General features: G+C 38.9%; 2 protein-coding genes across 2 annotated transcripts; one reads left to right on the top strand and one right to left on the bottom strand.

Annotated features, from left to right (window-relative positions):
- Positions 1-21,490: 21,490 nt before the first annotated feature.
- Positions 21,491-21,823, bottom strand: LOC129073245 (60S ribosomal protein L35a-like). The gene has a single exon (XM_054576926.1). It carries the CDS (start codon positions 21,821-21,823, stop codon positions 21,491-21,493), a length of 333 nt encoding a protein of 110 aa, XP_054432901.1.
- Positions 21,824-32,205: 10,382 nt separating this feature from the next.
- SERPINA7 (serpin family A member 7) lies at positions 32,206-38,121 on the top strand. Its single transcript, XM_054576909.1, has 5 exons — positions 32,206-32,258; positions 34,172-34,807; positions 35,872-36,145; positions 36,858-37,005; positions 37,540-38,121. Exons 2-5 carry the CDS (start codon positions 34,189-34,191, stop codon positions 37,741-37,743), a joined length of 1,245 nt encoding a protein of 414 aa, XP_054432884.1. The 5' UTR covers positions 32,206-32,258; positions 34,172-34,188; the 3' UTR covers positions 37,744-38,121.
- The last annotated feature ends 33,968 nt before the right edge of the window (positions 38,122-72,089 follow it).

Genomic DNA, 72,089 nt, shown 5'->3' with positions numbered 1-72,089 from the left:
TCCCTTCCATTATACAAGCAGTGCACAGTAATAGAGCTAAAACCAGATAGCACTCTAGATCCCTGGGAAATGGTGCAATATTGGGTTGATATCCAATGTAGCTGTAGCCAGATCAGGCATGTTAAATGAAGGTCAATGTTTATGAGCCCATGCATAACCTTCATCCCAGCTAGCATGGACAGTATTTCATGAACACATTAAATGAAGATGCGCATTTGGGGGGGAAATGACCACTGATATTCACAGAATGCATCTTCTTATCCACCTAATTGTTAAACTTTTACTCTGATGATGTTACTGTTTGGTGAACATTCACATGGTCACTTTGTTCCTATTTTCATAAGTCCACACACATACTTCTTTCTTACATCTTCTTTATTACCTATTTTACAATCATGTTGCTCCCAATGCACATTCAGATAAGTCACTAAACCATATATATGAATTAGTGTAGATTTATAACTTTGTCTCCACATCTCATTCCATGCAAAATGAGGATGATTCTCTGGTATTTCTGTTAATTTTGCATAGTTATAAGCTCCAACAAATATATTTTCTGTTGTTTATCCACAGCAGTTACTGTTGTTTAGAGCTATGATCTCTGACTGATACAGATATTGACACGAAGAATTAGGTTTCATGTAATAAATTTTAAGGAAATTATGAAACTTTGAAGTTGATTATCTGGTCTATTATGGGTAAAGACAGTGGAAAACCCAATTTATAATCTAGAAGAGGAATATGAAATGAAATAACAAGGACTATAAAATTAAAGGAAATGACAAAACAATTAATGAAGTGGTCTTCGGAAATATAGAGCCTTTTGAAGGTATGGTTTTGGAAGGCCTCACTGCTGCCATAGAGAGAAGTCTGAAAGTTATATGAAATTCAGAGTTTATGCCATGAGTTGAAAGCTTCTGACCACATAAGATTGGTCAAGGAAAAGAGTGACATGATCAAAATCCTAAATTGCTGGCTCAAGTGCTCAAGGCATATACTAAAGAGAGTCAATATTAGAATTTTTTATCTAATGCAGCTAGAAAGCTAAATTACCAAACCTTTAATCAGGACTTGATCCTGGGGATTACCAAATTTCAGAATTAATTGATTTTCCAGCATTAACTGGTCACTTTTGTTAAAGTTAGTCACTGAAATACAAAAGTGAGAATTTAAGAATGGGAAAATTGAGAAAATTAAAGGAACGTCAAGCCCAAAATACCCACTTGAACTTCCCTTGCTGAGAAACACTCCTCTCTTTGTCAAATGATGCAGTTTCTCTCTTGCTTAAATAGCCAGTGATTTTGATATTTGTAAAACCTAAATTGCAATAAAAAGCCAGTTTTTATAATATCATCACCCCACACTATTTATTGTCTCCAAACATATAACTAGAATAAAATCACATCATTAATCCCCAGATTGGAGTGGAGGATCAAATATCAAGTCAAAAGTAGGAGAAAAATGTTTATACATGAAAATAAATGTGAAACTGTGTAACTTTAAACAGTGGAATTTCTAAAATAAAATTGGGAGAAATTTGTGTGGGAATGTATAATGATGTTTTTTCATCCTGAGAGGGAGATATATAACTGTAGATCTGATTGAATATATTGATATGATTACACTTCCTAGAGATTCTGAAGTCATTGTGTTGGCTCCAGCAGCTTTACACAAGACTGAAATTAGTGTTTTATTATTTTTTATTGTTTGTGCTATTAAAAATGTCTCTTATTTCCCCTACCTTTTCTCCCTCCACTAAGCATTCACCTCCCCACCCCCTACCCCGCAGCCTTCACCACATTGCTGTCTGTGATCCTGGGCTATTCATATATGCATATATGTTCTTTGGCTAACCTTTTCCATTGTCCCCCATCCCCTCCCCTCTGACAGCTGTCAGGCTGTTCCATGTTTCCCTGCCTCTGGTTTTACTTTGTATGTCAGTTTATTTTGTTCATTAGATTCTACATGAGTGAAATCATATGGTATTTTTCTTCTCTGACTGGCTTATTTTGCTTAGTATAATATTCTCCAAGTCCATCCATGCAGCTGCAAAGGGTTAGAGTTCTTTTGTTTTTACAGCCTTGTAGATTCTGTTCTATAAATGCAGCATAGCTTTTTTATCCTCCCATATATTGATGGGCACTTGTGCTGTTACCAGAACTTTGTTATTATAAATAATGCTGCTATAAACATAGGGGTGCATATATTCTTTCACATTAATGTTTCAAGATTCTTAGGACATAGTCCCACAAGTGGGATCACTGGATCAAAAGGCAATTTCCTTTTTAATTTTTTGTGGAACATACTCTTTTCCACAATGGCTGTACCAGTCTACATTCCTATCAGCAGTGTTATATGGTACCCTTATCTCCACATCCTTGCCAGCACTTGTTGTTTGCTAATTTATTGATGATAGCCATCCAGATACCTGTGAGGTTATATCTCATTGTGGCTTTAATTTGAATCTCTCTGATGATTAGTGACATTGAGCATTTTTTCATGTCTATTGGCCGTCTGTATGTCCTCTTTGGAGAAATGTCTACACAGGACCTTTGCCAATATTTTGAACAGGGTTGTTTGTCTTCCTGGTGTTAAATTGTATAAGTTCTTTATATATTTTGGAAATTAACCCCTTATCAGATGTATCCTTAGCAGATATGTTCTCCCGTATGTTGGGCTCCACTTTCATTTTGTTGATAGTTTCTTTTGCTATGCAGAAAATTTTTAGTTTGATTCAGTCCCATTTGTTTATATTTTCCTCTATTTCCCATGCCCTAGGAGATGTATTGGCAAAGAAATAACAATAATAAATATCTGACATTTTACTGTCTATGTTTTCTTTCTTTTTCTTTTTTTTATTACTTTTTTATTGTTCAGATACATTTGTCTCCATTTTCCTGCCACCACTTTCCCCTGCCCCACCTACCCCCAACTCCCACCCTCTATCCTTCCCCACTTTGGCTTTGGCCATGGGCTCTTTATACATGCTCCTTGACTTGGCCCTTTCCTTTCTCTTCCCTGTTAGTAGCCTCCCTCTTCCTCTCCCATTACTGTTGGTTTGTTTTTTCTTTCAATGTCACTGCTTAAATGTTTCTTGCTTGTTTGTTTTGTTGATTAGGTTTCACTTATAGATGAGGTCATATGATATTTGTCCTTCAACCCCTGGCTTACTTCACTTAGCACAATACTCTGCAGTTCCATCCATGCTGTCATGAAGGGTAGTAGCTCTTGCTTTCTGATGCATAGTATTTTAATAGTTTGCAACTTACATTTAAGTCTTTTATACATTTTGAGTTTACCCATGTGTAAGGTATAAGTTGGTGGTCTAGTTTCTTTTCTTTTCTTTCTTTCTTTCTTTCTTTTTTTTTTTTTTTTTTTTTTTTGCGTGTACCTGTTCAATTTTCCAAACACCATTTATTGAAGAGACTGTCTTTACAGATGTGGGTTGACTTTTGGGCTCTCTGTTCTAGTCCATTGATTTATATACTTGTTCTCATGCCTCCCAGGCTGTTTTGATTATAATTGCCTTGTATTAAAGTTTGATATCAGGTATTGTGATACCTATAACTTTGTACTTTCTTCTCAAGATTTCTGAGGCTATTCTGGGTTGGTTTGTTTTTTTTTTTTGGTTCCATATAAATTTTTGCAATATTTGTTCTAGATCTATGAAATATGTCATTGGTGTTTTAATAAGAATTGTGTTGAATCTATGGATTGTTTGGATAGTATGGAAATTCAATGATGTTAATTCTTCCAATTCATGAATATGGTATATGCTTCCACTTACTTGTATCTTCCGCAATGTCTTTCACTAATGTCTTGTAATTTTCTGAATTCAGGTCTTTTACTTTCTTGATTAAATTTATTCCTAGGTTCCTTGATGACCTCTCCCCTTCTTTCTGATGTTATCACCTCCTCCATCCTCCTACCCCTCTGATTACTGTCAGTTTGTTCTTTATTTCAATGTATCTGGTTATATTATGCTCACTGTTTGCTTTGTTGATTAGGTTCCACTTATAGGTGGAACAACAATAAATAAATAAAACATTTTATTCTTATTTTATGTTAAATAAACAAAACAAAATTGGAAAAATAAATTTATTTGTAAGTAACTTATTTTATTTTGTTGCAGTTATAAATTAGATTCCTTTCTTATATTTTCTTTTTGATAGTTCATTATTGCTGTATAAAAATGTCACCAATTCCTGAATATTAATTTTGCATCCTGTTACTTTGACAAATTCATCTATTAGATCTAGTAGTATTTTTAGTGGAGTACTTTGGGTTTTCTATGTACCCTGTCATGTCATCTGATAATAATGACAGTTTTACTTCCCCCTTGCCAGTTTAGAGGTCTTTTATTTCATCTTGTCTGATTGCTATGGCTAGGACTTCTAGTACCATGTCAAATAATAGTTATGAAAGCAACATCCCTGTCTTGTTTCTGATATTAAGGGAAACACTTTAGTTTTTGCTCAATAAGTATGACGTCGTCTATAGGTTTTTGATGTATGGACTTGATTATGTTGAAGTATGATCCTTCTGTTCCAACTTTGCTAATATATTTTATCATAAATGGGTTCTATATTTTATCAAATGCTTTTTCTGCATTTATTGATATAATCATGTGATTTTATGTTTCATTTTGTTTGTATGATATACCACAATTATTTATTTGCAAATATTATATCAACCTTGCATCTCTGTAATAAATCACACTCAGTCATGGTGTATGACATTTTTAATGTATTGCTGGGTCTAATATTTTTTGAAGTATGTTAGCATCTCTGTCTATCAGGAGTATTGTCTTATAATTTTATTTCTTTGTAGTGTATTTATCTGGTTTTGGAATTGGGATAATGCTGGCCTTATAAAAAGAACTGAGAAGTTATCTTTCCTCTTGAAATTTTTTGGAATAGTTTGAGAATAGGTGTTAGTTCTTTGAATGTTTGGTAAAATTTGCCTGTGATCCAGTCCTAGACATTTGTTTGCTGGTGATTTTTTTATTACTGCTTCAATTTCATTATTTGTTTCCAGTCTATTCTGGTTTTGTGAATCTATCTGATTGTGTTTTGGAAGCTTGTATGTCTTTAGGAACTTGTCGATTTCACCCAGCTGTCAATATTTTTGACATGTAGTTGTTCAAAGTATTTTCTTACAATCCTTTGTATTTCTCTTGTTTCAGTTGTTACTTCTCCTTTTTCATTTTGATTTTATTTTTGATCCATTTCTCTTTTTTTCTTGATGAGTATGGTTAAATGTACATCAGTCTTGTTTATCTTTTCAAAGAACCAGCTGATAGTTTCGTTTACCGTTTTCATTATTATTTTTTAGTCCTTATGTCATTTATTTCTGCTCTGATTTTTATTATTTCCTTCCTTATACTCATTTTGGGATTTAATTATTGTTGTTTCTTTAGTTCTTTTAGATGCAGGGTGTGGTCTTTTTGAGATTTTCTTGCTTTTTGAGGTAGGCCTATAAGGCTATGAATTTCTATGTCAGTACTGCTGTTACTGTGTCCCATAGATTTTGGGTTGTTGTGTGTTCATTTTAATTTGTTTCTAGGTAATATTTTATTTATTCCTTGATCTTATTGGTAACATATTCATTGTATAATAACATGCTATTTGACTCCATGTGTTTAAATGTTATTGAATTTCATTATTGTAGTTGATTTCACTTTGAAGCCATTGAGATCTGAGAAGATGATTGATTAAACTTCCTTGAATTTCCCCCCACCCTCCCCTCTTTCCCTCTCTTCTCTGTTGGTTTATTTTCTTTTCAGTGTTGCTGGTATTATTTTCCTTGCATCTTTATATTGTTGGTTAGGTTCTGCTTTTAGGTGAGATCATATGGTATTTGTCTTCAGCCCCCTGGCTTATTTCGCTTAGCATAATGCTCTCTAGTTCCATCCATGCTGGCACAAAATTTAGTAGTTCTTTCTCTCTTTCTGCTGCGTAGTATTCCATTGTGTAAATGTACCATCATGTTTTGATCCAATCATTTACTGATGGGCATTTAGGTTGCTTCCATCACTTAGCTAGTGTAAATTGTGCTGCTATGAACATTGGGGTGCATAGGTTCTTTTAAATTGGTGTTTTGGGATTCTTAGAGTATAGTCCCAGCAGGGGAATCACTGGATCAAAAGGCAGTTGCATTTTCAGCTTTTTGAGGAAATTCCACACTGCTTTCCACAATGGCTGCACCAGTCTACATTCCCCCCAACACTGTACTAGTGTTTCCTTTTCTCCACAGCCTCACCATCACCTGATATTTGTTGACTGTTTATGATGGCCATTCTGACTGGTGTGAGGTGGTATCTGATGGTGGTTTTGATCTGCATTTCTCTGATGGCTAGTGATGCCGAGCATCCTTTCAAATGTCTTTGGGCCTTCTGTATACCTTCTTTGGAAAAACGTCTGCCCAGGTCCTTTGCTCATTTTTTGATTGGGTCATTTGTCTTCTTGGAATGGAGTTGAGTGAGCTCTTTATATATCTTGGAGATCAAACGTCTGTCTGATGTATCCTTAGCAAACATGTTTTCCCATATGGTTGGCTCCCTTTTCATTTTGCTGATGTTTTCTTTCGCCATGCAGAAGCTTATTATTTTTATGAGGCCCAACTTGTTTATTCTTTCCTTTATGTCCCTTGCTTTAGGAATCATACTGGTGAAAAAAAATGCTACGTGGAATATCTGAAAGTTTCCTGCCAATGTTCTCCTCTAGGACTTCTATGATGTTGTGACTTATAATTAAGTCTTTCGTCCATCTTGAGTTTATTTTTGTGTATGGTGTAAGGTGGTGATCCCATTTCAATTTTTGGCATGTAGCCATCCAGCTCTCCCACAACCATTTGTTGAAGAGGCTATTATTGCTCCATTTTATGCTTCTGCCCCCTTTGTCAAATATTAGTTGCCCATAGAGACTTGGGCTTATTTCTAGGCTTTCTATTCTGTTCCAGTGGTTTATGGGTCTATTCTTGTGCCAGTACCAGACTGTTTTCCATATACTGGCTTTGTAGTAGAGTTTGATGCCCAGTATTTTGATCCATCCCACTTTGTTTTTTTTTTTCTCAAAACTGCTATGGCTATTCGGGGTCATTTATGGTTCCATATAAATTTTTGAAATGTCTGTTCTATTTCTGTGAAATACATGATTGGTGTCTTAATAGGGATTGGATTGAATCTAAAAGATGCTTTGGGTAGTATGGACATTTTGATGATATTAATTCTTCCAATCCATGAGCATGGTATATGCTTCCATTTATTTGTATCTTCCTTAATTTCTTTCTTCATGTTGTATAGTTTTCTGTATACTGGTCTTTTACCACCTTGGTTAAATTTATTCCTAGGTACTTTATTTTTCTTGTTGCTATATCGAAAGATTTCTTTTTCTGATTTCTTCTTCTATTTAATTGCAGGTGAACAAAAATGCCTTTGATTTCTGAAAGTTGACTTTGTATCCCGCTGTTTTGCCAAATTCACTTATTAGATTGAGTAGGGTTTTGGTACAGTCTACAGGGTTCTCTATGTACACTATCATGTCACCCACGAACAATGATAGCTTTATTTCCACCTTTCCTATTTTGATGCCTTTTATTTCTTTTTCTTGTCTGACCACTGTGGCTAGGACTTCCAATACGATGTTGAAAAGAAGCAGTGAAAGCAGACATCCTTTTTGTGTTCCCGATCTTAGTGGAAAAGCTTTTAGTTTTTGCCCATTGAGTATGACATTGGCTGTAGGTTTTTCATATATGGCCTTTATTACTTTGATGAATGCCTCATTTTTCGGATTTTGCTGAGTGTTTTGATCATAAATGGGTACTGTACCTTATCAAATGCTTTTTCTGCAGCTATGGAGATGATCATAAGGTTTTTCCCTTTTCTGTAATTTATGTGATATATTATGTTTATTGACGCATATATTGAACCATTCCTGCATCACTGGGATGAATCCCGCTTGATGGTGGTGGATAATCTTTTTAATGTATTGTTGGATGTGGTTGCAACTATTTTGTTGAGGATTTTAACATCTATGTTCATCAGTGAAATTTGCCTGTAGTTTTCTTTCTTTGTAGGGTCTTTATATGGTTTTGGGATCAGGGTGATGCTGGCCTCATAGAAAGACTCTGGGAGTCTTCCTTCCTCTTGGATTTTTTGGAAGAGTCTGAGAAGGACAGGGGTTACCTCTTCCTTAAATATTTTGTAAAATTCTCCTGTGAAACCATCCATCCCAGGGCTTTTGTGTGCCGGGAGTTTCTTGATTAGTCCTTCAATTTCCCCAGCTGTTATCGGTCTGTTCAAGCTTTCTGTTTCTTCCTCCTTCAGTGTTGGAAGATTATACTTATCCAGAAATTTGTCCATTTCTTCAAGGTTTTCAAATTTCTTGGCATAGAATTGTTCATAGTAGTTTCTTAGAATGCTTTGTATCTCTGTGGTATCCGTTGTTATTTCTCCTCTTTCATTTCTGATATTATTTATTTGGAGACTATCCCTCTTTTTCTTGATGAGACTGCATAAAGGCTTGTCGATTTTATTTATCTTTTCAAAGAACCAGCTTCTGGATTAGTTGATCCTTTAAATTGTTCTATTCCTTTGTATGTCATTCAGTTCTGCTCTAATAATGACTATTTCCTTCCTTCTACTTGCTCTGGGATTTATTTGTTGTTGTTTCTCCAGTTCTTGAAGTTGTATTGTTAGGTCTTTTATTTGAAATATTTCTATCTTTTTTCGGTAAGCCTGTATTGCTATGAACTTCCCTCTCAGGACTGCCTTTGCTGTGTCCCATAGTATTTAGACTGTTGTCTGTTCATTTTCATTTGTTTCCATAAATTTGTTGATTTCTTCTCATCTCATTATTGACCCATTCATTGTTTAATAGTCTACAGTTCAGTCTCCATGAGTTTTCAAGTTTTTGAAGTTTCTCTTTGAGGTTGATTTGAGTTTCAAGGCCTTGTGGTCTGAGAAAAAGTTTGGTATTATTTCAATTTTCCTGAATTTAGTGAGGTTTGCTTTGTGTCCTATCCTGTGTCCTGTCTTTGTAGAACTGCCATGAGCATTTGAAAAGAATGTGTATTTTTCTTCTTTGGGATGTAAGGTTCTATATATGTTAGTTAAGTTTCTTTGATTCAGTGTGTCATTCAGTGCCACAATATGTTTATTAATGTTTTGTTTGGAAGGTAGGTCCATTTTTGACAGTGGGGTGTTGTATTTTCCTACTCTCAGTATATCTTTTTTGAAGTCATCCAACAGTTTCCTTATATACTTGGGGGCTCCTATATTGGGAGCATATAAGTTTACAATGTTTATATCTTCTTGATAGATTCTTCCTTTAAGTATTATAAAGTGCCCCTCTGGGTCTCTTTTTATACCTTTTGTTTTGAAATCGATTTATTCTGATATAATTTTTGCTACCAATGCTTTCTTCTCATGCTCATTTTCTTGGGATATTTTTTTTCTATCCTTTTTCTTTCAATCTGTGTAGGTCTTTTGTTCTGAGGTAGGTCTCTTGTAGGCAGCATATGTGAGGGTCATATTTTCTTATCCATTCAGCTATCCTTTGTCTTTTGATTGGGGCATTTAGTCCATTTACATTGATAGTTGTTATTGATAAAAACATTCACTTTTTTCCCTTTGTACCTGTGTTTTTACCTTTCTCTCTCACTTTCTTCATCTTCTTCAACCTGTCCCTTTAACACATCTTGTAGTGCTGGTTTTGTTTAGCTGTATTCTTTTAGCCTTCTTTTTTTTTTGGGAAATTCCTTATTTCCTCTTCTATTTTAATTGAGAGCTTTGCTGGGTCGAGCAGCCTTGGTCGTAGGCCCTTGATTTTCATTACTTGGAATATTTCTTGCCATTCCTTTCTGGCTTGTAGTGTTTCTGTTAGAAGTCTGTTGCTAGCCGTATTGGGGCTCCCTTGTGTGTTACTACCTTTTACTACCTGTTTATTCCTTGCTTTCTTGAGGATTTTCTGTTTGTCTTTGATAGTTGCCATTTTAAAGATGATGTGTCTTGGAGTGGCCCTCCTTGGGTCCCTCTTGAGTGGTGCCCTCTGTGTTTCCTGGATCCGAGAGACCTTTCCTTTCCTCATAATGGGGAAGTTTTCCATCATGACTTTTTCAACTGGGTTCTCCTTCCCTTCCTTATCCTCTTCTCTTTCTGGTATCCCCTTTATGCAGATATTACTGCATTTCAGGTTGTCCTGCATTTCCCTAAATGTCTCTTCTTTTTTTTAGTCTTTTTTTCCTTTACTTGTTCTTTGTGAGAGCTTTTTTCTACCTTGTCCTTCAGCTCGCTGATTTGATCCTCTGCTTCAACTAGCCTGTTTTCAATTCCTTCTATTGTGTCTTTCAATTCCGAAATTGTATTCTTCATTTCTTCTTGCCTGTTATTGTTAGTTTCTATATCCTTTTCCAGACTGATATAGTTTGTTTTGCGTTCCTGATATTTTCCCTGCAGTTTCTCATAGTTATTTTTGAGTTGGCTGAGCTCATTGTTTCCTTAGAGCCATTGTTTTGAATTCAATATCTGATAGTTCACATGCCTCTATTTCATTTAACTCTCTCTGTGGGGATTCCTCCTTTTCCCTCATATGGTGGGAACTTCTTTTTCTTCCCATTTTTGTGAGAGTCTTTTTTTTTTTTTTTTTTGCTTCTGCTTCAATTGATCCATCTATATTTCTTGACTTTGTGGATTAAACTGGTATGGTATTAGGCGGATCTTTTTTATTTATTCTTTCTTTTCTTTTCTTTCTGGGTCTGCTTGTGATGATGTTAGTTGCTTACCCTATCTGACCTTGGGTCATTTGTTTTAGCCTTCCAGGAACTTACTGTCTATGCCTGTCTCCTGTGATTGTCGATATGGTCACTCTGTCCTCATCTGTCAGGTTTAAGCACCACAGGGCACAGCTGTGCCCCTTAATGGCAGGCCTATCATGTCCTTATAAGCTGCTGTCACTCAGGGGAGTAATCTGCCTGAGCAAAATGGAGAACTTGGACTGGGGGAGGATTCAGCACTGGGACTCTCTGGTTTCTCTTCCAGTCTTTCCCCAATACCTCTGTCTCCAGTCTATCCTCGAGGGTCTCTGGGAAGCTCTGTGACCCCTTCAGCCACAGACCCCCTATTTCTTTGGACCACGGTGTGATCGCCCATGTACTGGCCATCATGTCCACCTCTGACTCTCTGGGGTTTGTGGCCTGCCTACGCAAAATGGAGATCATGGAACGGGGATGGAGTCAGCCCTGAGAATCCCAGCTAATCCTCCAGTTCTTTCCCCAACACCTCCATCTCCAGTCTCTCCTCAAGGGTCTCTAGAAAGCTGTGTGTCTCCTGTGGCCAGGGATCCTCTATTTCTTCCAGCTTGTCTGTACTCAGCCTCCAGCCCACGCATGCACAAGCTGTGTGCAGAGCACGCAAAAGGTAAATTTATTGACCCACTTACGCGTGAGAGAGGTGGTAGCTGCAGAGTGGGAGGTGAGTTATCACCGGGGTTCCGCTGGCCACTGTCTCTGCTCTCTTCACAAAGTTTTCCTCACCAATCTTTCCTCAGGAACTGGCCCACTCTCCTTCCGCCTCTACCCAGAGATCAAGGAAGGCGGCTGACACTGTAATCCTTTGTGTTGGCCCTTTAAATGTCTCTTTGCATCTCCAGCCACTTGTCTCTGGCAGAGAGCGCCCCTAAGCTTTTTGGGGCTGCATGTCGTCTGTGTTTTCCTGGTTTCAGCTGCTACAGTATAGGGGTCTCTGTTTATGATTCAGACCCTGTTCTTCTCAGGGGGATCCAACTGGCCATTTTAATGTCCTTCTGTTGCTGGTGCCCGTGGGTGCCCAGCCCACCCTCTCAAGCCTCTGGCACACTTCTCACCATTTCGGATGTGTGAAAGTTGATTCCACTGTCTGTCTGCAGCACTAAGGCTCCTCTCTCTCTATCTTTCCATTGCTCTCCAGGTGATTTCCCCATTGTTTAGTCATCGCTCCAGTATGGTCCTGGGAGGAGGTTAGCATAACTCTCATTCAGTCCTGTGCCATCTTTTCTGAGAAGTATGTATATTTTACTGCTTTGGAATGTAATTCTCTGTAAGTATCAATTAAATCTATGTAATCTAGATTCAAGATAACCGAAGAATGAATGGAAGTGATAGTGGCCTCTTTGCAGGCCAATCTGGAATAACAAATAAAGTCTTGAGAAAGCACCCAAAACAAACAACTAAAAAATAGTGAGAGAGGAGATTTATAACCTCAGAAGGACAGAAGAATCGGATTTATCCCAACCTGACTGGTAAAGAGTGTGGTGGAGACAGGAGAAGGCTGGCTGGGTGCTCATGGGGGGCAACACCAGAGGGGGATATTTAAATGGCAATTTCACAGATTTTGGAAAGAAGGTGGAGGAGTGAAAGGGAGTCACGCTGACCTCCTCCCAAAACCAAACTGGAATTGCAACTAAATAATGGAGTAATCACCTGGAAATCAGTGGAGCGATAGTGGGAGAGGAGCCTTGGTGCCGCGGATAGTGGATTCTACTCTCACACACTCCAACGGGTGAGAAGTGCGGTGGAGGCTCGAGAGGGTGGGCTGGGTGCCCACGGGCAATGGCACCAGAGGGACATTGAAACGGCCAGTTAACTCCCCCCGAGAAGACCGGGTTCTGAATCATAAACAGGAACCCCTAAACTACAGCAGCTAAAGCCGAGAAAATACAGACAAAACGCAACCCCAAAAAGCTTAGGGGTGCTCTCTGCCAGAGACAGGTGGCTGGGGATGCAAAAAGACATTTAAAGGGCAAACGCAAAAGTTGCAGCGGCAGCCACCCTCCTTGATCGCTGGGTAGAGGCGGCAGCAGGGTGGGCTGGTGCCTGGGAAAAGACTGGTGAGGAAAACTTTGTGAAGAGAACTGACACAGCGGCCGGTGGAGCCCGGGTGATAACGCACTTCCCACTCTGCAGCTACCATCTCGCTCAGGCAAAAGGGAATCAATTAACCTGCCTTTTGTTCGGCCCACACACAGCTTGTACGCGTGTGAGCTATGGGGCTGAGTGCAGACTGGCTGGGAGAGCCTTGAGGAGAGACTGGAGATGGAGGCATTGGGGAAAGAACAGGAGGAGGAACCGGGGAGTCCCGAATCCCTCCCCGTTCGGTAGTCTCCATTGTGGGCTGGAAAGGCGCGACCCCAAAGAGGCAGAAGCGGGGCGCGCATGAACCAGACTGCCTGCGATTGAAATGCAGTCCGCACAGGGGTTGGATCCTAGGCCGAAGGGGTCACAGAACTGCCCAGAGGCCCCTGAGGGGAGACTAGAAACGGAGGCATTGGGGAAAGAACGGGAGGAGGAACCGGGGAGTCCCGACTACATCTCCTTGCTGTAGTCTCCATTGCGCTGGAAGAGGTCACACCCCCAAAGAGCGAAAAGCTGAAAAGCAAACATAGACACCCCCAAAACACCCAGAGCAGGCGCGCACACTTGCGCCAAGTGACCGGCGAGGGTTGGCGAGCGTGTCTGTGACCCACGCGGGCTGGCGAATGCTTGCACCGGCCGGCAAGGCCTCACACAGACTGGCACCCATACGGCCTGCGAGGGAGTGCACAGAGGGGCAAGGGCAGGCATAAATTGACCTACCCGCTGCGATGCAGAGCGGCCCACAAAATAAGTAGAGCTGCCCAGACTCCCTGGAGGAGAGACCAGAAACAGGATTAACCTGAGAGTCCTAGAGCTGATTTCCTCCCATTTCCGTAGTCCCCATTTGGCGAGGGAAAGCAACGCACCCAAAGAGCCAAAAGCGGGGAAAATACACAACAGAAGACCCTAAACTGACCAGTGCCATGAAGCTCGCATGCCAGGGAGGCCAGATGAGCACGAGAGGTCGCGAATAAGCCCCCTGGTCTGGGGCAAGCACATGCGATCCCAGGCAGGAGGGTGTCCTGCCGCGCTGGGAACGCTCTCAAGGAGCCCGCGTGACAGTGCAGAGAGATCCCAAAAAATAGTCCAGCCCTGACCGAAGGGGTCACAGAGCTGCTCCAAGCAGGAGTCAGACACAGGTATTAGACTGCTGAAAGGCTCAAACAAAAGAACCAAGGTCATATAGGGTCAACAACTGACATCTTTAGAGGCAAGCCCAGAAAGAAAAGTAAAGGACAAAAATACTTAACAGACTCTCACAAAAATGGGAAGAAAAAGAAGTTTCCCTCAAATGAGTGGAAAAGGGAACTCCCCAAAGAGAGAGCTCAATGAAATAGAGGCAAGGGAACTATCAGATATGGAATTCAAAACAATTGTTCTAAGGAAGCTCAATGAGCTCAGCCAGCTCAAAGAGAACTATGAGAAACTGCAGAGAAACTATCAGGATCTTACAGCAAACTATATCAGCCTGGAAAAGGACATAGAAACTATCAAGAAGACACAAGAGGATATGAAGAATACCATTTATGAATTGAAGAACACACTAGATGGAATCCAAAGCAGGGTGGATGAAGCCGAGGATCGAATCAGTGAGATGGACGACAAGGTAGAAAAAACTCCCAGAAAGAACAAGAAATGGAAAAACGGCTCAAAAAGAATGAAGAAGCATTTAGGGAAATGCAGGACAACCTGAAACGCAATAATGTCCGTATAATAGGGATACCAGAAGGAGAAGAAGAGGAGCAAGGAATAGAGAACCTCCTCGAAAAAGTAATGATGGAAAATTTCCCTGATTTGAGGAGAGAAAGGCTCTCATGGATCCAGGAGGCACAGAGGACCCCACTCAAGAAGGACCCAAGGAGGTCCACTCCAAGACACATCATCATTAAAATGGCAAATGTCAAAGACAAAGAGAGAATCCTCAAGGCAGCAAGGGAGAAGGAGAAAGTAACAAAGAAGGGGGCCCCGATACTCCTAGGAGCTGACTTCTCAACAAAAACACTACAAGCCAGAAGGGAATGGCAACAAATATTCCAAGCCATGAAAAGCAAGGTCCTACAGCCAAGGCTGCTCTACCCAGCTAGGCTCTCCATTAAAATAGAAGGAGAAATATGGAGTTTCCCAGACAAAAGAAGACTAAAAGAATACATCTCTACCAAACCAGCACTCCAAGATATGCTAAGGGGACTGGTTTAAGAAGGTGAAGGAAAAGAATGAGACAGAGAGGAACACAAGTACAAAGAGAAAAGACGAGTAAGTTTCTATCAGTAATATCTCTCAATGTGAATGGACTAAATGCCCCAATCAAAAGACACAGGGAAGCTGAATGGATAAGAAAACATGACCCACACATATGCTGCCTACAAGAGACCCACCTCAGAGCAAAAGACCTACACAGATTGAAAGTAAAGGGATGGAAAATAATATTCCAAGAAAATGGACATGAGAAAAAGGCTGGCGTTGCCATACTTGTATCAGACAAAGTCGATTTCAAAGCAAAGGCCATAAAGAGAGACCCAGAGGGACACTTTATCATACTTAAAGGAAGAATCTATCAAGAAGACATCAACATTGTAAACTTATATGTTACCAATATAGGAGCCCCCAGGTTTATCAGGAAATTGTTGGATGACTTCAAAAAAGATATAGACAGAAACACACTGATCGTAGGGGATTTCAACACCCCACTGTCAAAAATGGACAGATCTTCCAAACAAAACATTAATAAACATATTGTGGTGCTGAATGACACACTGAATCAAAGAGACATAACTGACATATATAGAACCTTACATCCTAAAGAAGCAAAATACACATTCTTTTCAAATGTTCATGGCAGTTTTTCAAAGATAGACCACGGGACAGGACACAAAGCAAGGCTCAGCAAATTCAGGAAAATTGAAATAATACCAAACTTTTTCTCAGAGCAGAAGGACTTGAAACTCGAAATCAACCTCAAAGAGAAACTTTAAAAACTGGCAAACTCATGAAGAGTGAACAGTACACTACTAAACAATGAATGGGTCAATAATGAGACAAGAGAAGAAATCAAAATATTTCTGGAAACAAATGAAAATGAACAGACAACTGTCCAAAACCTATGGGACACAGCAAAGGCGGTCCTGAGAGGGAAGTTCATAGCAATACAGGCTTACCTAAAAAAGGTAGAAACATTTCAAATAAAAGACCTAACACTACAACTTGAAGAACTGGAGAAACAACAACAAATAAATCCCAGAGCAAGTAGAAGGAAGGAAATAGTCAAGATTAGAGCAGAACTGAATAACATAGAGACAAAAGGAACAATTCAGAGGATCAACCAATCCAGAAGCTGGTTCTTTGAAAAGATAAATAAAATTGACAGGCCTTTAAGCAGACTCATCAAGAAGAAAAGGGAGAGGACCCAAATTAATAATGTCAGAAATGAAAGAGGAGAAATAACAACTGATACCACAGATATACAATTGATCATCAGAAACTACTATCAACAGTTATATGCCAAGAAATTTGAACATCTGGATGAAATTGACAAATTTTTAGAAAAGTATAATCTTCCAACACAGAAGGAGGAAGAAACAGAACGCTTGAACAGACCGATAACAGCTGTGGAAATTGAAGCAGTCATCAAGAAACTCCCAGCACACAAAAGACCAGGGCCAGATGGTTTCCCAGGAGAGTTTTACAAAACATTTAAGGAAGAGCTAACCCCTGTCCTTCTCAGATTATTCCAAAAAATCTAAGAGGAAGGAAGACTCCCAGACTCTTTCTATGAGGCCAGCATCACCCTGATCCCAAAACCAGATAAAGACACTACAAAGAAAGAAAACTACAGGCCAATTTCTCTGATGAACATAGATGCTAAAATCCTCAACAAAATATTGGCAAACCGCATCCAGCAAAACATTCAAAAGATTATGCACCACGATCAAGTGCGATTCATCCCAGGGATGCAGGGATGGTTCAATATACGCAAATCAGTAAATGTGATACATCACATAAATAAAGGAAAGACAAAAAGCAAATGATCATCTTGATAGATGCAAAAAAAGCATTCAATAAGGTAGAGCACCCATTAATGATCAAAACACTCAGCAAAATGGGAATAAATGGGGCATTCCTCAATGTAATAAAGGCCATATATGAAAAACTTACAGCTAATATCACACTCAAAGGGCAAAAACTGAAAGTCTTCCCACTAAGATCGGGAACACGACAAGGATGTCTGCTCTCACCGCTTCTTTTCAACATCGTATTGGAAGTCCTAGCCACAGCGGTCAGACAAGAGAAAGAGATAAAAGGCATCCAAATAAGAAAGGAGGAAGTAAATCTATCATTGTTTGCAGATGACATGATAGTGTACATAAAGAACCCTGTAGACTCTACCCAAAAACTCCTCTACCTAATAAATGAATTTGGCAAAACAGCAGGATACAAAGTCAATATTCAGAAATCAAAGGCGTTTTTGTACACCAGCAATGCAATAGAAGAAGAAGAAATCAGAAAAAATATACCATTCGATATAGCAAGAAAAAAAATAAAGTACCTAGGGATAAATTTAACCAAAGACACAAAAGACCTGTATTCAGAAAAGTATACAACATTGAAAAAAGAAATTAAGGAAGACACAAATAAATGGAAGCATATACCGTGCTCATGGATTGGAAGAATTAATATCCTCAAAATGTCCATACTACCCAAAGCAATTTATAGCTTCAATGCAATCCCTATTAAGATACCAAAGACATATTTCACAGAAATAGAACAGACATTTCAAAAATTTATATAGAATCAGAAACGACCCCGAATAGCCGCATCAATTTTGAGAAAGAAACACAAAGTAGGAGGGATCACAATACCGGACATCAAACTCTACTACAAAGCCACCATACTCAAAACAATCTGGTACTGGCAGAAGAACAGACCCATAGACCAGTGGAACAGTATAGAAAGCCCAGAAATAAGCCCAGGTCTCTACGGACATCTAATATTTGACAAAGTGGGCAGAAGCATAAATGGAGCAATAACAGCCTCTTCAAAAAATGGTGTTGGGAGAGCTGGACGGCTACATGCAAAAAATTGAAATTGGATCATCAGCTGACACCATACACAAAAATAAACTCAAGATGGATAAAAGACTTAAATATAAGTCGCAACGCCATCAAAGTCCTAGAGGAGAACATTGGCAGGAAACTCTCAGATATCCCACACAGCAATTTTTTCACTGATATGTCTCCTAAAGCAAGGGACATAAAAGAAAGAATAAACAAGTGGGACCTCATCAAAATAAGAAGCTTCTGCACGGCGAAAGAAAACGTCAGCAAAATGAAAAGGGGCCAACTGTATGGGAAAATATATTTGCTAATGATACATCAGATAGAGGTTTGATCTCCAAGATATACAAAGAACTCACTCGACTTCACTCCAAGAAGACAAACGATCCAATCAAAGAAATGGGCAAAGGTCCAGGACAGATGCTTTTCCAAGGAGGAGATACAGAGGGCCCAGAGGCATTTGAAAGGATGCTCAGCATCACTAGCCATCAGAGAAATGCAGATCAAAACCACCATGAGGTACCACCTCACGCCGGTCAGAATGGACATCATAAACAGATCCGCAAACCACAGGTGCTGGCGAGGCTGTGGAGAAAAGGGAACCCTAATATACTGTTGGTGGGAATGCAGAGTGGTGCATCCACTATGGAAAGCAGTGTGGAATTTCCTCAGAAAGCTGAAAATAGAACTGCCTTTTGATCCAGGGATTCCCCTGCAGGGACTATACCCTAAGAACACCAAAACACCAATACAAAGAACCTAAGCACCCCAATGTTCATAGCAGCACTATTTACAATAGCCAAGTGTTGGAAGCAACCTAAATGCCCATCAGTAGATGATTGGATCAAAATATCATGGTACATATACATAATGGGATACTACGCAGCAGAAAGAAAAATAGACCTACTAAACTTCACGACAGCGTGGACGGAACTGGAGAGCATCATGCTATGGGAAATAAGCCAGGGGTCGAAAGACAAATACCATATGATCTCACCTATTACCGGACCGTAACCAAAGATGCAAAGATGGAAGGAAAATATGACCAGCAACACTGAAATGAAAAGAAATCAACAGAGACAGGAGCGAAGATGGGGGGCAGGGAAAGGGAAGGGATGGGGAAAGTCAAGGAACATATAACAAGGACTCATGGACAAATCCAAAGGGGAAGAGCTGAGGGAGGGAAGGTGGGAGGGGGCAAGGGAAAGAGGTGGCGGGGAGGCAAAGACAAATGTATTTAGAAAGTAAATAAATTTAAAAAAATTATCAAACTTCTGTGGCTTAATTATTATGGAAGAGAATTCTTTGAATTAGATTCCTATGTCTTATATACTAAAGCGATACATATAAATATAAAGCAAATAAATGTGCTATTTATAATAATGATTTTGTTTTAGATAAATTGAGTGACATAAAACATTTTTATGACTTTGAAAAAAAAAAAAGAACTGACACATAGACCAATGGAACAGAATAGAGAGCCCAGAAATAAACTCATTTCTCTGTGGTCAGTTCATAGTTGACAAAGGGTGCAGATGAGTAAAATTGAATAAAAATAGTCTCTCCAACAACTGGTATTGGGAGATATGTGCAGCTTTATGCAAAAAATGAAACTTGACACCAACTTACACCATACACAAAAGTAAAGTTGAGATGGATAAAAGGCTAGATATAGGTTTTGACACCACAAAAGTCCTGGAGAACATAGGCAGGAAACTCAGATATTCTGCGCAGCAATATTTTCACTGATATGTCCCCTAGGGCAAGGGACATAAAGGAAAGAACAAACAAATTAGAATTCATCAAAATAAGAACCTTCTGCTCAGCTAAAGACAACATCAGCAAAATGAAAAGGTAACTAACCATATGGGAAAATATATTTGCCAATGATACGTTGGACAAGGGTTTGATCTCCAAAATATATAAAGAACTGACATGACTCCATCCTAGGAAGACAAAGAATTGAATTAGAAAGTGGGCAAAGGACTGGAACAGATACTTCTCCAAGGACATACAAGGGGCTCAGAGACATATGAAAAGATTCTCAGCATCACTAGCCATCAGAGAAATGCACATTAAAACCACAATTAGATAGCACTTCACACCAGTCAGAAATGACATCATAAAAAATCAACAAACAAGTGCTGGTGAGGTTGAGAAGAAAAGGGAACCATAGTGCACTGTTTGTGGCAATGCAGACTCGTGCAGCCACTGTGGAAAACAGTTTGCATTTTCCTTAAAAAAGTAAAAATGGAACTGCCTTTTGACCCAGCAATTCTATTGCTGGGATGAAACCCTAGGAATCCCAAAACACGAATTCAAAAGAACCTATGCACCCCAATGTTCATAGCAGGAGAATTTACAAAAGCCAAGTGCTGGAAGCAACCTAAGTGCCTTACAATTAATGAGTGATTCAAAAATCTGTGGTACATTTACACAATGTAATACTACACAGCAGAAATAGAGAAGAGTTACTATCCTTTGGGACAGCATGGATGGAACTGGAGAGCATTATGCTAAGTGAAATAAGACAGAGGGTGAAAGACAAATACCATATGATCTCACATATAAGTGGAACCTAACCAACAAAACAAAGATGCAAGAAAAATATAACCAGCAGCAGTGATGGAAAAATCAAACCGACAGTCATGAGACAGGAGGGAGGGCAGTAATGGGGAAAAGAGGGGGAAGGGTCAATTCAAGGAATATGTATAAAGGACCTATAGAGAGAGCCAAACTGGAAAAGAATTGAGAGTGGGAGGTGGGGGTGTGTGGGGCTGGGAATAGTGTTAGTGGTAAAATAGAGACAAATGTATTTGAACAATACAAAATAAATAAAAAACATATGTGATGTATCATGTTGTTTAATGTCACTGTTTCCTTGTTGATTTTTTGTCTGGATGATATAGCCATAGGTGATAGCATGGGGTTAAAATTTCCTGCTATGGTTGTATTGCTGTCAATAGCTCTCTTAAGGTTCATTATGATTTTATTTATATCTTTAAGTTCTCCTATATTGGGTCTATATATGTTTACAATGTTTATTTCCTCTTTTTGGGTTGATCCCTTTACTATTCTGTAGTGACCTTCTTTGTCCCTTGTTATGTCCTTTGTTTTGAAAACTATTTTGTCAGATAAAAGTATTGCTTACCCTGACCTTTTTTTGGTTCCATTTGCATGGATGTTTTTTCTGTCCTTCACTTTTAGCCTCTGTAATTCTTGTGTTCTGAGTTGGGTCTCTTGTAGACAGCATATATATGGGTCATGTTATTTTATTCATTCAACTAGTCTATGTCTTTTAATTGGAACATTTTTTTCCCTCTTTAAAATAGATTTATTTTAGAGAGAGGGAAAGGAGGGAGAAAAAGAGGATGAGAACCATTGACATATGAGAAAAACATTCATCAGTTGGCTCCCCTTGTACCTCGACCAGGAACTAAATTAACCTGCAACTCAACCATGTGCCCCAAACAGGAATCTTTCCAGTTGCCATAGGACCCCCAACCAACTGAGCCACACCAGTCAGGGCTGTTATTTACTTTTCAATAAGTTTAAGTACTCGAGGGGTACACAATTACATGGATCCTGTGTCCAATGGTCTTAGCAGGAAGGTTGCTTTGGAATTTAGCACAGACCATGCCACTGTTTCCATGAGCACGAGTTACCTTTCCCAAGATGATTCTGGTTTTGTTTGGTTTACCACTAGGAGTCACTGTGTTGTTCTTTGCTTTGTACACATAAGCACATCTCTTGCCCAAATAGAATTCTGTTTCCTCACGAGCATAAACACCTTCAATTTTAAGAAGAGCTGTGTGTTCCTTCTGATTCCGGAGACCCCATTTATAGCCAGCAAAAATGGCCTTGGACCACAGCCGTCCATACATACTTGTTGTTGTAGAAGTCCTTTTCCCAGCAGGCTCCACAGGCTCCAAGATATCAGAAAAAGGCTTAATTGGAAGATTTAACCCCTTTACAGTTAAGGTTATTATTGATAGGTACTTATTTATTGCCATTTTTCTTTATGTCTATGTCATCTCTCTCTTTTTCTTCTTCTTAAAGCAGAAACTTTACCACTTATTGCTATGCTCGTTTTGTGGTTTGAACCCCTTTAACTATTTTTTGGGGAGGGTCTGGGAAGCTATTTATTTTGCCTTCAATTTTAAATGATAAATTTGCTAATTAGAATAGTCTTGGTTTCAGGTTCTTGCTTTGTATTATTTTGAATATGCCATGCCACTCCCTTCTGGCCTGAATTATTTGTGTTGAGAAATCTGCTGACATGCTTATGGGATCTCCCTTATATGTAACTAGCTGTCTCTGTCTTGATGCCTTTAAATTGTCTTTTCATCTTTTGACATTTCAATTATGATGTGTCTTCATGTAGGTCTTTTTGGGTTCATCTTGTTTGGGATTCTCTATGCTTTCTGAACATCAGTGGCTTTTATTTCTTCACTAGGTTAGGAAAGTTTTCTGCTATTATTTCTTCAGACAGGTTCTTAATTCCTTTGTTCACTTTCTTCATCTTCTGGTACCCCTGTGAGGCAGATGTTGTTACATTTCATGTAGTCCCACAGTTCAGTTAAAATATCCTCATTCTTTTTGTCTTTTTTTTTCTTTTTTGCTGCTTTTTTTTCTACCTTGTCTTCCAAATCACTGATATACTCTGCTTCATCAAGACTACTTCTAATTCCTTTCAGTGTATTCTTGATATCAGATTTTATATTCTTCATTTCTAACTGGTCCTTTTTCATGGTTTCTATGACCTTATTCATGCCGTTGTAGTTCTCACTAAGTTCCTTGTGCATCCTTATAACCATTACTTTGGACTCTCTATGAGACAAATTGCTTGCCTCAATTTAATTTAGCTTTTTTTGGTGAGTATTACTCTAATTCTTTCATTTGAGGTCTGTTACTGTGTATCCTCATTCTGAGTATCTGTGCTGGTTTCTATCTTCTATGACTCCCCGTCTTTGTGAGGTGGATTTATGTAGTAGGTATCCTAGGGGACCCAGTGTTGTGGTCTTTTTGATTTCTGGAGCTAGGTGTTCTTGGAATATCCCTTGCTTGGACTTTGGGCTTTCATATTATAATTGAGTCTTCATTGTTTTTGGCTTAACCATGCGTGGAATCAACCTTAGTTTGGCTGATCGTGAGATCACTGCATGCAGCTGCTGTGTGTGTATAGTCTCAACATGGCTTCTTTTAGAGCTCCTTGGTTCTAAATCTCCTCCTCAGCCAGTCTTCAGCTGGTCATTGAGGATATTTTCCCCCAGATTAGTTGAATTTCCAGTTTGGTTCTGGAAGGAGGTGAACTGAAGATCCATCTACTCCACTGCCATCCTGACCTCCTTTCCAGTAATTCCTGCCTTCATTCATTCCTCGTTTCAAGATTCTTGAAGTAGCCAGATGTTCTAATCTCTAAACTCCAGTTGCACACCTTCTCTTTCGAATGGCTTTTACAAAGTTATTAAGAATCCTCTCATACCTGACTCCTCATAAACAGCATAACTTTAGAAGAAACTTTCTGATAGAAAAAGATGGCGGAGGAGTGAAAGGGAGTCACGCTGACCTCCTCCCAAAACCAAACTGGAATTGCAACTAAATAATGGAGTAATCACCTGGAAAGCAGTGGAGCGATAGTGGGAGAGGAACCTTGGTGCCGCGGACAGTGGATTCGACTCTCACACATCCCAACGGGTGAGAATTGCGGTGGAGGCTCGAGAGGGTGGGCTGGGTGCGCACGGGCACTGGCACCAGAGGGACATTGAAACGGCCAGTTAGCGTCCCCCCGAGAAGAACGGAGTCTGAATCATAAACAGGAACCCCTAAACTACAGCAGCTAAAGCCGAGAAAATACAGACAAAACGTAACCCCAAAAAGCTTAGGGGTGCTCTCTGCCAGAGACAGGTGGCTGGGGATGCAAAAAGACATTTAAAGGGCAAATGCAAAAGTTGCAGCGGCAGCCACCCTCCTTGATCGCTGGGTAGAAGCGGCAGCAGGGTGGGCTGGTGCCTGGGAAAAGACTGGTGAGGAAAACTTTGTGAAGAGAACTGACATGGTGGCCGGTGGAGCCCGGGTGATAACGCACTTCCCACTCTGCAGCTACCATCTCGCTCAGGCATAAGGGAATCAATTAACCTGCCTTTTGTGCGCTCCGCACACAGCTTGTACGCACGTGAGCTACGGTGCTGAGTGCAGACTGGCTGGGGGAGCCTTGAAGAGAGACTGGAGACAGAGGCATTGGGGAAAGAACGGGAGGAGGAACCGGGGACCCTGACTCCTTCTCCTTGCCGAAGTCTCCAATGCGCGGGAAGAGGCCACACCCCCAAAGAGCCAAAAGCCGAAAAGCAAACATAGACACCCCCAAAACACCCAGAGCAGGCGCGCACACTTGCGCCAAGTGACTGGCAAGGGTTGGCGAGCGTGTGTGTGACCCACGCGGGCTGGCGAACGCTTGCACCGGCCGGCAAGGCCTCACACAGACTGACACCCATACGGCCTGTGAGGGATTGCACAGAGGGACAAGGGCAGGCATAAACTGACTTACCCGCCGTGATTGCGGAGCAGCCCACAAAGTAAGTAGAGCTGCCCAGAGTCCCTGGAGGAGAGACCAGAAACAGGATTAACCTGAGAGTCCTAGAGCTGATATCCTCCCATTTCCATAGTCCCCATTTGGCGAGGGCAAGCAACACACACAAAGAGCCAAAAGCGGGGACAACACACAATAGAAGACCCTAAACTGACCAGTGCCACGAAGCTCGTGTGCCAGGGAGGCCAGATGAGAACGAGAGGTCGCGAATAAGCCCCGTGGTCTGGGGCAAATACATGCGAGCCCAGGCAGGTGGGGGACCCTGCCTCGCTGGGAACGCGCTCAAGGAGCTCTCGTGAGAGCGCAGAGAGATCCCAAAAAATAGCCCAGCTCTGACCGAAGGGGTCACAGAGCTGCTCCAAGCAGGAGTCAAACACAGGCATTAGACTCCTGAAAGGCTCAAACAAACAACCCAAGGCCCTATAGGGTCAACAACTGACATCATCAGAGGCAAGCCCAGAAAGAAAAGTAAAGGACAAAACTACTTAACAGATCTCACAAAAATGGGAAGAAAAAGAAGTTCCCCCCAAATGAGTGGAAAAGGGGACTCCCCACATAGAGAGCTAAATGAAATAGAGGCAATGGAACTATCAGATATGGAATTTAAAACAATGGTTCTAAGGAAGCTCAATGAGCTCAGCCAGCTCAAAGATAACTATGAGAAACTGCAGAGAAACTATCAGGATCTTACAGCAAACTATATCAGCCTGGAAAAGGACATAGAAACTATCAAGAAGACACAAGAGGATATGAAGAATACCATTTCTGAATTGAAGAACACAGTAGAGGAATCCAAAGCAGGCTGGATGCAGCTGAGGATCGAATCAGTGAGATGGAGGACAAGGTAGAAAAAAGCTCCCAGAAAGAACAAGAAATGGAAAAACGGCTCAAAAAGAATGAAGAAGCATTTAGGGAAATGCAGGACAACCTGAAACGCAATAATATCCGTATAATAGGGATCCCAGAAGGAGAAGAAGAGGAGCAAGGGATAGAGAATCTCCTCGAAAAAGTAATGATGGAAGATTTCCCTAATTTCAAGAGAGAAAGGCTCTCATGGATCCAGGAGGCACAGAGGACCCCACTCAAGAAGGACCCAAGGAGGTCCACTCCAAGACACATCATCATTAAAATGGCAAATGTCAAAGACAAAGAGAGAATCCTCAAGGCAGCAAGGGAGAAGGAGAAAGTAACAAAGAAGGGGGCCCCGATACTCCTAGGAGCTGACTTCTCAACAAAAACACTACAAGCCAGAAGGGAATGGCAACAAATATTCCAAGCCATGAAAAGCAAGGTCCTACAGCCAAGGCTGCTCTACCCAGCTAGGCTCTCCATTAAAATAGAAGGAGAAATATGGAGTTTCCCAGACAAAAGAAGACTAAAAGAATACATCTCTACCAAACCAGCACTCCAAGATATGCTAAGGGGACTGGTTTAAGAAGGTGAAGGAAAAGAATGAGACAGAGAGGAACACAAGTACAAAGAGAAAAGACGAGTAAGTTTCTATCAGTAATATCTCTCAATGTGAATGGACTAAATGCCCCAATCAAAAGACACAGGGAAGCTGAATGGATAAGAAAACATGACCCACACATATGCTGCCTACAAGAGACCCACCTCAGAGCAAAAGACCTACACAGATTGAAAGTAAAGGGATGGAAAATAATATTCCAAGCAAATGGACATGAGAAAAAGGCTGGCGTTGCCATACTTGTATCAGACAAAGTCGATTTCAAAGCAAAGGCCATAAAGAGAGACCCATAGGGGCACTTTATCATACTTAAAGGAAGAATCTATCAAGAAGACATCAAGATTGTAAACTTATATGCTCCCAATATAGGATCCCCCAAGTTTATAAGGAAATTGTTGGATGACTTCAAAAAAGATATAGATAGCAACACACTGATAGTAGGGTATTTCAACACCCCACTGTCAAAAATGGACAGATCTTCCAAACAAAACATTAATAAACATATCGTGGCGCTGAATGAAACACTGAATCAAAGAGACTTAACTGACATATATTTAATCTTACATCCCAAAGAAGAAAAATACACATTCTTTTCAAATGCTCATGGCAGTTTTTCAAAGATAGACCACATGATAGGACACAAAGCAAGCCTCAGTAAATTCAACAAAATTGAAATAATACCAAACTTTTTCTCAGACCACAAGGCCTTGAAACTCGAAATCAACCTCAAAGAGAAACTTCAAAAACTTGGAAACTCATGGAGACTGAACAGTACACTATTAAACAATGAATGGGTCAATAATGAGATAAGAAAAGAAATCAAAAAATTTCTGGAAACAAATGAAAATGAACAGACAACTGTCCAAAACCTATGGGACACAGCAAAGGCGGTCTGAGACGGAAGTTCATAGCAATACAGGCTTACCTTAAAAAGATAGAAACATTTCAAATAAAAGACCTAACACTACAACTTGAAGAACTGGAGAAACAACAACAAATAAATCCCAGAGCAAGTAGAAGGAAGGAAATAGTCAAGATTAGAGCAGAACTAAATGACATAGAGACAAAAAGAACAATTCAGAGGATCAACCAATCCAGAAGCTGGTTCTTTGAAAAGATTCATAAAGTGGACAAGCCTTTAAGGAGACCCATCAAGAAAAAAAGTTAGAGGACTCAAATAAATAATATCAGAAATGAAAGAGGAGAAATAACAACTGATACCACAGAAATACAAATGATTATCAGAATCTATTATGAACAATTATATGCCAAGAAATTTGAAAATCTGGATGAAATGGACAAATTTTTAGAAAATTATAATCTTCCAACACTGAAGGAGGAAGAAACAGAAAGCTTGAACAGACCGATTACAGTTGGGGAAATTGAAGCAGTAATCAAGAAACTCCCAGCACACAAAAGCCCAGGGCCAGACGGTTTCCCAGGAGAATTTTATAAAACATTTAAGGAAGAGCTAACCCATGTCCTTCTCAGACTATTCCAAAAAATCCAAGAGGAGGGAAGACTGCCAGACTCCTTCTATGAGGCCAGCATCACCCTGATCCCAAAACCAGATAAAGAACCTACAAAGAAAGAAAACTACAGGCCAATTTCTCTGATGAACATAGATGCTAAAATCGTCAATAAAATATTGGCAAACCGCATCCAGCAATACATTCAAAAGATTATCCATCACGATCAAGTGAGATGCATCCCAGGGATGCAGGGATGGTTCAATATATGCAAATCAGTAAATGTGATACACCACATAAATCAAAGAAAAGACAAAAACCACATGATCATCTCGATAGATGGAGAAAAAGCATTTGACAAGGTACAGCACCCATTTATGATCAAAACACTCAGCAAAATGGGAATAAATGGGGCATTCCTCAACGTAATAAAGGCCATATATGAAAAACCTACAGCCAATATCATACTCAACGGGCAAAAACTGAAAGCTTTCCCACTAAGATCGGGAACACGACAAGGATGTCCGCTCTCACCGCTTCTTTTCAACATCGTATTGGAAGTCCTAGCCACAGCGGTCAGACAAGAGAAAGAGATAAAAGGCATCCAAATAGGAAAGGAGGAAGTAAAACTATCATTGTTTGCAGATGACATGATAGTGTACATAGAGAACCCTGTAGACTCTACCAAAAAACTCCTCAACCTAATAAGTGAATTTTGCAAAACAGCAGGATACAAAGTCAACATTCAGAAATCAAAGGCCTTTTTGTACACCAGCAATGCAATAGAAGAAGAAGAAATCAGGAAAAATATACCATTCGATATAGCACAAAAAAAGATAAAGTACCTAGGGATAAATTTAACCAAAGACACAAGAGACCTGTATGCAGAAAACTATACAACATTGAAAAAAGAAATTAAGGAAGACACAATTGAATGGAAGCATATACCATGCACATGGATTGGAAGAATTAATATCCTCAAAATGTCCATACTACCCAAAGCAATTTATAGATTCAACGCAATCCCTATTAAGATACCAATGACGTATTTCACAGAAATAGAACAGACATTTCAAAAATTTATATGGAACCATAAACGACCTCGAATAGCTGCAGCAATTTTGAGAAAGAAACACAAAGTAGGAGGGATCACAATACCAGACATCAAACTCTACTACAAAGCCACTATACTCAAAACAATCTGGTACTGGCACAAGAACAGACCCATAGACCAGTGGAACAGAATAGAAAGCCCAGAAATAAGCCCAGGTCTCTATGGACATCTAATATTCGACAAAGGGGACAGAAGCATAAAATGGGGCAATAACAGCCTCTTCAACAAATGGTGTTGGGAGAGCTGGATGGCTACATGCAAAACATTGAAATTGGATCATCAGCTGACACCATACACAAAAATAAACTCAAGATGGATAAACGACTTAAATATAAGTCGCAACGCCATCAAAGTCCTAGAGGAGAACATTGGCAGGAAACTCTCAGATATCCCACGCAGCAATTTTTTCACTGATATGTCTCCTAAAGCAAGGGACATAAAGGAAAAAATAAACAAGTGGGACCTCATCAAAATAAGAAGCTTCTGCACGGCGAAAGAAAACATCAGCAAAATGAAAAGGGAGCCAACCGTTTGGGAAAATATATTTCCTAATGATACATCAGATAGAGGTTTGATCTCCAAGATATACAAAGAACTCACTCGACTTTACTCCAAGAAGACAAACGATTCAATCAAAAAATGGGCAAAGGATCTGGGCAGATGCTTTTCTAAGGAGGAGATACAGAGGGCCCAGAGGCATTTGAAAGGATGCTCAGCATCACTAGCCATCAGAGAAATGCAGATGAAAACCACCATGAGGTACCACCTCACACCGGTCAGAATGGCCATCATAAACAGATCCACAAACAACAGGTGGTGGCGAGGCTGTGGAGAAAAGTGAACTCTAGTCCCCTGTTGGTGGGAATGCAGAGTGGTGCAGCCACTATGGAAAGCAGTGTGGAATTTCCTCAGAAAGCTGAAAATGGAACAGCCTTTTGATCCAGCGATTCCCCTGCTGGGACTATACCTTGAGAACACCAAAACGCCAATACAAAAGAACCTATGCATCCCAATGTTCATAGCAGCACAATTTACAATAGCCAAGTGTTGGAAGCAACCTAAATGCCCATCAGTAGATGATTGGATCAAAAAATGATGGTACATATACACAATGGAATACTACGCAGCAGAAAGAAAAAAGGAACTACTAAACTTTGCGACAGCATGGATGGAACTGGAGAGCATCATGCTAAGCGAAATAAGCCAGGGGGCGAAAGACAAATACCATATGATCTCACCTATAAGCGGATCCTAACCAACAATGCAAAGAAGCAAGGAAAATATGACCCGCAACCCTGAAAGGAAAAGAAATCAATAGAGACAAGAGGGAAGTGGGGGGCAGGGAAAGGGAAGGGAAGGGGAAAGTCAAGGAACATATAGCAAGGACTCATGGACAAAACCAAAGGGGAAGATCTGAGGGAGGGATGGTGGGAGGGGGCAAGGGAAAGAGGTGGGGGGAAGGCAGAGACAAATGTATTTAAAAAGTAAATAAATTAATTAAAAAAAAAGAAGAAACTTTCTACCTACAAAAGTTTCATTTGTCCTTCTAAGTTCTAAGTCCTGCTTTGAGATGTTATCTTCTCAGAGGCTTTCCCTGTTTTACTATTTTTAAAAATTTTTTTAAAAAAATTCCTCTGTTGGGGGAAGAGAGAGAGAGAAAATGAATCATCAGTGTGAAAGAGAAACATTGATAAGGTACCTCCCATATGTGCCTTGACTGGGGATTGAACCCACAACCTTTTGGTGCATGTGATGACATTTCAACTAAGTGAGCCACATGGCCCAGGCTGAAATTATTGTTTTATATATAAGTTTTAAAGAAGATCTTATATATTAGCAGTCAATCTATATCATCTTAGGGGAAATGCATTTCCAGAAAGCAGAACTGATCAGTAGTCAGGAATGGAGGCAGGGGTGGAGTACAGGTTCTATGAAGACTGAGGTAGAAGAAGATAAACAAGATAATAGTTGAAGCAGAAGAGAACTCACAGGCTCTGGATTCTTGCTGTGAGTAAGGCACTATATAGGAACTTCCAAACACCACCTCTAAATTTCACTTCATGCTCCCAATAACCATATGATGTGGGGATTGTTAGCCATTCCACTATAGAGGTGAAGAAACTGAAGTTCAAGGATATTAAGTTACTTGTCCCAAATTACATAGTTACTAGGTAGCAAAGCCATGACAGGAGCACAGGACTCCAGAGCTCAGACAGAGGAGTCTTCAGGGGAGGGTGGCCTTTCTCATTTGTCAGCAATAGACCCCTTTCCATTACTACTGGCTAGCAAAGCTCAGCTGCATCAGATGCAGCAGAACACATGCTGTGCCATTGTCTGACTATGCCACCAGAGGGCACAGATTTGGAAATTTTCCTTCTAGACTATCTGTCTGTTTCTCCTGCAGCAACTTCCTAGAGCTGAGAGAGCAGACCGTGTGTGGTATACTAGGAATGAACATGGACTGACAACAGCGTTGGAAGATCTGAGCTTTCCATTGCCTTGGTATGGGACACATGCTCCAGTAGCCATCCCTCATGTGAAGCATGCAATTTCCTGTTCAGTTTGGGCAGTGGGTGTCAGGTAGTTAGAAAGAACCCTTGGGCTCGACGCTGATATTTAACATTCACCTCTGAAATCACAGTCCTCTTTGTGACATTTTTCACATAGTAGGAGCTCTGTCTATGTTTCTTTGAAAAGAAACAATGTCATGACACAATCACTTTCTATCTAGTCATTTACTTGTCAAAATACCCCAGTGACTTTTTATTGCCCTCAAAATAACTTTGGACAATTTTAACCCGGCTTCCAAGTCCCACCACAGAATGCAATCTAGACTTATCTCAAACTAGCCCACATTCCCCAACCCCTCACAGAATATACACATCCTTAATGTAGTCTTGAAGCAGTGTGTCTGGCATCAGATTCTTCTGTCATGCCCTCCACATGGTAAATTCTCAATTAGAGGAGTTGCTGTTACTATTGTTACTGCTACCACTGAAGCACACAATTCAATATGCAATGAATGACGAACAGTGAAATCTTTGATTCTGTTGTCCTTGGCTCCTACTGCATTTCTGGTTGGAGTCTTGCGACCAAAAGGACAGCACAGAAGATTTTATTAACCAGAGAACAGGACTTCTTTCCCCTGAGCAGACATAGATGTGTGTAGCATCAGAAGTCTAGGGTTGTACGCTACTTTGACAATATGTCCTCTAAGCCAATGCATAATTTCTACACCTGTTAGAAAGGCTTATCCAGCCTTTGTCTCTTTGAATCTTTCAATCAAAATGCTTGATGACCCCAAAATGTTTTGATTCTTATAAGGAGAACAGTCTTTGTTCTGCTGCCTCTTAGCCCTTTTGATTCCCTGGTTTTCATTCCGCCAGATGAAAATGAACATTTCCTAACACACCTTACACTACCAGCTCTGACAATCCTTTCTTTTTTGTTATAGATAAAGAATCTGGCAGCCAAAGCAATCATTCAAAGTTCCATCCTTATCATTTTTCACTTTGTTCCTTTTGGCCTTGGTTTAGTGCATCAGCTTTGAAAATATCATCCCAGGGTTGACGCTTGGATTAATGAGTAACTGAGTGTTCTTTTGCAATACAGGACATGTTATAAAGATGGAGAGACTTTTTCTTTCTGAGACATGCAAGTGGATTCTTTGGTGTATGCTGTGAGTATTTTTTTTTCCTCTTTGGAAACTTTGAACATTTGTATCAGCAAGTCAGAATCCCAAATAACCAGGGGCTCTAAATTCCTAGCTCTAGAGGCAAAGGTATAAAAGTGGTCATCTGATAATTAACTTCCTACCAACCTCTGTGAGTTTACAGAAGGAGGAATCTGGTGATAATGTGGATATTGGATAGAAGTATAGAGTCAGGAGGGTTGAAGTGGGAGAGACTGAAATAAGTGTGACCTTCTAGGAGCTGGTGAAGTAGGTCAGGCCATGATCTGAGGCAGTGACAGTAGCAATGGAGAAAAAGGAGATTTTATTGGTACTTAAGAGATAGTACTCTCAACAGATGTGGGGAATGAGCATGGAAAAAGTCCCTAGGATGACTCCTAAGTTTCTGGCATGGGGGTCTCAATAGAAAGTGATGTAGAATAATGATGATGAGCAGGCTTGATGCCTTGGGCGATGATGTGTTTACCTTTAGAAACTCTGATATTTCCAAACTGAAACTGAGGTATGTGTGGAACATTCTGGTGCATATATCCCAAAGGTAGCTGGACAGATGGTTGGGAACACAGGAGAGCAATGTGTCCTAGAATATGCAGTTTTGTGTGGTCACAGTTGTATTCCTGGGAGTGGATTAAATCACCCAGAAAGAGAATGTAGGGCTGTGGAAGAATTCCTACCTTGACTCCATGGATTTCTTCCTTCTCATTACTCATGTCCATTGTCATTGGATTTCACAGCTGACTTCCTTTACTCCACTGTCTTGTACTTTTTTGGGTTCAGAGAATCTCACATTATATTTTCTATCTGCTGCTTTAATAATAAAAAAAAATAACATGAATGAGTGTAGAAATAATAGTGTAAGGTGTCTTGCAACTTAGAGATGACTCTTTAGATGATACTGATGGTGAGAAATCTAAAATGCAAAATTGGACTTCCATCTTCCTGTTGCTTGAAAATACTCCTGTGGCTCCCATGTTTTGCATGAATGCATTAATATTAACTTATGACTTTGTATATAGCTTTACAAACCACCAATCTTCTGTTTCACCTAACATATTTTGTGTAAATTACTCTTCTTTTGTCTTTTATCCAAATAAAAGTACAGGTATTCTTTCATCTCATTTTTTATAGATTTTATCTTAAGAAAAATGTCAAATTAAAAAATCCAAAATTCTAATCTACAAAGAATAATATAAGCAGAGGGGGTGCTAGTTTACCTAATGACTCTTCTCTCTCCAAAAAGCTGTCTCTGGTTCAAATAAAAAGTAATTCAATTTTCATAAATTTAAGTTACTCACAGAGTTTTCATGCTGCAATTACATCTTAATAACAGTTCATGACATTATTTCTATGGCCCCAGCAAGCCACCTCTACTACTCCCTCGATGTTTCATCAGTTTTTCAGGGGAGAGAGACTTTTACAAGGCCCCTGGTGAGCAAATCTTAAATATTTTCCATTCTTTTACTAATCACAATGGGCAATTATTAGGTGTTTCTGGTTCAGAGTTTTTATCCAGCTAAGACCCCTTATGATTCTCTTACCTGATTCATTTTTTAATGTAATTTTGTATTGCTGTTCAAGCACAGTTATCACCATTTTCCAGCCACCACTTTCTCCCATCCCACCCACCCCACCCCCCCATGCTCAATCCTACCCCCCTTTGGCTTTGTCCATGGGTCCTTTACACCTGTTCTTTGGCAACCTTTCCCCTTCTTTCTTCCATGATCCCCCCTTCCCATCTGGTTACTGTCAGTTTGTTCTTTGTTTCCATGCCTTTGGTTCTATTTTGCTTGCTTGTTTGTTTTGTTGATTAGGTTCCACTTATAGGTGAGATCACACAGTATTTGTCTTTCACTACCTGGCTTATTTCACTTAGCATAATGCTCTCACCTGATTTCTTATAGATTTTCATCCTTCCAAAATGCCACTGTTCCTCTATCTGGTTCTCTTGGTACTTGGGCTTCATTGTGCACCACCTAACAGCTCTGAAGGCAAAGTAACCACCTGCCATTTTCCCCAACAAAATGCCACTCTCTATAAGATGTCATCCATCAATGCTGACTTTGCATTCAACCTGTACCGGAGGTTCACAGTGGAGACCCCAGATCGGAACATTTTCTTTTCCCCTGTGAGCATTTCTGCAGCTTTGGCCATGCTCTCCACTTGGTCCTGTTCCAGGATCCAAACTCAAATCCTGGAAAACTTGGGGTTCAACCTCACAGATACCCCAATGGCAGAGATCCAACAGGGCTTCCAGCACCTGATCTGTTCACTGAATTTTCCAAAGAAGGAGCTGGAATTACAGATGGGAAATGCCCTCTTCATTGGGAAGCAGCTGAAACTGTCACCAAAATTCTTGGATGATGTAAAAAACCTCTATGAGACTGAAGTCTTTTCTACCAACTTCTCCAATGTTTCTGCAGCCCAGCAGGCAATCAACAGTCATGTGGAGAAGCAAACCAAAGGGAAAGTTGTGGGCCTTATCCAAGGCCTCAAACCAAACACTATCATGGTCCTGGTGAACTATATTCACTTTAATGGTAAGACTCTAAGACATCCATTTCTTGTTCAGTGTTCTGATAATTTGGTGGGGCACTGCGGGGAGCTCCTAGTCTCTTCTTACTAACATCAGTAGGTGTCCTTCGTACCATAGTAACAAGTTCCACTGGGCATAGCTGTAGTTTTGGATCTTCCAGAAGGGACACATAGCTCTGTGGATGAGACAAGGAATTTTCTAGGGAGAGGTAAATTTGAGAGAGGCAAGTGAAAATAATATGATCATCCTGCTCACATATAGCTAGAGAATCATGGTTTCCAAAGGATTTTGTGAGTGTGAGTTTGGACACTTGGCAAATAAACAGATTTGGGTTTAATCCCCACTGTAGCCATCACTTGCTATGCCTTCTTGAGCATGTTACATAAATAATTCTCTCATGTGCTATGCACCCACTATATACCAAGCATACCAAGCATGGTGTTATGTGTATAGTTTATACACACTGTCTCATCTGATCATCACAAGTGCTCAGGTTCACAGAGTTAAGTTTTACAGCTGGTATTCCTACCCGGGTTTGTCTTAATATAAACCTGGTGCTTATAACAACAAGAATCATGTGACTGTTTTCTGAAGGTTTTGTGTCCAAATGATATCTTCTGGCTCTACAGCACATGTCAGCTACATTTTGTGGAGGAGTGAACAGTTCTTGGCCACAAACCACACACTTGTAGATGGATAAAACTGCAGAAAATATCTTTTTTTTTTCATTTGACCCTGTGTGTTGGATGTGCTTATAACTTTTTATGGAAGAAGAAACTGGCTCTGAAGGGTTTAGTGTAAGTATAGTGGTTTTGAACACAGAGCATATGTGGAACATGGAGTTCAACATTTCTAGGTGTGACTCCTGGCTCTGTTACTGGTTAGCTGGGGCATCATGCAAAGACACTTTCTCTCCTTGAACCTCCATTGCTCACTTGTAAAACAGGTTAACAGTAGGTACCTAACTCTGTGGTAGTCTTAATTACTAGATGAGATGGCTGATGCAAAAGCTCCCACTGGTACTAATACTGGTTTAAAACAAACAAATTTGTCTTTCTGTATTTCAAGCCCAGTGGGCAAATCCTTTTGATCCATTCAAGACAGAAGAGGGTTCCAGATTCTTAGTGGACAAGACCACAACAGTGCAAGTGCCCATGATGCACCAGATGGAACAATACTATCACCTGGTTGATACAGAGCTGAACTGCACGGTGCTGCAAATGGACTATAGCAAGAATGCTCTGGCCCTCTTTGTCCTTCCCAAGGAGGGCCAGATGAAGTGGGTGGAAGGGGCCATGTCATCTAAAACACTGAAGAAGTGGAACCGCTTACTGCAGAAGGGGTAAACATCTTAGATGATGTGAGAAGTTGAGGGTGGGCATAATGGTACAGGTAAGATTGAGTTCAGCAGAAACTCAGAGGCAACAGAATCACACTGAACTACTTAACAGCTGTGCGATGACCACTAAAGTATACTGAGAACATACTCTGTGCCAGTCCCTTTGCTGGGCACTTTATTTCATCTGAGTGCATCAACAAAATACAAAAAAAGTGTCATAGACATTTTTCAAATGAGGAAGTCAGGGATTGACAGAAAATTAACTCTACAAAGTCAACCAGAAAGTCAATTTATGGCTTCCCAGAGACCAACTAGAGGTTGGTGAGAGGATTAGACTTTTACATTAAGATGTGGATACACAGCCATACTGGGCTGGGAGAGCTAGATGGAAAACAATAAAATTATTTAGGTGTTTTTGCTTCCCATTGAAATCCATGCCATTGGCTTCCCAACCTTGGCCAAAACCTCAGATATGCCTCTTTTTGGTTATGAGTCCATACTTCCAGTGCTGCCGTCCAACATTGGATGAACCAGAGAACATTTCTTCCAGGGTAAATTCTATTGTTTTGGTGCCATGTGTTGACCAATGTAGCAATGCTTGTCAATATCTAGGGGAGGATCAAAGTCCAATAGAATACCATAGAAACAAAAAGAAAAAGGGAATCGTGAGTTTAGTGTGCTGATAGTCTTGTGTTCCCTCTCCCTTTCACCACAGGTGGATTGACTTTTTTGTTCCAAAGTTTTCCATTTCTGCTACATATGACCTTGGAGCCATCCTGCTGAACATGGGCATCCAGTATGCCTTTGCTGACAATGCAGATTTTCTTGAACTCACAGAAGACAATGGTCTTAAACTTTCCAAAGTAAGTTGGTAGATTAGAGTCCCTGAATTAATGAGCTGGAAGGTCCATTGAGAATCAATTAATCAACTCTCTCACTTTATCAATGAGGATTCTGAAGCACAGGGAGGCAGAATGACTCCCCCTAGGGAAAAACACCATGGTCATTCTATTTGCTCTTAAGCAAGTCACTTTAACAGTTACTTCCATCCCTAACCTTCACATCCTAAAATAATTCTTATAGAAGAACCTAATGATAAGAATAGGCTCTGATGAGATGCATTTCTGGAGGAAATGACAGAGGCAAGGGAAAGCTTAAGATGTGATTTATAGAGGCAGAAATCCATGAAGAAAGACATGGTTCCATGACAGCTAGTTCTAAAAATATAGAGATATTCATTAACTCTGCTGAGACAAGTGGCCTTCATATTTAAGCACCATCAACATAGTATGGTAAAAGGGTATCCCCCTTTTCTTTTTTATTTCTTGCTTCCAAACCAATCCAAAGACTATTTATGTTTTTTAAGGGGATAAGCAGTGTTTGTTTTCCCCCTACAGGCTGCCCACAAGGCTGTGCTGCACATTGGGGAAAAGGGAACCGAAGCTGTAGCAGTCCCTGAAGTCAGGTTTCTGGATCAGGCCGAGATAACTCTCCTTCACCCTATCATCCAATTAGATAGATCTTTCCTGTTGTTGATCTTGGAGAAAAATACCAGGAGCATTCTCTTTCTAGGGAAAGTTGTGGATCCAACGAAAGTGTAGTTGAGAGAGAAGCTGTAAGCTAATTGCATGTAATCAATGCAATGGAAAATAAATGGTATAGCTTCATAGGATTATGTGTTCTGAATGTGCTTCCCTTTGAGCAGGGGTGAATGACTGGACCCTAGTTGAACTGCACTGGCTGTGAAAGAGGCCACTCCTGTGACCAGATTTTCAGGTAGTCAATGAGTGAGTGTCTCATTACCCGAATCCCAGAAAGGCCCCGTATCAGTGCATTCTTCTTTATCAGAAATATCCCTAGTTAGCTCCAAAGAATTTGACTGGGTTGGCAAATGCCCCCTCTTCTGTCTTCTAGAGAATAGTTGAAATGCAAATCAGGTCCTTATATCCCGTATTCTAATAATATCAATAAATATAAAACAATGCAAACACAGTGGATTATATGTGAACTTATTAACCTCCTTCCTTCTATCTCATCAAAATAGTTTTTTGTATACTTGCAAGAACAGCCACCAATTAATTGTAAAAATATGCTCCCATCACAGGACTGAGTCACAGACTGAGAGCTACTGCTAGTGATGTGGCTTTTGTGAATTAACAAACATGGGACAAAGGAAGAACAGAGGCAGAAATGAACCTTCCTGTACAAACCTACCTCTCCCTCAAAAAATTTCCTTATTACTGATTTACAAGCTTGGAGTCGAGAGAGTTATTCATTCAGATCATATCTCATAGCCCTTCCTTTTCCATATCATAATCAGACTCTTTCCAAGAATTCCACTCCTGTCCCATTTCTCTCAAGTACAAATCTCCTGATTTGTCTCTTTCTTTGTCTAATTTTTACCAAAGTTTGATATGTTCCAATCCTTAGATCCTTCCACAACTTCCCCTTGCCTGTGCATGCCATCCTACCCTCAATGACCAAACATTCCATATTTTGCCGTGTATAATACACACTTTTTTCCCCAAATTTTTTAGGGTAAATGAGGATGCACATTATATATGGGTATAATGATTATATACCATGGGCATATTAATCCTGTGTATAATGTACACAAAAATGTGGGTGTGCATTATACACAGCAAAATACAGTAGATTTCACCTTAGACAATTTGCATTTAAATCCCCAATAATAGAATTCAGTACAAATAAACAGGACAGTGCATGTTAATGATATAGTGTTTGAAATTCTAGCCTTAAAGTGAAACTCTTCAGCAATAAGGAATTAATAACAAATACTTAAGTTGTTTTTCAGATAATATGCTTAAAAGACTGAAATAAATATGTATGTATAGAAAATCATATAGACCACAAATATCCTAGTGTTTTATTAGATCCATTTGCATGGATGCTTGCTTATTCTTGGAATGGTTTACATTTTGGTTTTATGGATAAGAAATTGAAAACCCAAAGAAGGAAAGCAACTTGTGGTACAAAAAATTCACTGCTAACATGGAGTTTGGTTTTACTGAGGTTACATTACAATCCTGTTTCAATTACTTATATTGTTTTGTAATCTTGGACAAGATACTAAAGCCCGCACATCTTCTTATCTTCATCGTGAAATGGGAATCCTAAAAATAGCTATGTCATCAGGATTTTGTAAACATTCAATGCTACAAAATATATAATGTGCTTATCACAGAGCCATACATCTGATAAAAAGCCTTGTAAATATTAGTTGTTATTCCTTTTGGTCAACATGAGGCAGTGGGCTGGTGTCAGAATAAAGGTGGTTGTGTGGGTGTCCTGGTTTGCACATTTATGTTCTCTAGATCAGGTCCTATCTCCAGAGGACAGAGTAAATGCCATACAGGCCCCTTACTAAACCTCCCCAAATGAATTGGATCACAGGTTATTCTGGGAGGAATATCAGTATCTCCAGCGGGAATCAGGAATTACCAAGACACCATCTTTCAAATAATTTGTGTATCTCATTGTAGACTAAACCTCATTCAAATCACTCATTCCTGTGGCTACATTATGAAGGACACCACTATTAAACTTATAAATCTCAGCTCATTTTAGCATACTAGGAATAAAAAAAAAACTTCTTTGACCTAATATGGGCTATCTATAAAATAACTATAGAAAAATGTCACTTAATTGTGAAAACGTTAAGCAGAATTTCTAATAAATATGGATCAAAACAAAATTTTTCTATATTATTTTTGCTTCTATTTAACATTATACTGGATGTTTTAGTCAATGTAGCAAAACAAGGAAAATAAATAAATATTATAAAGAGTGGCATGGAAAGGAAGAAACAAATCTGTCTATCCAGAAGAAAAGAAAATCTATGGATAAACTCTTAGAACAAATGGGAGAAAACTTATTGGGGACAGAGAACAAGAGAGTAGTATTATCAATTTTATAGAATTCACCAACTGTATTTATCTTTTTCCATTGTGATAAAATTACAACCATATAGCATCCATGCAATACTACATTTCCTAGCCTCCCTTGAAGTTAGCTGTATCCATAAAACTAAGTCAATGGAATATGAGTGTAAGTGATGCATGATATTTACTGACCAATATATTGCAATAGTTGGGTACCTCTTTCACTCTTTTTCCATCTCCTTTGAACTGAATTGTGGACTTGCTTATGATTCAGTTTGACCACCAAAAAGATGGAGAGCTCTTTGGAAATCTAGTGAAATATATATGCCTCTTTTCAGAATAATATTTTAAATGCTATTTTTAAAATATTACAAAATCCATTAATAATGAAATATAATTATAAAAATAATACAATTTAAATTACTAATGTAGTATGTGTGTATCCACAATAATAATAATAAGATTTTATAACAGGTATAATGAATACATTACTTACAAAGTAATAGGAAGTATAAATGATATTTCAAGATATGTATAATAATGATAATATGCTCTGAAACTATGTGTATTGTATATGTGACAAAATCAAAGATACAGCCACACCTAATGTGGCTTGTGGCCCACCTTAATATATGAACAAAATGCTAAATTTTGTTTGGTGGTTGGTAAAATTAAAGATGAAATTTTTCATAAACAAATGTAGAGATCCTCTGAATTTCATCCTTAGGCTTCCTTGGAAGTTCTATGTACTCCAGGTTAAAATCTCTGCCTTGGCAGAAAACAAAATGGAAAAGACCTTGATATCTAAATACTTACGTGGGAAAGAACTGCCCATTTAATCTAAAATAGTTATGGCAGATGATTAGATGAGAAGAAATAAATTGTTGTCTTCTTTAAGAATCAGAAAGAGGGAGGGGCGGGGAAAAGGAAGGGAAGGGGAAAGTCAAGGAACATATAGCAAGGACTCATGGACAAAACCAAAGGGGAAGACCTGAGGGAGGGAGGGAGGGAGGGGACAAGGGGAAATGGTCGGGGGTAGGCAGAGACAAATGTATTTGAAAAAATAAATTAAAATAAAATTTAAAAAAACAAAAAAAGAGAATCGGATTTATTGCTGAGTCTATTTGTTAAGCAGTCTGACTGTATTAATCTGATCAAGATCCATAACAAAATATCACAAACTAATTGGTTTAAACAAGAGAAATTTATTTTCTCACAGCTCTGGAGGCTAGAAGTCTATGATCAAGGTGCTGGTAAACTGCGTTTCCAGTGAGATCTCTCTTCTTGGTTGTAGACTTTATGCTATGTTCTTATATCACCTTTCCTCCAATGCGTGCAAGTGTGGAGTGGGAGGGAGCATGTACATTCAGCCCGCAGTGTTACTCTTATTCCAAGTAATACAGAAATTGGTAGCACTAGTAGGGATGTTGCAGACCATATTCATTAGGAAGCAGACTCTGAAATAGGGTTTATTGTACAGTAAGTTTAGTGTCATCAGGGTTGATGCTTTGAAGTGGCTGAGACTTCATATATTCATCTCAATCAGTTATTATATATAAGCCAGACACCTCTCTGCAACTGAGGGTGTCCCTTAATGGGCTAAAAGCAGAAGACTTTGTACTAACAAGACTCCAAAATTCTAGAATTTGTCCCTTCTTGAAGAGGAAACTGTATGGTGCACCATCATGCCCACACAAACGACTCCTTATGCTGCTGAAATCTACTTTTTCATATAACTTTAGGGATCACATCCTTCAGGGTCCTCCACTATCTATTCTAAATTCTACTTCCTATCAATTTGTCTCTGTAGCTCACCTGCTTACATGACTAAATCCTTCATTTCTGATAAGTCTTAAGACACTGGTTACCATGCTCTTCTCTGACCAATGTTATTGCACATGTCCATTTCCCATCAAAGTTGGGCAAAGGAATACCAAGAGTTACCCATGTTTATTTCTTGGGTGCCAAGCTTGTTTAGTTTGCCCCCATTGTGTAATACCATCTCTTCCTCCTTTTGATGATCAGGGTCAATCATCTCTGTCTAGATGGTATAACAAAGTCTGACTCCAATTTTTGATGTTTGCTCACATCTTTCAAGTCTCACCTCCTCATTTTCCCTTTGTGTCCCACATCTAAGCAAGCTGATAATAAAACCAAGGTATCCCCTCTTTTGGTGTCAATGACAGAACCAAATTTTGGGCAGAGGTCCATTCTGTGTCTGTAGGATGGCCACAACAGATGATGATTTCTCTTATTTCCTACAATTCCCTGAACAAAAGAATCCTGAAATGTCCAGGAAGCATCCACAGTTTATAGTTCAATGGGATTCTTGCTGAGTTTCATGGCAGAAGTGTTTGCCCTTTGGGGATCATGTCCTGAAACCCAACAAGGCCCAGATATGTGAAGACAGAGATAATTCTGTCTCTGGACTACCTTTGAACACAATACTGCAACATCAGTTCTTTTTTGTGTCCTCACCCTGCTAGCCTGCATTGCAAATTTTGGACTTGCCAGCTTCCACAGTCATGTGAGCCAATTCCCTAAAATGAATAAATTTTTATATACATAATATATTTATATAAATAGAAACATAAAACATGCATATGTGTATATATTATATTGAAATACAAAAATTGGAGATAGTTTCTGAAACAGCTTACAGAAGTCAAAAATATAGAACGAAGTGGAAATGATATTGCTTTATTTTCCTATAAATTAACTGAATTTTTTTATCAAACACTTTATCCCTTTAATAGCATAGAAATGTATCTGTTTACTTCAAGGGAAGCTCAGGTACTTACAAATTTTTCTCTCTTTTGTGTGAACACAAATAAATTCAAGGTTTTCTCCTATCTTTTTCTCCTTACCATCTCCCCCAGAATGTTATAACTAACATAGAAGGAGAGAACTGTCATGTATTTCCTTCACAACTGGGTAGAAGTTTCTTGTCTGAGATGATTAGCATTTGTCTACAGTGGCTTATGCTGATATTTCCTTTCCACACTGACTGCTATCCATCCCTCCTGGCATTCATTGAGTTGGTACTATGTTAGGGACCACTTTGTGTGGTATCAGGAATTACAGCCCTACACGAGCTAGGCCCTGCCTATAAGCCTTGGCTGGAAAGAGAAGAATCCTGGAGGTGCATGAACCAATACAAACACCAAGGGTCCCCTGGGAGATCTGGCCTACAGAATGCATTATATTTACTGAAGCTTGTTCTGCTTAGTACTGTCCTGATAAGGAAAAACCAGGGTCCCCCTATCAAGGCTGGAAGAAAAAATTCTTGAGTCTTTGGACCATGCCTTAATGACCATTTATCATCTGTTTGTCTGACAGACCCTAACACAAGGTTGATCTATGTGTTCCTTTTGTTGTTATCTATAGCCCTCAGAAGCAGATTGATAAACTTTTCATGCATGTATGCTGTATATCCCTACACATATTGTTCTCAATAAAAGCCATTTCAGAGAAGGGCTCAGGGCATTCTCCACTAAAGGGAATTGCCACTCCTTTTCCTGGTAGACTGAGAGTGTCTGAAACGAATTATGTCTTCATCTGCAGCGGCTGAGGAGACTCTGCGGGAAGGAGTACCTCCCTCAGTACTGCCATGAGCTTCATCTCACAGGGATTCCTTAATGCATTGACCTAATTCCAATCTCACATTCTTTTTTAAATCTCCTGGTCCTCATCAAACGTTTTAGACACCCCCAATCCCCAAGGGGCATGAGAACTGAAAACTGCTCTCTTCACACCACACAGGGATGCCAGGTTTTCTATGTGGTTGTTCTCATACATGTGCATTTCAACACTTCACATTTATTATTAGTTTTCTACAATAGTGTCATGTTGGATGTGTGGCTTATCCATACAGCTTTCAGATTTCCATGATGACTCCTGGGAATTGAGGCAAAATGTATGAAGTTGTATTTTTAAATATTCTTCACCTGGAGCTCAGCCAAAACAGGTAGATAAAGCAGGGTAAGAACAGGGTATGGGTTCATTTCTCAAAGACTGGTATATCTGCTAACCTCTTCTGCCCAGAGTGAGTGGTACAGATAAGCGATTTCTGCAAATAGTCTGCTACCTCCCAGAATGTAGGAAACATTCTGTCCTGAAGAACCAAGCTTGAGGAAGCCTCTGATACACCTTTATGGAAGCCATGACTGAGAGTCATGGATGAAAGAGAAAGTCCAAGGACAATAGGTCTGACTTGAAGTGCCTTGCATTTTATGTCACAGTCAATACTAGTGTGTATATGTGTCATAAAGACAATTATCTATCATAGCAGCCACTAAGATGGTATTTGTGTGAAAAACCCAAGGCTTGATGGGATAATGGGGGTGAAAGTGGTATTGAAGCTGACAAATAGGAAGATTCATTTTAAAGCCCTCCAAGAAAGGAGACAAAGGCGTTTTTGGACTCTGTGGTAAAGGTTCTTAGCGTTCAGAAAACACTCTAAGTTTACAAATTGGGTAAATAATACACATTCTGAGGAAGCCACTTAACTTGTCTTGGTTTAGTCTCCTTACAATGCTTTGGAGTCTTGTTCTTAGAAAATGGCTCTAAATGCCTTGACAGGCAGGGTTATTTAAACAATCTGAGAAAATATACCATTCTGAGGCAAGAATATCAAATTTCGGTGAAAAGAATTTGCTTTGGGAAATATTGCCCAACATTAACACTTGACCCTTAAGAGTTAAGAGCAAAGTAGTAAAGCAGAGATTGGATAAGAGGTGGTACAAGAGCAGTCATGTAAATAAACAACAGGAGTGAAGAGAATAATAATAGATGATATGTGGTATCGAGTGTTTGCTACATGCAAGACACTATGCTAAGCATTTTACATGCATTATCTCAATTAATTTTTGTGACAATCCCATGGAGGAGGGTTGCAAAGTCAGCTAGCTCTCTTTCTCCCATCTCTATAGTGAAAGGTTATTTGTGGCAAATGTTGAACCAATGAGAGCCTACATTTTCCATACACCCCTGTGCAGCTAAATGGAGTAAAATGATTTGTTCTTGTGATAAACTGAATAATGGCCTCCAAAGTTATTTTCTTCCAATATATGGAACATTTTAATGTTCATTTTACATGGCAAAAGGTAATTTTCAGATATGAGAAAGTTAGGGACTTTGAGATAAGGAGTTTATCCTGGATTATCCACTGGGTCCCTGAATGCAATCACAAGTGTTTCTTTAAGAGGGAGGCAGAGATTTGACCCAGTGAGTCCACTACTGGGATTATACCCTAAGGATCTTGAGACACCAATTCAAAAGAATCTATGCACCCCATGTTCACAGCAGCAAAATTTACAATAGCCAAGTGCTGGAAGCAACCTAAGTGGCCATCAGTAAATGAGTGGATCAAAAAACGGTGGTATATTTTCACAATGGAATGCTACATAGCAGAAAGTTAGAAAGAGCTACTACCCTTCGCTACACAAAGGGTGGAACTGGAGAGCATTATGGTAAGTGAAATGAGCCAGGGGGTGAAAGACAAATACCATATTATCTCATCTATAATTGGAACCAAATCAAGAAAACAAACAGGCAAGAAAAATATGACCAGCAACATTGAAAGAAAGAAGAAACCAACAGCAATGAGAGGGAAGAAGGGCAGGTAGTAACAGAAAAAGGGGAAGGGTCAAATCAAGGAACATGTATAAAGGACCCACGGATACAGCCAAAGTGGGGAAGGATTGAGAGTGGGCAGTGGGGGTGGGTGGGGCAGGGGAAAGTACTGGTGGCAAAATGGAGACAAATGTATTTGAACAATACATGATAATTTATAAAAAAAATAAATAAAAGGGAGGCAGAGAGAGATCTAACCATAGGAGAAGGTGGTATAATAATGGAACAGAGAGAGATTTGAAGATACTATCTTTCTGGCTTTGAAGATAGAGGGAGGGGCTATAAGCAGGCAATACAGCATTAGAAGCTGGAAAAGGCAAGGAAATAGATTCTTCCCACATATCCTGCAAATAGAATGCAGCCCTGTTGACATTTTGGTTTTGACCCAGCAAAACTATTTGAGGTTTATGACCTCCAGAACTGTAAGAAAATACATTTTTGTTGTTTTAAGCCACTAAGTTTGTGTTATTTTTTTACAACAGAAATAAGAAACTAATATAGTTCTCACCAATGATATATGAGCATAAAATGTCATCTGGACTGCAGTGCAATTTGTAAGGGCCCTAGGTGCTTTAGACATCATGGATCCTTTCCTCCATAAAAGTATATTTTATAACAGCATTGGTAAAAATGTAAATCAAATCCAGCCTGAATTTTCTATTGCATATTCATTATGTTCATTTTGTCCTCTGTATTTAAAATAAATTAAAATTAAACCTTTTTATGGGCCTTCAAGGAATATCAGGAAACTTAGGTCTTGTGACTACTGTGCTTAATGGATAGATCAGTAATGTATATCACTTCTGAACCATGGAAATTATGAAGCCGGTGTGCCTTCTCCACTTTTTTTTTTGAAAAATGTCCCTCAGATCTCAGCAGCCTTCACACACACACACACACACACACACACACACACACACACACACACACACAAATGTTTTCTCTGAGTCACTATGTAAAGGAGAGCTGCCTTCTGCCCAGGAATAGCTACATTGTACTGTTAAATGAATAAAAAAGTAACTTTTATTATTTTTAAGTCACAGAAATGTTGGGATATTTTTATAACAACAACAACATTATACTAAGGAATACAGAGATTGGTACATTGAAGTACAAGTCACTCATAATAAAAACATACATGTGGTTTTGGCTTAATGGTTAAGTCATTTGTGAGGAAGTTGAAGTTGGTTGGAAACCAGGGACATGGAGACTCAAGTGCAGTGGTAAACATTGGTTGAATTTATCATTATGATCACTTGTAAATCAAACCAAAAACCAATATCCTGAATTTCTAGGAGGAGAGATTGGATAATAGAAGGCTGATTGTATTGATTGTTACTTGCTGCATGTCTCAAGATGTGTCAAAAAAGGGATGCTCATCACAAGACTTACCTGGTTTCAGATTAAAGACAGAACATAATAGAAAGAGTCTTAGTCTGTTCAGGGGAACAGAGACTGGGTGACTTAAACAACAGAAATACTTTTTCTCATAGTTCTGGAAGCTAGAAGACCCAGAACAAGGTACAGCAGGGTCAGTTTCTGGTGTGCACTCATTTCCTGACTTGCAGACAAATACCTCTTATTCTATTCTGACAGGGTCTTTCCTTGGTGCATTCACATACGGAGAGAGAAGTTTCTTTTTTGGTTATAAGGTCATGAATCCTATCATGTTAGGACTACATTTTATGGAATATTTTACTTTAATTATCTTCTAAATATCTTATCAATAAACATAGTGTCATTGGACATTAGGGATTCAACATGTAAATTTTGGAAAAGACATAATTCAGTTCATAGAATTTTACCCCTGGCTCCTCCAAATTTATTTTTTGTATGCAAAATACATCCATTCTGTCCAACAGCCCCCAAAGTCTTGACTCAACTATCATCAACTCTAAAGTCCAAAGTCTCATTTGGAGGTTCCTCAGAAAATGAAAAATGGAACTGCCTTTTGACCCAGCAATTCTACTGCTAGGATAATACTCTAAGAATCCCAAAATACTAATTCAAAAGAACCTATGCACCCTAATGTTAATAGCAGTACAATTTACAATAGCCAAGAGCTGGAAGCAGTCAAGGTGCCCATCAGTCATCAGTAAATGAGTGGACTAAAAAGCTATGGTAGATTTACACAATGCAATACTATACAGTAGAAAGAAAGAAAGAGCTACTACCCTTCACAACAGCATGGATGGAACTGGAGAGCATTGTGCTAAGTGAAGTAAGCCAGGGGGTAAAGGACAAATACCATATGATCTCACATATAAGTGGAACCTAATCAACAAAACAAACAAGCAAGGAAAATATAACGAGCAACATTGAAAAAGAAAAAAAAAGAAACCAACAGTAACTTGAGGGAAGGAGGGAGGGAGGTAATGGGGAAAGAACGGGGAGGTGTCAAGTCAAGGAGCATGTATGAAGGACCCATGGACAAAGCCAAAGTGGAGAAAGATTGAGGGAGCGTGTGACGGGTGGGTGGGGGAGAGGAAAGTGGTGGCAATAAAATGGAGACAAATGAATTTGAACAATAAAAATAAATATCATCTAAATCAGGTAGAGGGGAGAATCAAGGTATGCTTTATCATGAGGCAAAATTCTTCTTCAGCTATGACAATGAAACCAGAAAATTTATGTGCTTCTAAACTACAATAGTGAAATAGGCACAGGATATACATTTTCATTTCAAAAGGGAGAGAGTGGAACAAAGAAAGGGATGATGGGTCCCACACAAGTCCAAAGACTAGCAAGGCAAATTTCATTAGATTCTGAAGCAAAAGGATAATCTTTGTTTCAAAAATTTTTCCTCCAGGCCCACTGGGCTAGCAGCAGGTCTACTGCGTCCTTCCAAGCTGCTGCCACTCAGGGGAGTAGTCTTCCTGAAAAATATGGCTGCTGCTATAGAGGGGAGGAGTCAGCACCAGGGACCCCTGGATACTCCCTCAGTTCTCTCCCCAATGCCTCCATCACCAGACTTTCCTCAAGCATCTCTAGAACACTCTGTGTCCCCTTTAGCCAGGGATGTGCTATCTGTGTCTGCCGCTCTGTGCTCAGCACCCGGGCCTGTGCAACACTGGGCCTGTGCAACATCAGGCCTGGGCTGAGACTACGGGGAGCATGGCTATTGTGTCCTTTTAGGTTGCTGCCACTCAGGGGAGTGAGCTGCCTGAGCAAGATGGCAGCTGCAGAATGGGGCATGAGTCAGCACCCGGATCCTGCCATCCACTTTCTCAGTTCTTTCCCTCAAGCCTCCTTCTCCAGTCTCTCCTCAGGTGTCTCCAGCCCACTCTGCCCCCACCTACACCAGAGCCCAGAGAAAGTGGCTGCCACTACAAATTTTTGCGTTGGTCCTTTAAATGACCCTTGATGTCTCAAGCTGCCTGTCTCAGGCAGAGAGCACGCTGCCATTTTTCACAGCTGGCTATTATCTGTGTACTTTTTGGGCTCTGGTGCTGTGGGCTGGAGATCCCTGCTTATGGTTTAGACCCTGCTCTTCTCAGGGGGATCCAACTGGCCGTTTCAAAATCCCTCTGGCGCTGCTGCCTGTGTGTGCCTATTCCACCTTCCTGAGCTTCTACCACACTCCTTACCAGTAAGGTTGCACTAAAGCAGATTCCTCTGTCTATCCAATGTTTTAAGTGTCCTCTCTCGCTATTATTCAGCTGTTTTCTAGGTGATTTCTCCATAATTTAGTTGTAATTCCAGATTGGCCCTGGGAGGAGGTCATTGTGACTTCCAATCACTCCTCCACCTCTTGAAGTCCTCTAATGTATTTTTTGTATTGCTTCTGTTTTCTTATGAGGCTGAAAATAAAATGACAAAAAGCAGTTATTATAAATCTATGCTCATGGGCACATTATATATAAAAATAAATATATTATTTGTGACAATATCACTATGATTGAGGAATACATATGAATAACTTTTATAATATATTGAAATTAGTATTAATTAAAACTAGATAGTTTTAAATTATGATGTTAATAATGATCTCTGAGAAACAACTAAGGAGATAACTAAAAAACATACTGTTTAAGAAATTAGCAGATCTTCTAGCTGAAAGGTTAAGTTGTTTATTTGAAGTGTATGTTTCTTTTTTAGGTAGGCCTGTATTGCTATGAACTTCCCTCTCAGGACTGCCTTCACTGTATCCCATAGGTTTTGGACAGCTGTGTGTTCATTTCCAGAAACTTTTTTATTTCTTCCTTGATCTTGTTTATTAACCCATCCATTGTTATATAGCATGCTATTCAGTCTCCATTAATTTGAATGTTTTTGAGATTTTTCCTTAAGGTTGGTTTCTAGTTTCAAGCCCTTGTGGTCCAAGAAAATTCTTGATACGATTTCAATTTTTTTTAATTTTTTGAAGCTTGTTTCATGCCCTATCATGTGGTCTTTCTTTGAAAATGTTCCATGTGCATGAAAAGAGTGTATGTTGCTTCTTTGGGATGAATAGTCCTATGTATATCAGTTAAGTCCATTTGCTTTAGTGCATTATTCCGTGATACAATATCCTTGTTGATATTTTATTTGGAAGGGCTATCCGTTTTTACAGGGGGGTGTTAAAATCTCCTACTGTATGTTTGTTGCTGTCTATATCTATACAGAAGGCAAAGAGTTAAGTCAAGAAAATAGTATAAAGGACCCAAAGACAAGTACAATGGAGAGGATTCAATGTGGGATGTGGGAGGTGGGTAGGACAGAGAAGAGTAATGGGGGCAAAAGAGGGACAGCTTTAATTGAACAACAATAAAAAAATAAAGTCAGTGGGATGGAGTTAAAAAGAAAAAGAAATGAGAAGAAAAATAAAATTATACACTAGAAGATATGTTTACCAAAAAAGAAGGTAGTAAGCTATTGAGGAACAAGAAATATGTGAATTGAAACTATAAATCAGTCTCAAGGAAAAAACTCAAAAATATTCAACTTAATGGAAACTAAATAGCATGCTATTGAATAATGAATAGGTTAATAATGAGATCAGGAAAGAAATCAAAAAAGGTTCTAGAAACAAATGAAAATGAATACACACAGTCCAAAACTTATGGGACACAGCAAAGAGAGTCCTGCGAGGAAAGTGCATAGCAACACAGGCTTAGCTAAGAAAGACAGAAACATTTCAAATAAACAACCTAGCCCCATATCTACAAGAACTGGAGCAAAAACAAGAAACAAATGCCAGGGTTAATAAAAAGAAGGAAATAATCAAGATCAGAGCAGAATTAAATGATATAGAGAATAAAAAACAATTCAAAGGATCAATAAATCCAGCAGTTGGTTCTTTGAAAAGAAAAAAAAAAAACAATCTTTAACCAGACCCAATGAGGAAAAAAGAAGACTCAAATTTTAAAAAGTCAGAAATGAAAGAGGAATAATTACAACCAAGAGCACATAAATACAAAAGATTATAAGATATTACTACAAACAACTGTATGTCACAAAATCTGAAAACCTGCATGAAATGGACAAATTTCTAGAAATAAATAATCTTCCAAGATTGCATAAAGAAGGAACAGAAAGCCTGAACAGACCAATAACAGCAGGCGACATTGAAGTAAAAATCAAAAAAACTCCCCACACACAAAAGCCCTGGATCAGACAGTTTCACATGAGAATTTTACAAAACATTTAAGGAAGAACTAACACCTATCATTCTGAAACTATCCCAAAAAATCCAAGAAGAGGAAAGACATCCAAACTGTCTTTATGAGGCCATCATCCTAATCCCAAATTAGGATGAAGACACAACAAAGAAAGAAAACTATAGGTCAGTATCACTGATGAACATAGATTATAAAATCCTCAGGAAAATATTGGCAAACCACAACCAGCAATACATTAAAAGGATCATATACCATGATCAAGCAGGATTCATCCCAGTGATGCAAGGATGGTACCATGTTTGCAAATCAGTAAATGTAATACATGACTTAAACAACAGGAAAGACAAAAATCCCATGATCTTATCAATAGATGCAGAAAAAGTATTTTATAAAATACATAAATTACTTATGAAAAAAACTCTCAGCAAAGTTGGAATAGAGGGAGCATACATCAATATAATTAAAGCCATATAGGAGAAACATGCAGCCAACATCATTATCAATGGGAAAACAAATTAAGGCTTTCCCACTAAGATCAGGAGGAAGATCAGTTTGCTTTCACCACTTCTATTCAACATAGTATTGGCATTCTTAGCCACAGCAATCAGACAAGAAAAATAAATAAAAATTATCCAAAATGGAAAGGAGAAAGTAAAGCTGTCACTGTTTGCAGATGACATGATAATGTACATAGAAAACCCTACAGACTCTGCCAAAAAAACTACTCAACCTAATAAATAAATTGGACAAAACAGCAGGATACAAAGTCAATATTCCAAAATCAAAGACATTTTTGTACACCAACAAAGAAATATCAGAAACAGAAATCAGGAAAAAAAACAAAAACACTTGTTACAGCAACATGAATAATAAAGTACCTAAGAATAAACCTACCTGAGAAGGTAAAATAACTTTACTCAGAAAACTACAGAACACTTAAGAAAGAAATTAAGGAAGACACAAATAAATGGAAGAATGTACCATGTTCATGGACTGGAAGAATTAACAGCATCAAAAGGGAACCCTAGTACACTGCTGGTGGGATTGCAGACTGGTGCAACCACTGTGGAAAACAGTATGGGATTTCCTCAGAAAACTAAAAATAGAACTGCTTTTCAACCTGGCAATTCCACTGCTGGGAATATACTCTAAGATATCTGAAACACCAATTCAAAAGGACCTATGCTCCCCTATGTTCATAGCAGTGCTATTTACAATAGCCAAGTGCTGAAAGCAACCTAAGTGCCCATCAGTAAATGAATGGATCAAAAAACTGTGGTACATGTATTTACTCAATGTAATACTATGCAGCAGAAAGGAAGAAGGAACCCCTACCGTTTGCGAGAGTATGGATGGAACTGGATAGCATTATGCTAAGTGAAATAAACTAGGTGGTTAAAGACAGATATCATATGATCTCACCTATGAGAGGTACCTAATAAACAAAATAAACTAACAAGAAAAATGGAATCAGAGTCATGGAAATATGGAACAGACTGACAGCAACCAGAGGGGAGGGGAGAGGTGGAAAATGGTGTATAGAATGTATGAATGACCCATGGTCATTGACAACATTGTTGGGATTCACTGTGGGAGTTGGGGTTGGGCTGGTTGGAAGAAGGAAAAGGGGGACAAATTGGGACAACTCTAATAGAATAACAACAACAGTATGGATGGACCTGGAGAACATTATGATTAAGTGAAATAAGCCAGTCAGAGAAAGACAGATACCATATAATTTCACTCACGTGTGGAATCTAATGAACAAACTGAACAGACTCATAGAAAGCATGATGACAGCTAAAGGTGGGGAGGGTAGTAGGTGGAGGGATAGTTCAAAAAGGAAAAAGGACTCATGGACATGGACAACAGTGTGGTGATTGCTGGGGAGAGGGAGTATAAGGGGATTAAAGGGTAATGGAAAAAAATACAATAAAGGTTAAATTAAAAAGAGATGAAAGAAAAAAAATACCAGCAAGGAAATTGAAGATTTAAATAATACTATATACAAGAAGACACAACAAACTTACATAGAACACACCAACCAAGGACAGCAGACTAAAAGTTTTTTTCATATACACATAGAACCTTTTACAGGGTAGACCATGTCTTAACCTATGAAACTTTTCTCAATACATTACAAAGATTGAAATCATATATCTTCTCTGACCATAAGGAAATAAAATGAGGAATAAATAACATAAGAAAATCTGGAAATCTAACAAATATGTAAAAATTAAGCATTGCATTATGAAACATCAAATGGGTTAAGGAAAATATCATAAGGGAAATTAGAAAATACTTTGAGATAAATGAAAATTTAAAAAAATTGACATACCAATACCTATGAAATATTGCAAAAGCAGTACTTAGGGGGAAATATATGAGGGGGGACCAAAACAAAAGCCCAGAATTCATTTATTAAAAATTGTGTATTTATTCTTACATGTTTAAATTTTAGTCACATTCAAAGTACTTTCCATTTGATGCAATACACATATTGAGACATTTTCTCCAGTGCTCAAAACAGTTTTTGAACTCATCAATTTTGATGCTTTTTAATGCTTCTGTCATTTTTTGTTTCATCTCTTCCACACTGGCAAACGTTTCACTTTGAAGAATTTTTTCATCTGGGGAAACAAAAAATGTCGCTCTTGGCGAGATGGTGTGAATAAGGAGAGTGGAACGTGGGGTTCATGCCATTTTTGGTCAAAAACTGCTGAACACTCATGCCAGTGTCTACAGCTGCACTTGTAAATCACCTATCACTCACCTAATGGAGACAGCTTGTACTATAAGAGGCCACTCTCCAGAAGATAATTCCATTTTTTTGTGTGTGTCCCTTTGTATACCTATAAACACCAAAATTAAAAAGAAAAATATATTTCAGTAACCTAATCTTCTACATTAGGAAAGTAGAAAAACAACAGAAAACTAAATCTGCAGAAACAAGCAGGAAAAAAGAAATAATAAATATTAGATTAGGGATAAATAAAATTGAGAATAGCAAAATACTAGACAGGATTAACAAAAATCAAAAGATCTTTGAAAAGATCAACAATATGGCCATACTTTAGGTAGACTGACCAGGAGAAAATAACCAAATTACTGAAATCATAAATGAAAGAGGAGACATTACTACTGACCTTAGGAAAATAAAAAGGATTGTAAAAAGGATACTATATCTTTTGTATCCCAGTACTTAGATTACTTAGATAAAAGAGAAAATTTCTTAAAAAATACAATCCATAAACTTTAACTCAAGCAGAAATATAAAATATGAATAGTTCTATAACAAGAGAACTGATTGAATTAGTAATTTTCATGAGAGTTACAAGTTTTGTGTTTTTTTTTCTCCCAGGCCTCACTGGCAGGCCTTCCCATTATCCTAGGGGCTAAGGGAAAGGCAGAGTTTGGGTGTCTGTCTGGAAAATGTCTAGCCATTGTTAATATAACAAGTTTGTGTAATATGGATGTAACCTGGCAGCCAAAGAGTGTGGACTAGAATGCACATGTGTGAACAACTTCACTGTACTAGTCAGTGGGGGTGGTAGACACCATTGAGTGAGCATGTGTACTGTGTGTCTGTCGCATTCAAAAGGACTGAATGAGTAGTGCAATGGATCTGCATCAAAGTTTGCATTAACCTTGAACTTTCCTCTGCAGAAACTATTTGGATGATTCAGATGGCCACAGCTATGGGCAACTAGTGATTGGCAGCTTTATCATGACAGTGTACCCCCTCATGCATCATGTCTTATGCAATTTTTGGGCAAAACATAAAATCACTCAGGTGACTCAACCCCCGCCCCCCGCCAAAGACCATATTTGGTGCCTTGTGACTTCTGGCTTTTCCCCAAAGTAAAATCACCTTTGAAAGGGAAGAGATTTCAGACTGTTGAAGAGATTCAGGAAAATATGATGTGGCAGCTAATGGTGACTAGGAGAACTGTGTGAGGTCCCAAGGTGCCTACTTTGAAGGGGACTGAGTCAACATTATCCTATGTTCAATGTTTCTTGTATCTTGTATAGTCTTTAATAAATGTTTCTATTTTTCATATTATATGGCTGGATATCTTCTGGACAGATCACACACACACACACACACACACACACACTGTTAGGTAAACATTGTAGATGAAGAAATGAGGAAATCAAGGCTCAGGGGCTTAATGAACTTCCCCAAAAGCACAGGGTTTTCTAGTGTTCAAACCAAGATTCGCACCCAGGCCATCTCACTCATGAGCATTTGCTCTTGGCTAGGACCTTACTTGTCTTCTGGGAAATAGTAGAAGAAAGGTCTTTGCCGCATTAATGATATTTTTTCCAAAGTTACTTCCTGCTGCAGCAGAAGGCTAACCACAAAGTAAATAGAGATCAATAAATAAAGACAGTTAGAATGTTTCATCAGGTTTTGAGAAGTAGCCACAAGTTTCTAATAAGCCAGTTGGAAATTTAGAATTTGGTATCAGAGCCTCAACATCTCCATCAGAAAGGTGGGCATTACAAATGCTCTTGATGATGCATTCATTCACTCATTCATTCAACAGACATTAAGGAGGGCCTGCTGTGTGCCAAATTATGTCTTAACAAAATAAAACAAAAATCTTAATAGAGCTTACATTTTAAGTGTGGAGAGACAGACAATGAACTAAATAAGTAAAATATACCAGGTATTACATAGTGATGAGTACAATGGAGACCAATAAATCAGGGAAGAAGGAAAGTATAGCAATTCAGTTATAATGGTTCCTTCCTGCTAGGCTGGAGAAACAAGGGTTACTCTTTTTGTTTGATATACCACACTTCCCAGAACTTGAGATGGAATGCCACTACAAGGTCTACGTTGATTTTTGTTCCTCCTATCACTTATTTGTTTTGTTTCCTTGAAAATTATTAACTTTGTAAGGTATGATGTTGCAAGGGCTTGTCTCAATCTGAATCCCCCTATCCCCATCCCACAGTGGCAAGTGTCTCATCTACTTTCCCTCTACTTACTGCTTACTCAGTAGGCCTGCTCTTTGCTGATTGTAAGCCTACAATAAGGAAAACTCCTGCTGAGTCTGCTTCTCTTATTTTCTGCTCATCTCAGTCTCCTCTTTTTTAACTTATTCCCTAAGAGCTGGGCTAGCATTACAAGTAGAAATTGGGAGTCAGAAGAGCCTGAGTTTAAACTTTAGCTCTGTAACTACTGGCTATGAAAACTTTGTAAAATTACTTAATGTCTGAATAGTGTGAAATGAGTATAATGCTATTGGAACAGTCTGAGGTTGTTATGAAGATTAAGAGGTTGACACCAAGATGCAACTCTTCTCAGGCATGACATCCAAGGGCTCAGATCAGCCAAAAATTAAAGTCTGAGTATACCACTGAACAATGAAGCCCAACTGCTAAGGTGGTGGTAAAAAGAAGGGAGTATTAAGTGGAGAGTGGAGAAATCATAAGAACTAAATATGACTTCAACACCTGCTACAAGAACTGAGGAGTTCAGTTTATACAAATAGGTTCTTTATTGCTGGTTATATATTTATACCTGTATATTTTAATTAATATATATTATATTTCCTCCAAAACTGTATATAAATTGTGATTATTGTGGCCAAATGTAGTCTACAGGTTAAAGAATATTGAAACATAATTACATTGGATCTAGAAGAGATCTGAGTATTACCTGTAGATTCTGGAACTGAAGCTCAATTAAGTGACTCAAGGGATGTTGAGAAGTGACAGAATATGTTTTGGGTTATACATGAAATTATTCTATTTTCATACAGGGACATTTTTGGAAGAAATTATATGGAAAGAAGTTTGCGTAGATGCTGGGCAGCCATGGGCATTGATTTTAATAGATATGTATTGCTTATTAGCTACCTAGCATCAACTTTCCCCTTATTGATAATGCTTCAATTTCCTTTTATAAAACTACCCTTGCACTTCTATTAAAGCTAATTTTAAAAAAATAGCATTGCTCTACTCTAACCAAGGGGCAGGCACATCCTGACCTGAATTAGGATAATTTAATGCCCTGTGGCTAGATTTTGGGTCTTAATCATAGGGACAAAAAGACCAAAAGTGCCTAAGAAATAGTGAAACAAACACTCGATATTATGCTACACCAGCACTTCTAGTCCAGTTGTCCAGTTTACTGTTGGTTCTCTGAACCCTTAACATCATTTTATTTTTCCTAATTTTTAAAGAATTTTCATAGAAAGATCATCTATAATAAACCAGTGATATACATGGCTGCTAGACTCAGGGCATGGATTTAAATTCTGGTCCTACCACTGAAACTTTCTGGTCATCAGTTTCATTATTTATGGAAAGAAGATAATAAAAATGGCATCTACATTATAGTTATTGTGTGGTAAGTGGCTCATAAATGTTAGCTTTTACTATTATGTAACTGACTAAATTTTATTAAGTTAAATATTTCTTCTCTTTGTCCTTCACTACCATGTTATGAGGAAGAATACCCTGCAACATGTGCAGTCCTCAGACATGGAATTTTGTTGCGTTGATTAAAGTAGAGCTGCAGAAGTGAAGAACCCTAAAAAGATTAGCTCAGTTTACATTGGAAAGGTCGGGAGCTACACCTAGGAAAAGGTAAATATTTTAAATTGATTTTCAGTAAATTTTTGCCTGTTGTTCTATAATCTTTTGAATATAACATTATGGTGTAACTGACTAGAGGCAAAAAGTTTGCTTTGCATTATTTAAGATAAATTAGGTGTGTGTGTGATATGAAGGATTTTCCCCCTGATCTGTTCTTGACAGCTTCACCTGAAGCATTCTTTCTAACCCACTTAATAATTTCTTTTCTAGGCAATATTTATCAGTACTTTCTCTATCTGTGCTCATTTTACTATTGTATTTTGTAATCAAGTCTCCATCGCCTACATATATATAGTTAAATTTTTGACCTGAATAGTCCCTATGGTTCATAACATTTCTATTGGCCTGCCTTGGAGTTATAAAGCATTTCCACAGTATTATTTAACTAGTATTTACTTTGAAAACACTGAGGACCTTTAAACTCTCTACATTGAGCCCTTTGCCTTTTGCATCTGGTAGTAATGAGATTTGCTCCAAACAGGGTTCGAATTCCTCTCTCCCTGGTCCTAGGGCAGGACTACTTAAAAAAAAAATCTCTTCTTTTAATAAAAATGACTTATTAGACAGCAATCTTTTGCTATTGCATATCTTAATTTATGTTCCCAGAATGTTCTAATTATACAGGAGCCTGGGTTTATTCTGCCATGAATCTTTATCTTTCTTGGAAGGCAAGATTCTTATCCCCCAACATACTGTATCTGTGAGGAGAGGATTTAAAAATCAATAACATTTTTGATGTGCAGGCATACATACAAAGCATTTAACAGTAGTGGGGGTGTGTGAATATTATGTATTTTAATTTTTATTTTATGTATTTCACTTTTTTTTAAAACAAGTAGCATGTGACACTTTTACAATTATACATTTTTAAGTTATAAACCTTTCCTTTTGAAGCCATTTTCTTAGGAAGAATATTATAATAATAGTCTATATATCTAGGTATCCTATCCAGCTCAAATTTCATGTTTAATCATGATAACCATTTCCTTGCATATACCCTTGAATCTCTTACCATTCTTTTATTTGGACAGATATACTTGCAAAACTTCAACCTTGAATAAATCCAACCTTATTTCATGTTTGCACCTGAGAAGCTGATCAGGACTGGAGAAAATAACATACAATAATAAATTAATTACCCCACACTTAAAGTGTGATTTAATGTTGCCAAATATCTTGTTTCAGGTCTATTAAATGTCCCATCCATCCAGGTGACTATTTCACAGCTTATTCTGTCTCCTTTAATTTTCTTTCTCAGCTGATGACTCTGCTTCATATTTTGCAGTAAAATCAAAATAATTAAAGTAGAATCTCCACATATTTTTTATCACTATTCTTACAAACTATGAAAAATCTACACCCAAGTACTCTAAATTTCTCTTTATTACAAAGATATTTCCTGACTATTTTCAAAAATCAATATTTTTTGCACTATCCTCTTGACAACATTTGCGTAAACTTCAGCAATTCTTCCTTCTCTGTCCTATAAAATTATCTTACTTTTGATCTTTAGTAGATCACTCTAATAAACATTTAAATTTTGCATTGTTTCTTTCATCATAAAAGAAAATGTTCTTTAACATCACGTCCATTAGAACTGGAACCACATTTTTGTACTCACTTGCAAAGCAACACTTAAAAATTTATTAATACCTGATGTTTCCAATTCCTCTCACTTCATTCTCTTTTCTCTCTTGCCCTCTCTTCCTCCTTCTTATGCATGCACATACACATTCATGTTTTATTATAATTCTCATGAGTAACATAATTATATTAAAATCACACAGTTCACTGTACTTCTGAAATCCTTCCTCAAATGGATATATAAAATTCTTGCTTATATTCAGAAAGTGTCATCATGTTCCTCTGCAGTCAATCTCAATCTTAAACAATAATTGTTTCTATTTTTATAACTAGGTTAGTTTAATCTATTCTTAAATTAAAAGTAAATGCACTCAATAGTCCATGGACACATTCTTTTATATCTAACTACTTTAGCTCTGTATTATAAAACTTGAAATTCCATGTACTATCTTGACATCTCTGAGACTCACAGGACCCACCCCTAATGTCTGTCTGTATGTTCTTCTCTCACCATGTATACTCCTCACTGAATAGGAAAATTTCCCTACCTGGTTAGTCTCCTTTTCAGCAGGACCAGCTACACTCTGTCTAATTATAAACCTAAGGGGCTTTATTTACCTGGGATCCTGAGAAACTATTCAAACCAGCCACGAGATAGTTTAAAGGTACTTTTAAAATTATTATTATTTTTTATTGTTCGAATAAATTTGTCTCCATTTTCCTGCCACCAATTTCCTATGCCCTACCCACCCGCAACTCCCTCACTCAATCCTTCCCCACTTTGGCTTTGTCCGTGGGCCGTTTATACACGTTCCTTGACTTGACCCTTCCCCTTCTTTTCTCTGTTACCTTCCTCCATCCCTCCCCTTCATTACTTTTGGTTTGTTTTTTCTTTCAATGTTGCTGGTTATATTTTTCTTGCTTGTTTGTTTTATTGGTTAGGTTCCACTTACAGGTAAGATCACATAGTATTTGTATTTCACAGCCTGGCTTCTTTCAAGTAGCATAACGATCTCCACCTCCATCGATGCTGTCATGAAGGGTAGTAGCTCTTTCTTTCTTCCTACTGCGTAGTATTCCATTGTGTAAATGTACCATACTTTTTTGAACCACGTGTTTATAGATGGGCACTTAGGTGGCTTCCAGCACTTGGCCATTCTCAATTGTGCTGCTATGAACATTGAGGTGCTTAGACTTTTTGAAATGGTGTTTTGGGGGTCTTTAGGGTATAATCCCAGCTGTGAAATTGCTAGGTCAAAAAGCAGTTCCATTTTTAGCTTTTTGAAGAAATTCCACACTGTTTTCCACAGTGGCTGCACCAGTCTGCATTCCCACCAACAATGTACCAGGGTTCCTTTTCTCCACAACCTCATGAGCACTTGCAGTTTGTTGATTTGTTTATGGTGGCTGTTCTGACCAGTGTGAAATGGTATCTCATTGTGGTTTTCATTTGCATTTCTCTGATGGCTAGTGATGCTGAACATCCTTTCTTATGTCTCTGGGCCCTGTGTATGTCCTCCTTGGAGAAGTGTCTGTTCAGGTCCTTTGCCCATTTTTTAATTGGATTGTTTGTGTTCCTGGAATGGAACCCTGTGAGTACTTTATATACTTTGGAGATCAAACACTTGTCCAACGTTTCATTGATAAATATATTTTTCCATACAGTTGGTTCCATTTTCATTTTGCTGATGTTTTCTTTAGTCATATAAAACCTTCTGATTTTGATGAAGTCCCATTTGTTTATTCTATCCTTTATTTACCTTGCTCTAGGGGCATATCGGTGAAAATATTGCTGTGTGGAATATCTAAGAGTTTCCTGCCTGTTATCCTCTAGGACTCTTATGGTGTGACAACTTATATTTAAGTCTTTTGTCCATCTTGAATTTATTTTTGTGTATGGTGTAAGATGGTGGTGGAATTTCAATTTTTTCCATGTAGCTGTCCAGCTCTCCCAACACCATTTGTTGAAGAGGCTATTTTTACTCCATCGTAAGTTTCTACCTCTTTTGTTGAATATTAATTGACCATAGAGACATGGGTTTATTTCTGGGCTCTTTATTGTGTTCCATTGATCTATGTGTCTCTTCTTATGCCAGTGCCAGAATGTTTTGGTTGCAGGGACCTTGTAATATAGTTTGATGTCAGGTATTGTGACCCTCCTGCTATGTTCTTCTTCCTAAAAATTGCTGCAGGTATTTGGTGTTGGTCATGGTTCCATATAAACTTTTGAAATGTCTGTTGTATTTCTGTGAAATACGTCATTGGTATCTTAATAGGAATTGCGTTGAACCTCTAAATTGCATTGGGCAGTATGGACATTTTAATGATTTTAATTCTTCAATCCATGAACATGGTATATGCCTCTATTTATTTGTTTCTTCTTTAATTTATTTCTTCAGTATTGTATAGTTTCTGCCTACAGGTCTTTTACCTCCTTGGTTAGGTTTATCCCTAGGTACTTTGTTTTTCTTGTTGATATGGCAAATGGTATTTTTTTCCTGATTTCTGATTTTGATAGTTCATTGTTGGTGTGCAGAAATGGCTTTGATTTCTGAATTTAACTTTGTATCCTGCTGTTTTGCCAAATTCACTTATTAGGATGAGGAATTTTTTTGTGGAGTCCTTGGGGTTTTCTATGTACACTATCATGTCATCTGCAAACAATGATAGTTTAACTTCCTCCTTTCCAATTTGGATGCCTTTCATTTCTTTTACTTGTCTTATCGCTGTGGTTAGGACTTCCAATAGTATGTTGAATAGAAGTGGTGAAAGCAGACAACCTTTTCTTGTTCCCGATCTTAGTGGGGAAGATTTTAGTTTTTACCCATTAAGTATGATCCTGGCTGTATGTTTTTCATATATGGCCTTTATCATGTTGAGGTATTCCCATTTTGTTCCAACTTTGCTCAGTGTTTTTTAACATAATGGGTGCTGTACCTTATCAAATGCTTTTTCTGCATCTATTGATAATGGTCGTGTGGTTTTTGTATTTACTCTTGTTTATGTGATGTATTACTTTTATTGATTTGCAAATATTAAACTATCTTGCATCCCTGGGATGAATCTCACTTGATTATGGTTGATGATCTTTGTTATGTATTCCTGGATACAGTGTGCATATATTTTGTTGAGGATTTTAGTGTCTACGTTCATTAGTTATATTGGCCTGTAGTTTTCTTTCTTTGTTGTGTCTTTTTCTGGTTTTGGGATTAGGATGATGCTGGCCTCATAAAAAGACTTTGGGAGTTTTCAGTCTTCTTGGATTTTTTGGAATGGTCTGAGAAGGACAGGGGTTAGCTCTTCCTTAAATGTTTTGTAAATTTCTTTTGTGAAACCATCTGACCAGGGATTTTGTGTGCCAGGGCTTTTTTGATAACTGCTCCAATTTCTCAGCTGTTATTAGTTATGGGGGACTCCAGCCCTTGAAGTCCTACAATTACCCCCAGATGGAAGAAAGAGACATTTCAGGCACTGTTTGCCTGTATAAGAAGGGGGAAGGCGATTCCCTCTAGTAGGGAATAACCCCAGCCCCTATGCTTAATGCCTTTTATTGAGGGGGTTATAAGCAGGGAATAGGTAGCAGGAATGTATAGGTAATCTAATTACATCAGTGATTTAAGTTTACAGAGAATAGGTGATATTTAAAGAAGACCATCGCAGGAACACACCAAATTGCTTGGGTCTGAGATGATTGTACATTATAGAGCCAGACTGGATTTAGGTCAGGGTCCAGAAATTTTGTAAATTTCCTTCCCAGCCCTGAGCAGGTTATCTGGAATAAGATTAACAGTGCTTGAAGGAGAAACAAAGCATGCTTCAAGGAATATAATTTACTTCTAGGCCTGAATTCCCCCAGGATCCCTCAGAGTTATTATCGAGTCCTGCCTGTCAACCACATTACCAGTGTTCCAGTCAAGTCTTATGGGGCCTCTCCCAGGCCCCAGCTTGCATGGACTACAGTCCCTGATACCACTCAAAGCAGCCCCCCACATCTCCTCCTTTTCTGTTTGTTAGAGCGGACATTAAGGTGAGTCTGAAAAAACAAGCTACTTGTTTTTCCCTCACATTATCTCTGTGGAACAACTTGCAAATGCATCACAAAGCACAGAAGACAATAGTAATCAATAAGCATCCTGCGGAGTCCATGACGTATACACAGAGGTTTACACACTCAAACCAAGTCTCAGGACTGAGCCATTGCAAATTATCATGAAACATTTGGAAAACTTCCTGCTTAGTAAGTGTCTTAATTACCTGGAGTTGTTGATGCAGCTCAAGCTGGAGATGGTCTATCTGGACCTTCAGATGGATGAGAAGGCCCCTCTAAAGCGGTGTTGCACTTCTGCTCAAGAGTGTTGACTGGAATTCCATTGTAGTGGGGTGATGCACAGCTTGGAGAAGCCACAATCACAGGTGAGCTGTTGGCAGTTGACGAGGGCATCCTAGCATTCTCCCAGCCATATCACAGCTGATTAGATGTGGTGTTTCTGTCCTGTTTATCCAGACAGGTCAAGATGGGAAGTCCCTGGTAGGGTTTCACTGTTTACGCAGGTAGCCACAATGGTCCTGTTGGTATTGAAACACAAACATACCCTCTCCCCCAGGTTAGCAGTTCTACCAGTCCCTTCCAGTTTCCATTTCCTAGGGAGTCCTGATACAATACTAAGGGGCAGGGCCCCTCATTGGGCTTACCCAGGCGAAAATGTTTCTCTATTGGAATAGTAAGTAGGTCATCACAATTAAGAAAATTATAGGTATACATGGCTATCATTAGTAAATTTTTAGGGGAGGACTGCTGACTCCCCCTTTTTTGTCTGTTAGAAAGAGACTTAAATGTATGATGAGCTTGCTCTACCATCGCTTGACTGATAAGATTATAAGGAATTCCTGTCTTGTGCTGAATTTCCCATCTGCGTAAAAATTCTTGAGTTGACCATGCTGTGTAACCAGGGCCATTATCAGTCTTGAAAGAAGGCTGAGGTTACAGGACCAGGCCTCAGATGCAGCTGAAAAATGCCTGAGTTTAAAAGTGTCACTTTTTGTTTTTACAGTGTTAGAGAAGCAGCCACCCTGCTGTTAGGATTAGTGAGTTAATTACCCTATTGTTCTCAAAACCTAGTAGCTCCTAGGTCTAGAATATTACAGTGTTCCAAAGACCTAAATCTTACTTTTCCTTTATTCATTTTCTACTTCTAATGTTCTTCTTTCCCATGCCATGCATGGATTTGACATATATTTATTTCCTTTATTCCTCCTTACTCTTCTCCTTCACAATCCTTCATTTCCTTAATTCCTTCCTTAATGGCCACAGCAAGTAAGGAGGCACAGTGGTGTCCAGTGCCTAAGTTCTGGCAAGCCTTTATGAATTGGCTGATGTTAGTGGTGGTTAGCTTAATAAGATTGAGAACAGCTTTACAATCATTATTCACATTCTCATAAGATAACTAACTGTAATAGAAGAGTTTCAGCTGCTTTATTTATTTTTTATTTATATTGACAAAAATCTAAATAATTAGGTTTATTTATTTTTGAAAATTTATTATTTGTTATAAATGTTATTATTTATTTACACTGTTATTTATATATTTATTATTTACCTACTTTTATATATATATTCTACACAAATATTATGTATCTATGTATATATAAATATACACATACATACATAAATATATATTCATATATATTTATAAATTTATATACTCAGTATTTACTATTTATTAATTTTATACCATCATATTGTTTATATTTATTATTTCTATTATTTATATACTATGTTATCATTTTATTATTATTATTTAACATTTACCTAAGAAGTATATTATGAAATTATAACGGGGCACATCCAGGGCCCCCACAAAGGGTATTTGTAACAGGGTCCAGAAACTGGTGTGTCCAAGAAAAATATATTCTCCCCACCCCAAGGAAGTCTGCCATGGGAGATGGGAAACCTGGAGCAGAGCCATTGAGAGTCATTTTGCATGTCAATAACAGGATAGCTTCATTCCTCATATGCAAACAGGGTTATTTTGCATATCACCAAGACTAATAAGGAAGGTTTGAAAGACTTAATACAGAATGTAACTGGGAGCGAAAGGAGGAGAGAAAGGGGCCTGCGGGAGAGACCTGGAGAGATAATGGGACACAGACTCTGAGGAACAGTGTGAAGACCACGCGGGAAGGAAGAGGGGAGAAAAGACTCTCGCTAGAGAGCCATGAGAAGGTGCCACATGGTTTTGGATTAAGAGCTGAATATCGCGGCGACGCAGCGGATGGTGCTGAGAACGGCGAGAGGCCTGCCTAGCCGAGCCTGGGATTCCTGTTCTTGTTCTTCTGAAGAATGGTACCTCTGACTGGCTTGACTGGCCTAACTGGGAAAAAGGGGGAAGGCAGGACTGTATGTGTTGGTGGGTGTTTTAAAGAGATTTTGAGATTTAAGAGCAACATTTAGCCATTAATCAAGACTATGTAACTTTTGAATAAACAGTTCCTTTTCTTTTCACCAAACTCTGCCATTCAGAGCCATAATTCCAAGGGCGGCAGGCAAAGGACCTACAATCAAGGGACCTTGGGGGGGTGTCTTTTTTTGGTAATAGCATCTGGGCACTGTCTCCCCCCCCCCCCACAAGGATCCATTTGTTCGGTAACAAAATGAAGAGGGGGAAACTTACAAATGAAGAAAATTTGAGTGAAGAAAAGGCATAGTTAGGAGGAAATAACCTGGAAAAGCCAACACTTTCCACTCAGGGCTAGAAGCAGTTTATTTCTCTTTTAATGGCTGCGATTAGTCCGAGAGTATAGGGTGACTGAAGCCCATTGTCTTTAAGATTGTGAAAGGTAGAGGCTCACGCATAGGGTTGCCTTTCTGTCTGACAATAGGGAAAGCAGCTGAAGTTTCCCAATCTCCCACCTTCGCAGCTTTCTTTAGACAATGCTGTAGGACAGGGGTGGTGGGATCTATAATGCTACCCAGAGGTGAGCTATGGACCACAGAATCCTTTAAATCTAAGTCCAAACGTGGCGCTGATGGGCAAGTTGGGGAAGGATATTTGGGAGGTGGTGTTTCCCTATCATTCTCCTTTTCCCTTTTAGGAATATCAGAGGGTCATTCCTTCAAACCTTCACTGGCGTCGGAAGTCCCTTTTTGTGCCTAACTAGATTGCTTTAATATGTAAATGATCTAATGCAGTTCTTATCAAGCTCTAAGTAAGAAGATTCTGATGGCCAATGCTAATCGAATTTTCCTGAAGGCACTTTAATTTCTCTCCTACTTTCTCCCATTCCTCAATATCTAGTGATCCCTTGTCAGGGAACCACAGACAATAGTCTCTCACTATTTGTAGTAAGTTAACCAATTTCTTTTTCCTTAACCTGGCATCCCACAGCTTTAAGAACCTGTTGGAGCTGTCGGAAATAGACCTACTGCTCCTTAGAGAAACCAGAGCCCATTTTTGCAGCTGTGGGGGGGGGTCTTTTGTTCTCAATTTCTGGCTCTGCCTCCTCTCAACTCTCTCAGCTTTATTTAATCCTATAAGCCTGTTCTGACTAATTGCTAGGGAATGAGAAAAGTGTAATGGGTCAAAGTGTGCTGTTTGTGAGAAAAGGCCCCCCAAGGGTGTCACCCCTTTGTTACCCCCAACTTTCTTATGTGTCTTGGTTTCTCCCTTGACTTTCACTCAAGGAGAAGAAAGCAAGATCCTGCAGAGCTTTTAGATTCAAATTGAACTGCTACATGGAACTACAGAAAACAGTCCTAAAGAAAATTTCCCTTCTGAGAGAATCAAGATGGCAGAGGAGTGAGTGGAAGTCACACTGGCCGCCTCCCACGAATAACCTGGAATAACTAAATTGTGGAGAAATCACCTGGAACAAACAACTGTACAATAGAGAGAGAGGGGCCTTATAACCTCAGGCAGACAAAAGAATCAGCTTCAGCACAGCCTAACTGCCACTTACCACAGTTTCCAGAAAAGGCAAGGGCAGAGTGGGCTAGATGAACATGAGGAGAGACTGGGGAAGGAGGCTTGGGGAGAGAACTGAGAGAGTAGACGGCCGGATCTCAGTGCTGACTCATCCCCTATGAGGCAGCAGCCATCTTTCGCAGGCAGAGACCACTTCCCCTGAGCAGAGCCAACGTGAGAGGACCCAATAGCCTCACGCCCAGGTGCAATTCCACCCCACCCTGTGCTGTCTAAGCTGCCTGCTGAGTGCAGAGCGGCAGCCACAGGTAGTAGATCCCTGGCAAAATGTGGCGCAGAGAGGTCTGGAGACACTGAAGGATAGACTGGAGATGGAGGCTTTGGAGAGAGAAGGGAGAGAGTAGCTGGCAGGATACCAGTGCTGACTCCTCCCTCATACGGCTACAGCTAGTGAGAACCCAATAGGCCTGCCCCCAGGAGGGACTCTGCCCCACCCTGAGCTGTCTAAGGTAGCCTGCTGAGTGCAGAGTGACTATATTAACAGCTGAAGGAGACAGCCACAAACAGTAGATTCCTGGAAGTCTCTAACAGACTGCCTAAGTTCAGATAGGGATGCAATCTATCATCAGAGGCAGATCCAGAAAGTAAAAACAGTGTTCAACTACCATAGAAGTCCACGCCACAAGGTCAGGAAAGCAAGACAGATCAACTTAAGAAGCAGAAGCAAAAGATACGAGTCTAACAATTAATGGGAAGGCAAATAAATATCCCCACAAGCGAATGGAAAGGAGGAATCCCCAGAAAGAGAACTAAATGAAATAAAGGCAAGTAAATGATCAGATTTTGAGTTCCAAACAATGGTTCTACAGAAGCTCAATGAGCTCAATGAGCTCAGAGAGAATTACCAAAAACTACAGAGAAAGTACAAGAAACAACCTGCAAACTATATGAGCATGAAAAAGGACATAGAAACTATTAATGAGACAAGAGGAAATGAAGGATACAGTTTCTGAGTTGAAGAACACAGTAAAAGGAATCAAAAGCAGGTAAGATGAAGCTGAGGATTGAATCAGTGAGCTGGATTACAAGGTAGAAAAAAGCTCTCAGAAAGAGCTAGAAAATTAAAAAAGACTCAAAAAGAATAAAGAGGCGTTGAGGGAAATGCAGGACAACCTGAAATGTAATAATAGTCATATAACAGTGGTATAAGAAGGCAAAGAGGATGAGGAAGGGATAGAGAACCTGTTTGAAAAAGTAATGATGGAAAACTTCCCTAATTGGAGGAGAGAAAAAGCCACACAACTCCAGGAACCACAAAGGGTCCCATTCAAGAGGAACCCAATGAGGCCCACTCCAAGAAACATCATCATTAAAATAACAAATATCAAATACAAACAGAGAATCCTAAAGCGAGCAAGGAAGAAATAGGTAGTAACATATAAGTGAGCCCCGGTGCAGCTAGCAGCTGACTTTTCAACAGAAATACTACAAGCCAGAAGGAAATGGCAGGAAATATTCCAAGTCATGAAAAGCAAAGTCTGCAACCAAGGCTGTTCTACCTAGCAAGGCTCTCAATTAAAATGGAAGGTGAAATGAGGAGTTTCCCAGACAAAAGAAGGCTAAAAGAATGCTCCTCCACCAAGCCAGGAACTGCAAAATATGCTAATGGGACTGATTTAAGAAAATGAAGAAAAAGGGCCTATCAATATCCAGTTCTTTTCACAGTTGCAAATACTTGATATTACCAATATTTTTAATACATATTAATCTGTGACAATGATGTGTTATTTTAAATATTCCTTTACTATTTATTGAAACTAAACCTGTTTTAGTATATTTCTTTCCTATTTCTATTATTTTAAAAAAGTTTTAAATGACAATTTGGTATTCTTTATCCATTTTTTGACTAAAGTTTTGTAGAATGTTTTCCCTAAAAAAAAAAAAAAGCAAAAAAATTACCCCTTTTTTAAATGTGTTGCAAACACTTTCCTATTCTATTACTTGTCCTTTATGTTTTATATGTATATTAGTGTATAGTCTTTAATGTTTAATATAGTCATACTTTCATTATTTTACTTTATAGCTTCTGGATTTCAATATTTCAATTCAGGGTAAGAAAAATATAGTTTCATATTTTCTCCTATAACTCCTTAGATTCTGCATATTGATTTTTAACTCACCTGAATATTGCTTGACTTAATCATATATTACATTGACTTAATCATATATTACATTGTTAGCCAGATATATACATTTGTCTCCAGAATGCTCATTATATTTCATTGATCTACTTGATTATTTCTGTGCTGGTGTCATGTTGGTTTAATTGCTGCGACTTTATAATGGGTTTAAGTTTTTTAACATTTTATAATTAACTTTGACATTAAAAAATAGATAAAATCAATCCGCATTTAAGAAAGAAAGAAAAAAGGAAGAGAGAGAGAGATGGAACTCCTACCTTTTGCGACAACATGGATGGAATTGGAAAATATTAAGCTAAATGAAATAAGCCATTTGATGAAAGACAAATACCATATGATCTTTCCTATAAGTGGACTCTATTCAACAAAATAAACCACAGGCATGGAAACATGGAGCAGACTGAAAGTGACCAGGGGGGATGGGGAAAGAGAACAATGGTGGAAAGGAGAAGAAGGGACTAGACAAAGAACATGTATGAATGACCCATGGACATGGACAACAGAGTGGGAATTGACTGTGGGAGTGAGGGGTGGTGGTGGGATGGGTGGAGGGGGGTAAAGAGGGAAAAGAGAGACAACTGTAATAGAATGAACATGATTTATACATTTAAAAAAAAGACAATTCCCCTTCCTCTATCACTGACATGTCAGTGTCCTAACTGCATTGGTGGTGCCTCTGTCACTTATCCGTGGGATGCTTGCACACAAAAACCCCGTCATACTAGATGTGCCGTGTGCGATGACAGCTCATGACCTCTTGGCTGCTATAGGTCCCCAAGGTTCAGATCCCTGTTTGGATGCCAGATATGGACAACTCCGCCCATCAAATCCCACAATTCACTGCGGTTGGAAGAAAGAGTTATTCCAGACATGGTTTGCCTGTCAAGGAAAGGGGAAAGCAATTCCCTCTAATGGGGAATGCCCCGAGCTCCCATGCTCAATGCCTTTTATTTAGAGGGTTATAAGCAGGGGATAGGTAGCAGGAATGTATAGGTAATCTAATTACATCAGTAGTAATATAAGCTTACAGAGAATAGGTGATATATAAAAAAAACAATTGCCGGAACATTGAATTGCTTGGGTCCGAGATGAACAAACATTATGGCACCAGATTGAATTTGGGTCAGGGCCCATAAAATTTGTAAATTTCCTTCCCAGCCCTGAGCTGTTTATCTGGAATAAGATTAACAGTGCTTGAAGGAGAAACAAAGCATACTTCAAGGAATATAATTTACTTCTAGGCCTGATTTCCCCCAGGGGCCCTAGTAGTTATTACTGGGTACTCCCTACCAACCGCATTACCAGTGTTCCAGTCAAGTCTTATAGGGCCTCACCCAGACCCAACTTTGTGCAGGACTACAGTCCCTGATACCATGCAAAGCATCCCCCTACATTCAGTCTCTTCAGGTTTTCTGCTCCTTGATTCAGTGTTGGAAGGTTATATTTTTCTAGAAATTTGTCCACTTCATCGAGGTTTTCAAATTTCTTGGCATATAATTGCTCATAGCAATTTCTTACAATCCTTTGTATTTCTGTGGTATCAGCTGTTATTTCTCCTCTTTCATTTCTGATATTACCTTTTTGGGTCCTCTCCCTTTCTTTCTTGATGGGTCTGCTTAAGGGCTTGTCAATTTTGTTTATCTTTTCAAAGGAACAGCTCCTGGATTTCTTGATCCTTTGAATTCCTCTTTTAATCTCTATGTCATTCAATTCTGCTATGATCTTGATTATTTATTTCCTTCTACTTGCTCTGGACTTTGTTTGTTGTTGTTTCTCCAGTTCTTGAAGATGTAGGGTTAGGTCATTTATTTGAAACGTTTCTATCTTATTTAGGGAGGCCTGTATTGCTATGAACCTCCCTTTCAGAACTGCCTTCACTGTGTCCCATAGGTTTTGGACTGTTGTGTGTATATTTTCATTTGTTTCCAGAAACTTTTTTATATCTTCTTTGATAACATTATTGACATCTTCATTGTTTATTAGCATTCTATTCAGTCTCCATGAATGTGAATGTTTTTGAGTATTTTTTCCTTTAGGTTCGTTTCTGGTTTCAAGCCCTTGTGGTCTGAGAAAATGCTTGTTATGATTTCAAATTCCTTGAATTTGTTAAGGCTTGTTTTGTGTCCTATCATGTGGTCTGCCTTTAAAAATGTTCCATGTTCATTTTGCTTCTTTGAGATGAGAGTTTCCATATAGATCATTTAAGTACATTTGATCTAATGTGATGTTCAGTTCCACAATAACATTGATGATATTTTGTTTGGAAGATCTATCCATTGTTGTTAGTGGGGTGCTGATCCACTGTTATAATTGTGTTGCTGTCTGTATCTCACGTGAAGTCCTTCAAGATTTTCTTAAGTATTTCTGTGCTCCTACATTGGGTACATATATGTTGACAATGTTTATGTCTTTTTTAAAAATTATTTTAAAAATATTTTATGCATTTATTTTTAGAGAGGGAAGAGGGGGAGCAAGAGAGGGAGAGAAAAAATCAA

The sequence above is a fragment of the Pteronotus mesoamericanus genome, unplaced genomic scaffold, assembly GCF_021234165.1.
Source record: "Pteronotus mesoamericanus isolate MK-2021 breed Mesoamerican mustached bat unplaced genomic scaffold, CSHL_Meso_final contig_37, whole genome shotgun sequence".
Classification (NCBI taxonomy): Eukaryota; Metazoa; Chordata; class Mammalia; order Chiroptera; family Mormoopidae; genus Pteronotus; species Pteronotus mesoamericanus.
The sequence above is the reverse complement of the archived record's forward strand: the minus strand, read 5'-3'. Positions and strand labels throughout refer to the sequence as shown.

What these genes read in the sequence shown, in the direction of transcription:
- LOC129073245 (XM_054576926.1), bottom strand. Translation starts at nt 21,823, where the DNA reads ATGTATGGACGGCTGTGGTCCAAGGCCATTTTTGCTGGCTATAAATGG.
- SERPINA7 (XM_054576909.1), top strand. Translation starts at nt 34,189, where the DNA reads ATGCCACTGTTCCTCTATCTGGTTCTCTTGGTACTTGGGCTTCATTGT. An exon ending in AACCGCTTACTGCAGAAGGG is followed by an intron (nt 36,146 to 36,857) that starts GTAAACATCTTA and finishes CTTTCACCACAG; the next exon opens with GTGGATTGACTTTTTTGTTC. An exon ending in ATGGTCTTAAACTTTCCAAA is followed by an intron (nt 37,006 to 37,539) that starts GTAAGTTGGTAG and finishes TTCCCCCTACAG; the next exon opens with GCTGCCCACAAGGCTGTGCT.